The sequence below is a fragment of the Ornithodoros turicata genome, chromosome 2 (genome assembly GCF_037126465.1).
Source record: "Ornithodoros turicata isolate Travis chromosome 2, ASM3712646v1, whole genome shotgun sequence".
NCBI lineage: Eukaryota > Metazoa > Arthropoda > Arachnida > Ixodida > Argasidae > Ornithodoros > Ornithodoros turicata.
The window spans coordinates 68,109,461-68,181,549 of NC_088202.1; the positions used below are offsets into that span (position 1 = coordinate 68,109,461).

The 72,089-nt window shown below is 46.2% G+C and overlaps 1 protein-coding gene across 3 annotated transcripts; it reads left to right on the forward strand.

Annotated features, from left to right (window-relative positions):
- Positions 1-10,762: 10,762 nt before the first annotated feature.
- LOC135383673 (cubilin-like) lies at positions 10,763-58,763 on the forward strand. Of its 3 annotated transcripts, XM_064613044.1 has the most exons (12): positions 10,763-10,830; positions 12,058-12,084; positions 17,949-17,975; positions 18,054-18,122; positions 20,141-20,290; positions 31,416-31,529; positions 33,875-34,008; positions 38,311-38,457; positions 39,527-39,808; positions 57,420-57,730; positions 57,953-58,095; positions 58,313-58,763. In XM_064613044.1, the coding sequence occupies exons 1-12, from the start codon at positions 10,827-10,829 to the stop codon at positions 58,723-58,725; spliced, it is 1,821 nt and encodes a 606-aa protein (XP_064469114.1). In that variant the 5' UTR covers positions 10,763-10,826; the 3' UTR covers positions 58,726-58,763. The 3 variants fall into 3 exon arrangements, with proteins under 3 accessions (XP_064469114.1, XP_064469116.1, XP_064469115.1); XM_064613046.1 differs by lacking the exon at positions 38,311-38,457; XM_064613045.1 differs by lacking the exons at positions 10,763-10,830; positions 12,058-12,084; positions 17,949-17,975; positions 18,054-18,122 and adding exons at positions 18,163-18,166; positions 18,247-18,320.
- The last annotated feature ends 13,326 nt before the right edge of the window (positions 58,764-72,089 follow it).

Here is a 72,089-nt window from a genome sequence, read left to right on the forward strand (position 1 = left end):
GTAGATTTGTGCACACGATGGGCGGAAGTGATGCCTTTGAAAGCTCTAAGAGCCAAAGCAACCTGCCAAGCTTTGCTTGAAATTTTCAGCAGATTCGGTACACCCGAACTCGTATGCTGTGACCAGGGAACAAATTTTACGTCACAGCTCACACAGGAGTTCCATAAGCGACTGGGAATTTGTATGCATTTCTCCACACCAGATCATCCCCAGAGCAACGGGATCGTGGAACGTTTTAACGGGTCCTTCAAAAACATGTTGCGACACGTTATGGCAGAAAACGCTAGAGAGTGGGATCGAGATATTCCTTGTATTTTATGGGCTTATCGGGATATACCTCACGAAATAACAGGGTTTACACCTTTTGAGTTGGTGTACGGTCGTACTTCGCAAGAGCCTCTGCATCTGAACTGAGAGCGCAAGATACACGGACAAAGAACGGAGAAATAGACAGGACGGGCGCGTTCTTTGTCCGTTCTTTGTCCGTGTATCTTGCGCTCTCAGTTCAGATGTCTCATTACCAACTAGTCCAATCCTCAACCCTTCTCAAGGCCTCTGCATATTTTGCGTAAGACATGGTCGGCAGAGTGGACTCCGCCAGTAGGGTTAAACGAGTAGTTAAACGACGAGGGTTTAACGAGGGTTAAACGACAGTATTTGCAGGATATCCGACAACGTATGGCTGAGCTCAGTCTCATGGTCGCAGAACGGTCTGAACGTATGCAACAGGGATATATTGACCGTTATAATTTGAGGGCGAGGGCAAAAAAATTAAGGTATGTTCTGGTACTAATTCGCATAGGTGTGGTAAAATGCAGGCGCGTTTGCAAGGACCAGCAAACGTGCTGGAACGCAGACGGAATGACAGCTATGTGGTACGCTATGAGGATGGCAAACAGCAATGGGTGCATGCCAATCGCCTCCGTCATTATGTTGCTCGTGTACACCAGGCAGTGTTGTACGTAGCGCCGTTACTAGTAGCGGCGCTACCGTATCCGTTACTTTTTTCGGTAGCGGAGTAGAGATCGCGCTACTTTTTTAAACTGGTAACGAAAGAAGTACTTCCGCTACAAATTTGCGGTAGCGTAATCTTTGAGCGCTACCGCTACTTTCCGAGCTGGGGTTCGCGACAACTCGACTTCGACCTATCATCAAACCTCCACTCTGCCTGCCTTCGATCAAGCTGCCCGATATCACAACTCATTCTGGGAAGACCGGGCAAATAGCCGAAAGGAGGGCACAGAGGCCGTTATCTTACAAAGAGGATGTGTCCTCCACGTGTTCCCTATTTGGGATGAACCTTCTTGAAGATTTGGTGCATTGTCGGAGTTGTCTGCAAACTGACGTCACTCCATTCTGGAGCCGTCCTCGCTAGCTATGAGTCATGACATTCCACCACGTGCGCTCAGGTGCTTGACAGTTGCCATTTCTTGTCCGCTGCAATGGAGGGACCATGGCCTGCTACAGTACAAAACAGTAGCGTGGTGTTCAGATGTCTACTATGCGCCTCGGTGGGAAAGCTTTATCTGTGCGTCAAGGAAGTCAACGTCCAATTTGAAAAAGCACACCATGGTATGTTTACTAACTTCTCCTTCCGGGCAATCAGAGTTCTTTTTGTGACAAAGCTGCTGAGCCTTTTATCGGTAGACTTGCTTTGTGCTTTATTTGCTTTAGAGAAAGAGAAAAAGATATGCAGGATATCGAGTAGGCTTTAGTAAATCTGTAAAAAAAACGGTTTTCAAAATTTTAGCCTTCAGGCAACCTACGTGTAACCTCCATTGGACGTCGATTTATTATTTTGAGATATTGTTTTATTTTATTATTTTAAGACGTTTGAAGTACGTCATCAACGATACTGTTTGTTTCTTTCCTAAAAAGTAGCGCACGAAGTATCGCGTTACTTTTTACGGTGACGGTAGCGGTATTCCGCTACTTTTAGGTACGTGTAACGATATCGGGATTTCGTTATTTTTTGCTCAGGTAGCGCGTATCGGTATTGCGCTACCTTTTTCGGGTAGCGGGTACAACACTGACACCAGGTGAGTGTAGTGTTTGACACAGATGAGGATTTTGGACGATTACTTCGTGCCCCGACAAAAGACTTTGTGGAGACGCAGACCACTTCAGTTGGTAAGGTTTCAAATACACAGCTGGACCTGCGGCAAGAGGCTGACTTACAAAGGCTTCTTGACGAAGCTAAACACCGGGCAGATGTACAGTCGGTGAGCATAAAATAACGTTACTGCCCAACGCAGGATTGAGTTTCAAACAGCCCTATAAGGTACCCATGGCTATGAGAGCAGAGGTCAAACGACAGATTCAGCAATTAATACAGTGGGACTTTATTTACCCGATTGAAGGAATGTTCGCACATCCAATTGTATGTGTGGCGAAAAAAGATGGTTCAGTACGTATGTGTGTGGACTTTCGCCAGTTGAACGCGGCAACGCAACCGGATCGTTACCCGATGTAAACAGTAACTGAATTTTGTTCGAAGTAGCAAAGGCAAATTTCATTACAGTGTTGGACATGACCCGAGGTTACTGGCAGATTCCGGTTGATCTGGAATCTCAGAAATTCACTGCGCTCGCTGCACCTAGCGGCCTGTACGCGTGGAAAGTAATGCCGTTTGGGTTACGCAGTGCAGCTGCCACATGTCAGCGCGTCATGAACGAAGTTCTGCGAGAACACAAAGGGTATGCCGCGGCATACATAGGTGATGTAGCCATCTACTCGGTGACCTGGAACGATCATTTAAGTCACTTACAAAAGGTTCTCGAAACGATTCGGCATGTGGGCTTGAAGGTAAGTTTTAAGAAATGTGAGTTTGCGCACAGTAAAGTGAAATATCTAGGACACATCGTTGGATCTGGTAGGCATGCACCGGACCCGACGAGAATTCAGACGATGTTTAAAGCCACCAAAGACTAAATCAGAGCTACGCAGGATATGTTAGGCTTGTTTAACTACTACAGGGATTATATTCCACACTTCGCTACTTTAGTTTTCCCGTTTACTGAGCTTACGAAAAAGAAGTGCTCGAACAAAATATCTTGGGATATTTACCTAGATGGAGATTTCGAGAAACTGAAATCTGAACTTGCGTCTGTGACGAAATTGTCTGTTCCCCGCCTTGACAGGTCCTTTATCTAAACGACGGATGCCTCTCTGACAGCGGTGGCAGCCTGTGTAGCGCAGGAGGACGGTGGTTTAGAACAGCCTGTTGCATTTTTAAGAAGCTGACCCCGACGCAAGCGAAGTGGTCTACAATTGAGCGGGAAGCTTATACAATCATTTGGGCACTCGGGCAGCTAGACACGTGGATTTTCGGAACACGAGTTAAGGTCCGGACGGATCACAACCCATATTTAACTCGCACCGCTCCCTCCAGTGCGCGTTTGACGCGCTGGGCTCTAGCTCTGCAGCAGTACGACATCGAATTAGAATACATAAACGGCAAAGACAACGTGGTCGCCGATATGTTATCACGATTGAGTTGACAGTGCGGGGTAATGCGGGTGTTTTCTGTCCTAACCCGGGGATACTTGGGATTGTTATGGGTGTTGTTTTGGGGGAAGTGTGCTGTGTATAAATGCTGGTCATCTGTGGTATGTATCAGGCAAGGTCCCGAGCAGACAGGTTCAACTTGGTGGCAAGTGACTGCTGTGCAGTGCAAGGCCTGGACTCCCTCTCGTCCAAAGGCCAACCACCACAAAGTGGATCTCGACGTGGCCGACACCTGCAACTTGCAAGGGGGGAGGAGACAGGAGCGAAGAAGATGAAGAGCTCCGACGATGGAGCGGCCAGGTGACCAAGCCAAGAAAAGGGCCCGCGAGCCGCAAAGACGACGGTCTGGTGCGTGGCACCCAGGAGCAGGGAGCTCGAGATTGGAATCATGGAGCCAATAAACTGTTGGCCACCACTAAACTGGACTGGCATTCTTGACTCCTAATATTGATGCTGCACGTCTGCAGAGGTGGTCCCTTATTCTAGCAGCACATCGCTACAGGGCCGGAAAGGCCAACGTCGTCGCGGATTGTTTTTCTCGTCTGCCGTTGCAAAAGACTCACGAGGACAACGATGACGAAGTCAGTGTGATCTACTTGAAAGTGTCTCTGTGAACTGCGCAGAAATAGCTAAAGAAACTGCTCGCGATTGAGTACTAAGTGTGGTGGCGGAAGTTATTGCCAAGGGGTGACCTGCAACTATAAATGATGAGACACTGAAACCTAGAGATAACAATGCATCAAGGATGCATCCTCTGGGGAATGAGGGTCCTGATGCCTTCAAAGCTCTGTGCACGAGGGTGCTCGACGAACTCCACTGCGGACATCCAGGAATCGTCAGGATGAAAGAAATTGCAAGAAGTTACACATGGTGGCCACGAATCGACGACGAGCTGGAACAGATGGTAAAAAGGTGCGATGACTGCCAGGAATAACGCCCTCAGCCACCGAAGGCTCCGCTGCATCCTTGGTCCTGGCCGTGTGGACCATGGGACCGTGTGCACCTGGATTTCGCGGGTCCCTTCTTGAGTAAGAACTTTTTAGTCGCGGTGGACGCGCACTCCAAGTGGCCGGAGGTGTTTGTGCTCCAGTCAACGACCGCAGCAGCTACTATACAGTGCGTGCGTGAACTGTTTACGCGATGGGGTATCGCGGGTACAATTGTCACAGACAATGGACCTCAGTTTTGCGCGGAGTCTTTTCAGATGTTTCTCAAGCAAAATGGCCTGAAACACATAACATCGGCGCCCTACCACCCATCAAGTAATAGGTTAGCAGAGAGGTTCATCCGGACGTTGAAAGAAGGCCTGAAGAAAGATCAAAGTCACCCTCTGGAGGTGAGACTTGCTAACCTGCTTTTAGTTTAGAGAAACACTCCACATGCCACAACGGCACAGTGACCCGCATCGCTCATGTTGGCACGACCATTAAGAACCAGACTGGACCTCATGAAGCCGTCCCTCGACCTCACCGTCCGACAAAAACAAGTAATACAATCCTTTACCCGGAGTCCCAGAGCCTGCGTTTTTCAAGTGGGAGATCCTGTGCGCGTCAGGAACTACCGTGGTGGTGAGAAATGGGTAAGTGGAAATGTTGTTGAGAGAACGGGACCGGTGTCATACAGGGTCAAGGTGACTTGCCAGAATGGTACACTTGTCTGGAGGAGGCACGCTGACCAAATGATAACAGCTGACGTTCCTGTCAAGAAGACAGCTCAAGAAGAATCGCCAGACCTTTTCCCGTCGGTTCCAAGTGGATCAGCTACACACCACCGTCACCACAGATGGAACGATGATACCCTTCTCGTGTACGCAAACCTCCTGACCGCTGTCAGGCTACTTGAATTGTTCCACGTACAAGCTGCACATGAGAATACGCAATGATGAATTTTGCATTAGTATTGTATAAATATAGTTTTATCCTCGGATGGGCGAAGACGTGATATCTGTATCGTTTACGCGATAGCGTGTTGACGGTTCACGGCCTTCCACCGTCTCAGCGTTCCTGATAAAAGGGCGCTGCTTTCTTGTGTACGCGTCTTTTTTCGTCTGCGACACCAACCTGTCAGTATACAGCCAGCGGTGCTGCCTGTCGTTTTCGAGCAATAAACATTGCTGTTAAATACGCTTTTGCTGACCCTCTGCGAATAGAAAGACGCTACAACTGCCTCGTTGCTCCAGAGATTGCAGCACAAAATACGCGTAATGCTCAAGTTCCAAAGACCTTTGCATGTGACAAAATGCAGTGTCCATCCTACCGAAGTGCCACTCTACTCGCCAGCCTTGACTATTTCAAACGGCGGTTGGAGAATGTCGATGGCGATAGGGCAGACGTGGTTGCGCTAGGCTCGCGCTTATTAGGAAATTGATTTCCTGTTACATCCCTCAATCTCCGTGACCGATCATTATAATGGCGTGGAAAAGGTAAAATATTGTATTTGTCTTTGTTTACTGAATACGTGCGATTTCTGATGAGTCGTTTACAAACATAATTAAAAAGTTTATGGTTATGAGCGTATCAAATAACTAAATATTATTATTAATGGCAGCATGAGTGATGTAAATGCCACGCCGTACAGGACTTACTCTACATGCAAACGGCGCAATAGAATGTAAAAATTAAATTCAGTGCGAAACAGTTGGATGCACACTGAAGAAGCAACGACTTTTTCATTCGTGATAAAGGTTGACAATGCGTTGAAGGTGCAATGTAGAATCAACGCAAATATTTGCTGCGAATATCTACAGCTGAGTGACTCATGGATCATCAACGTTTTTCTTTACGTTCACAATCCACCATTGACCAGGTACAGTTGAAACAGCTTTGGTTCGGCGTTATCATTCTACGTTCAACGCTGTTCAACATTAGTCAACGTAAATTCTACGTTCCACCAACAGTCGGTATTGACTACTCCTGTAAAGATAACTTTCCCGGTTCATGACCTGGGAACGCGACAATTAACACAGACTGAGGACACAGTGTTAATTGTCGCGTTTACTTCACCCGTATAACCAACACGGTCTCCTTGGGTAGTTTCATTTATAATCGAATGATGCCCGCCGGTCACATTTTTATTTCTCTCGAAAAAAATATATGTTCTCCCTCCCACAAAGAGATGCAAAAGGTGCACGACCGCAGGTCTCTGCGATATTTTCTGCTCTTTGCACAGCGCTTCGAAGCAACCGGCGCGATTTCGCGGCTTCAAATTTTTTCCAACTTTGTGACTTTGTATCTCTTGAACGAGATGTCCCATATGAACGACTTTTTTTTTTTTTTTTGCTGACAGAGTGGAGGGTGCACGTTCAACCGTGGACTATTAAATTGATATGGTCAAGAGAAAAGTATACGAAAAAAAAAAAAACCCCGAAAACGCAACAGAGAGCCTTTTTAGCGCACGGTTGGAAGGTCATGGCCGGCGCCCTCATTCTCCGACTATGATGTTCTTCGTATGAGCAGAAAGATCATTCTTTGCTCTTTCGTTTGACGTTAAGTACGTTGCTTTACCTTCAGTCATTATCCCGTAACAATGCCGTGAGCACGAAAGGGTAGGGGAAAATTGTCATTTTCGCGTCAGTTTTTAACCAAAAAGGACATCTTCAAATTTTCCGACATTTTGTACTAACATAGCTGAGACATAGCTCTTTCAGGATATGCAAAAAAATGTTTGCTTATTTTGGTCCCACAGGGCGCGCAATTTTTTTTCGCACCCCTATTCGGCAGCGCTCAGAGGGGTCAAACAGACGTACAAAGAGTGGACTTCTGTCCCCCACCCCTGTCTCTTTTTTTTTTTTTTTTTTTTGCTTTCGGTGAGGGTGCCGTCATGCCGAAGGCCGACTATAGTAATATGCACAGATGACTATGATGTCCGCAGACAAGCAAAAGTTCGTTGCTTAGGCTTTCCCACCCGGTTAAAACCTTCAAGTTTACCTGCTTGAAGGAAATCGGACGTGGGAACATGGCATTTGTATATACTCCGGGTTTGCCGAATCGAAGCGCGATACGTCTATTCTCTTGTAATTTTGTTTTGATATTTGCTGGTTTCTTCTACTTGTGAACAAAGACGGAATTTGAAACACTCAGGTTGGTGTGCCAGCGATGCCGACAGATCGCCCAAGGACTGGTCGCCTGGTCTTCCTGGGAATGATAGGACATGTCCGGTCCCTTATTTCTTCAAGGTGAACTCCTTTTAGAAATATTATTTGAAGGAGTTAGCCTTCCAATGGGTGAGAAAGTTGGGGCGCTGCGTGGGAAAAGACGGCCTTTAGGCGTCTACGGGGTTCCCGCCGCTGTCCACATTTTAAGACAAGGGCCTTGCTTTCCTCGTTACGTATGGATTTCTTTTTGTCGTCGGCGTAGCGTGTACTTCAGCGCCAGCCGTAGCCACACCAGAAGTCGACTATACTGCAGGGACTACACCCAACGACACAAGAAAAAAATACCCTGGAACAAGGACTTCAGGCCGGTATCGTTGATAGGATCAGGTCTTTTGAAGACCATCTTGAGCACCTCGGAGGCAGTCCATGTCCACGACACCGATGAAATATATGAGAACTGCTACAACACGTTTCCACTGCAGGTTGCTGAGGCAGGCCCTTCAGGTGAACAAGATCCTCCGGCTTCAAGTCGTGATGACGCTGACTTCAGTGACCCCACCGAAATTGTGCAGACTGTGAACAGGAGCATATCAGAGCAAGATATTGGTTGTGAGCCCACTGAGACACCCGTAGTAGACGAAGTAGAAGAAACAGAAGTAGAAGAAACCAGCAAATAACAAAACAAAATTACTAGAGAATAGACGTATCGCGCTTCGGTTCGGCAAAGCCGGAGTATATACAAATGCCATGTTCCCACGTCCGATTTCCTTCAAGCAGGTAACCTTGAAGGGATTAACCGGGTGGGAAAGCCAAAGCAACGAACTTTTGCTTGTCTGCGGACATCAGAGTGATCTGTGCATATTACTATAGTCGGCCTTCGGCATGACGGCACCCTCACCGAAAGCAAAAAAAAAAAAAAGAGAGAGACACGGGGTGGGGTAGAAGTCCACTCTTTGTACGTGTGTTTGACCCTTGCGAGCGCTGGCCAATAGGGGTGCGAAAAAAAAAATTGCGCGCCCTGTGGGACCAAAATAAGCAAACATTTTATTGCATATCCTGAAAGAGCAATGTCTCAGCTATGTTAGTACAAAATGTCGGAAAATTTGAAGATGTCCTTTTTGGCTAAAAACTGACGCGAAAATGACAATTTTTCCCTACCCTTCCGTGCTCACGGCATTGTTACGGGATAATGACTGAAGGTAAAGCAACGTACTTAACGTCAAACGAAAGAGCAAAGAATGATCTTTCTGCTCATACGAAGAACATCATAGTCGGAGAACGAGGGCGCCGGCCATGACCTTCCAACCGTGCGCTAAAAAGGCTCTCTGTTGCGTTTTCGGGTTTTTTTTTTTTTTTCGTATACTTTTCTCTTGACCATATCAATTTAATAGACCACGGTGGAACGTGCACCATCCACTCTGTCAGTAAAAAAAAAATACGTTCAAATGGGACATCTCGTTCAAGAGATACAAAGTCACAAAGTTGGAAAAAATTTTTAGCCGCGAAATCGCGCCGGTTGCTTCCAAGCGCTATGGAAAGAGCAGAAAATATCGCAGAGACCTGCGGTCAGGCACGTTTTGCATGTCTTTGTGGGTGGGATAACATATATTTCTTTCGAGGGAAAAAAATCTGAGCGGCGGGCATCATCCGATTGTAAATGAAACTACCCCCTTGTTCGGTCATCTCCCGTTTGCTTCGCCTTGCCTTTCTCACTTTTAGAGCGCAGGCTCTTAGGCGCCCGTTCCTGCGGGGTTATGCCTGAATACAACGCACCTTACGCACCACTGTGTTTCTATACTGCGGAACGAGTCAACTCCTGTTGGCCAACTCCACCCACAAATCTAAAGACGTCTGGCTTAGGCTGTGATTGACAATGTTGTGCTTCAAACGCGTGCTTCAAACTGTACTTGTACTTGAAAACAGTCGTCGGAGACAACGTGCTAAGAGCACATTTGCATGCTTTTGAAGCAAACACGTAAAATATTGGCGTTAACAAAAATCTGAATCAGCCTTCCGTCTGCCTGACGTCCGCCACGTTCTGTATGCCCACTCTCCATTTGCGGACGATCGACACTCTCCGCTGGTGGAGATACGTAGAGTTACTTAACGAGACTGTGCATTGTTGAGCGTATCGCGTGTTGCATTTGATGAGAAAGATGTCATCGTGCATTGATGGGTTAAACTGAAATGAAATGATGGAAAATGTGGTTTCATGTTCGCGTTTGTGCCTGCCATTGTTCTGTTTGCTTCGCCTTTTCACTTATTTAGTGACGCAGAATTTAAGGGGAGACTCCGAGACAATTTGAAATTCTTAATAAGTTCGGCGCATTCTTCAGAAATCAGAAACAAAGTTGGTTTGACTGTCGCGGCTTGTCAGTTTGCAAAAGAGCTTGGAAGCTTTGCAGTCATGAAGGCTCCTTCTCCAGCCTCCTATACCCTGCGTGATGTCACAGATAGTCTTGCAGAGGCTGTGGCTGTCTGCCTAGATTCAGGAACATGCTTGGTAACTTCTTCATACGACAAGGACCACGAGTCATCTGCTTCTTCGATTTCAAATTAAGAAAAACACACAAATACACCGACTTAACACAACAGATCAACAATTTACTGCAGACGTTTCGTCTCCCATTCGGGAGGCATTATCAGCCTCTTAATATGTCTTCCCCCGGCTTTTGGAACATTTTTGCATTCTTCGATTTTGTTGTGAAGTACTCGCCACCGGTAGAAGAGAACCTACAGAAAGGCGGACGCGAGGAATACCGGTGAGGTGAAGCCTAGGGTTGATGGACAGCTCTTCCGCGGAGGAGCGCCGAATCACTCAAAGGGAGATATGCGTTTTCTAATTATCTGTGCCACCTGGGGACGAGAAATTATGTCCACCAAAACATTATGCCGTATGAATTGATGTCGCACTGTTAACACTTTTCGAGGCGGAGGCTGCCTGAACAAAACATACATCAGGCCACCAAAGTATGCCACGCCCGCATTTTCCCCTGTTCCAGTTTCATACGTCTAGTGGTACCGACCTATCATGGGAAAAGTAGGAACAACTTTAAGAGTTTTACTACAACCAGTTTTACTGCAACCCTGAAAGTCGGTTTCAGACATGCAGTTTCTGGTGTGTTCTGAGGATTCCGCAAATGAACTTCCCGCGAAGAAAAAGAAGAAAGCAGGACACGTGTTTCATTCGAAAACGGTCAGCGCTCTCCTGTGAAAAGATTCCAACATGGGTAAATAACACCTGTTTTCTCTGATATTAACATTTCCCATATACGCGTATACAAATGCGTGCTACGTAACGCTGATTGTGTAGCGTCGTGTTGGAGGACGTATTTAGCTTTGGTTTGCTCTTTATTTTTGCTTCGTAGCTGGCATATATGTGTCAACCCTATTTAGATAAGTGAAGGAACCATGGCTTAGCATAACCTTTTCTGAAGAAGGTGTATGAATTGACAATATCGAACTGTGCTGTTTCCATGCGGATGACCTCGAATCACCGAAAGGAATTCCGAGCAGCACAGTGTACTGAATGTTGTGCATAGGTGCACAGGGGTGACAGGCAGATATCTCGTCACTGTGGTGCATTCTCCCCCCCCCCCAAAAAAAAAAAATCCCTTCCACGGGAATAACCGTCGTTGAACAACACGTCTAGCCCACACACTCACGTTTTCAGTATATAGCGTTGGTTCGGCCTGTTTCAGTCAGAGGAATACGGTTTATTAACTGACATCACCCCTCCAGATGGCATTAGCTTCCAAAAGACGGAATCGCCGCCATTGTGTGGGCCCCCGAAGTTTTGGTTCTGATTTTCGTTCCCTGCCATGAGCTATTTAGAGGACCATTAACGTTGAAAACATGCAAAACCTTGGATTGTGGTACAAATAATGTTGACGCAGTACAGTAACCTTGAAACAGCAAATGCACGGCGAATGTGATGTGGGTGCAGGCCTGGACCTACATTATGACGGCAAATCTCGTACTAGCGAAAGTGGTGCTCTCCTGCGGGTGATGTCATGTGAATAAACCCTATACTTCTTAAAGGGAAAGGCAATGATGCAGGCCTCTTAGTTTCTGGTTCGTACGTACAAGGTGTGTAGAATGTGGATTATCATGTTCGTAATCTTTCCGCATAAGCATAGCCAGCAACAAGAATGATAGATGTAACACGTATATGTAACGAACGACGTAGCCATACCACATCAACAAATACAAGAAGAACTTGCATGGTGCTACGAAACCAGTGACTGGAAAATTTATTTCGTGAGACACGTTTCTTTATATAAATTTGTTGAACGCAGTACTAAAAACTTGTTCTGGTTGTAAAAATAGAAAACGTAGTATGGTGGCAATCTAAATGAATTCAATATTGCGTTGGATTTGCTGCGGAATGGAAGTGAAAGACATATTTCGCACTTTGATTTCATTCCATATTCCCTTCTGTTTCCTTGTGTTCACAGTACGCTCAGAATGGTCCTCTGGAATGTGTAAGTTTTTACCAGTTTTCATCCCGTCTACTTCTCATCTCGCTCGGCTGAAAGGCCTCCAGGAAAAACCATAACGCGGGGGACTTACTCGCGAGACAATTATGCTCGTGAGCGACGACACAGTGGTGTGATACAGCGCCCATTTGCCCACTTGAGTGATGTTCAGCATGCGCTGATACGTCAACCCACTGCACGCATTACATCAAGTCCATAGCGGAAGTCACCTGTGTGAGCGACTTGTACTGTTCCACTAAGTACCTTGCGTCCTCGGTCTGCTTAAAACCAGGGAAAGGAAACAAACAGTAAGAGAAACAGAAACGGTATTACACCGGAAATATAGCAGGTAACGGTAACAGAAACGGAAACGGATATCGCACAGTTAGAATACCTGAAACAGAAACGAAAAGACGATAATTTACGGTAATAATTCGGGTACCGCAGGACCCGAATTATTGCAATTCTTCACTGTATCATGTAGATAAATTTATGAAATAAAACTCAAAGAAGCAATCTAAAATTAACTGAAGAACGAAAACTAACTACTTTACTACTAACTACTTTAACTACCAAACTGGAGCATATAACTAAGCAGTGTACAGTAAATAGAGGCAGCATAGTTCTTATACGCTTATGGTGACCTGGAAGTTGCAAGCGTTAGTAACATTCCTGGAAACCATGTTCATATTAGCTGTTCACAGAAGTCACTACCTATGTGTGTATTTTGAATAAACGTTGTCTCTTGTATGCATGTATCCCTGGAGTCCTCAAAATAGACTTGAGAACGTAGAGTTAGAACGTTAAGTTTGCTCACGGTCTCAGTGGTCTTTTTTTTAAAGAAAAAAGGAAAGAAAAGAAAGAAGGAAAACAAAAATCTGGAGGTGGGGGGGGGGGGGGCGGTACCGAAAACCGAAACGGAAACGCAACGGAAACGGAAGCAACAACGCTGGTAACCGAAACTGAAACAGAAACAAATAAGGGCCAGTAACGGAGGTGGTAACGGAAACGAAAAAGATTCCGGTACCTGTCCCTGCTTAAAACTCTGACTCCTTGGAATCATCAGGCAAATCATCAGGGAAAACGAAAAACGCCAGTTTCGCACCTTTACACGAATGCCATGGCCACCGTAAGATATCCGTCAGCACAGAAGGGAACGGGATCTGGAAGTTTTTCTGCTATCAGCATTGCCCAAAAAGAATTTAAGCTGGTCGCGAGTCGAGCCGATGCGAGCTGAGCAGCAGTTCTTTTTATACCACGGAGAGAATTTTCTAGAATTTGCCTCTAGATAGGGGAATGAGGGTGTGTATGCTTTTGTTTCCTCGACTTTATGCTCGCTATGGCGCGTCGGTACGGCGTGGCGATTTATTGTTATCAAGCCGGCCATCAGGAGCACCAACAGGAAAGGCAGGTATGCCAATCCACTCCAATCCAATCCTTGATATTCTCACCATGGCCACATTCTAATACAAACTGAGGAAACTTTCGTCACTATTCGAATGATACATCACTGCTTTCCCGATAAACACGAAAAATCAAATTAAGGATGTCATGTTTCCGCAGAACGCAGTTCCCTCTGAAAACGCTGGGTATGTGTGACACCATCATAAGTTATTGATTATCGCTATCAGAAACACTTTTTTGCTAAATCTTCGCCCTCCCCTGTCTAGGTTATCACAATAAGGACCCTTTCATACGTCCGTTCTTCTCGCCCTTGTTTTTAACGGTGCAAAAAGGAACCCATTGAAACCTATTATGCTGTTCAGACGGTCGTATTTATTGATTTACTTTTTTTCGCGGCCCGTGGGTCCGTGTCGCGGCCATCACTGTTTGTCCTATTCTTGCTCGTTTACGCGGATCACGCTCGCCCGTCGTTCGGCAGAGCAAAGACAGCGACCCGTGTGCCTCCCGTTTCTTCCTTCGTATCACAAGGATGAAACTAAAAAGAAAAAAAGACGAATTGAAAAATAAATAAGAGGAATTGAAAATTAGAGGCACGCGAACGAAAGGTGTTGAGGTTGGGGCTGCCTTTGCGTGCGTAAGAGATAGCCTTGATGGTTCTGCGCACACCCATAACAGAAAGAGAGCTTCGCGCAGTGCTCAGAACGACCAGCGCTATCTGTTACGTACGCTATCACCTTTGGGTACGATGTGCTAAAACTCTATTAGTAACGTTTCTGAGGAGAAGCCGCGCATTCAGTTGTCTATCGCAAAACGATAATCACCTTTTCCTTGTACCTGGATTATTAGCGCTCTCTCCTCCCTGCTCTGCTTGTGACTTTCTTATGCCTTGTTCACACTGCCACTTCCCTCCGTTGAGGGTACGGTACACGTCAAGTGCGGATGCGGTTGTCGTACGACACGCTGTTCAGGCACATGCGTTCTTGATACGGAGAGCGCCTGTGTTCGACCAATCATGCCTCCACTCCTTCTACTTCTATCTATCTATCTATCTCCGCTCTGCAGTGCGCCTTCGCTCATTGGTTAGCTGCGTAGCCGAAGATAATCCGTACCGCATGGAGTTCGGTCGAGGCCAACTCTTGCGGTGCGTATGCTTTTTGGTTCGCCGTACTTATAACAACCCTGCCGCACTGCAACCCCGAAACGCGTGAAAATGCAACAGTGTGAATCAGGCATAACCATTTCTTTGTGTTTTCCTCTCAGTTGCTTCCCTATGAGTCATTTCGTTTTCAAGTTGACAGTGATCGCTCGCGATCAAGGCTCTCTTCACCTTTCTGGACACCATAGGGCTTCGATCGATATTGTGAAGGGGCTCATTATTTCAATCCCCGCATTACCACCAGGAATAGGTAGAGTATCGCCCCCTGCCCTGGCGATGAAACTCCCCAGTCCTCATCTCGTAATAAAGTTGTTGTTCTTGGTACCTGATGCGCGCAGAGTCATGAGTTCATCGCCTGTAAATCTGCGTCTGGCTGGCGGCACGAAATGGCACCGTCGAGCAGACTTCTTGAGAGGCAACGCTCCAGAAGAAGAAGACGTGGAATACATCGTGGCACCGAGAAATATGCAGCAGCCTAACCTGTGCCGTCCGGTGTGTCCAACACTTCTTCTGCTGCGTCCACCATTGACGCAGCCGTTCGGGAACTAAGTTGGACAGCTGTCAGTGTATATTCGGAGCCTGGCTAGTCAACTGCCCAGAAGTCATAGCCAGCAACCTCAAGCCGACCTGTAACAGGCAGATCCACGGACGCCTACACGCGTCTGTCGACCGGTGGACCGCTACCAGCCATGAAGTGCCATGAGGTATATGGAAACAGTTGGACCTTCGTGTCGTAATGTGTTTCTACCGTTTTCGAATATGTTTGGGGTTTAATTAAAGGTCGCAGGGCATAGTTATTATAATATAGCCGCGCGTGTGCCAGGTGCATATGATGTTCACGCAGTCACGGAACTCTTCACAGATGCATATGACAGTCCATTCGAAAAGTTATTTTCTGTACGTACTTACTAGGTGACTGGGACCTTGTGAAACGAACTGGTTAGAAATAGAAATGTGTTGTGCCTATGCGTGGACTTCATTGGCCTTCTTGTCCTGTGCCGAATTTAAATCTACACGATTACGTTTCGTATTTTATTAGTGTTGTTAATTTTTAAAAATATTTTTATGGGTAATTTCATTTGTGAAATATTGCAATAACCGGCCACTACGACAGGTGTTCATCACTTCTAAAAGCGATAAAAACCCCAGTGCAGGGACACGAACGATGAAACACACACGAAGCACTGATTCATCACTTTCAATGTGCTGTTTCAAATCCGTAAACGTGCTGATAGTTTTCATGTATCCCACGGTTTTATGAATGTTTTTGGTTCATACCTACATGTACTTTACTTGATTCGGTGGATTAGTTAGTAACGGCTACTCTTCCTGACCATAGTGTTGCTCGTCGGAACCTGTTCAAGGATGCCAGCAGTTTGCTTAGACAGTGTTGAAGATCGGCTCATTGGAGGAGGAAGACGGGGGGACGGGGAAGCTCGCGCTGAGTAATAAAGGGGATTCGATGTCTGTCTCTCAACCAGAACGGAGGCTAGTTCTTCTTACTCAACATAATTTGGTGCCGAAACCCGGGAGTAGAACTGGCCTCGGCAACTGGTATGGACAAGCTGCGTAAGAACCGGTCTGTAGTCCGCGGCGCAACGACTCGACGGCTGTCATCTGCAACCGACCTCCTGAAACAAGAGATACCGTCTACCGAAGAGTTGCAGGTGGCCCTCGATGACCTTTTGGACAAAGATGCGACGCTTGCGGGCTTAAACGAAAAGATTGCGGACCTCGTCGACGACGACAGTTACGAAGAGGAGGTCAGTACCGCCTTGGATTACTACGAAAGGATTCTTAGCTACATCAGCAGGATTCGACTTCGCACGCGCTCCCGTTCCGACGCCACCCTCGCACAGGCCGCCGCCACCGTTTCGCTTCAAGGCCCGCCAGGGGATCGCACCGAGTACGTTACGAGTTGCGCGGCTCCTACCGCTCCTACTGTTCACGAGAATCCTGCGCCTGGGAAGGTCCCTCGACCCTCGACGATGCGCGTTGCCCTTCCGGAGTTGCAGGTGCCCGTCTTCTCCGGTGATCCCCCACACCCGGCTGGAGACCCTTCAAAAATGTGGACGAGGCTCGACGCAATTGGCGTTTCAGACCCTGGGGAACAGCCCATCGACGAGCCAACGGCGGTGGTGCAGTTCCATGACGCTGTCTACAAGGACAAAGGGCGTTATGTCGTGCCCATCATGCTAAGGTCTCAAGGCCACGTGCCAAGCACGAATCAGACAGTTGCAGAAACGCGGCTAATGCGTCAGCTACAACGCTTCCTGACCCAACCCGAAGTACTTCAGGAGTACGACAGCGTCATCAGGGAGTACCCGAAGGAAGGTCATGCAGAGGTAGTGCCAGCGAACGACGATTCAAGGATGGTATACTATCTTTCACATCACGCAGTCGTACGTCGAGAAGCCGTCACCACGAAAGTTCGGGTCGTATTCGATGCGTCTTCTCATGAACTGGGGAGTCCTTCACTCAACGACGTACTGGACAAAGGAGTGAGGCTCGGGGCAGAGTTGTTCCAGCTTCTGTTGCAGTTCAGATGCAGCCCAATAGTCCTCACCGCCGACATAAGTAAAGCGTTCCTGCAGATCTGCATCAGGCCGGACGAGCGGGACCTTCTGCGCTTTCTCTGGTTTCACCGCTTACCTGCAGCGACAGGACCTGGCCCTCCTTTTGTGTCCTCCGTCCCAGTGGACGACGCCCGTTACAACGACCGTACCCCTTGGAGGCAGACGCAACAAACGCCGCGGGGGAGGATGTTGAAGATCGGTTGATTAGACGAGGAGGAAGACTGGGGGGACGAACCGAGCTCGCGCTGAGTAATAAACGAGGCATTCGATGTCTGTCTCTCAACCAGAACGGAGGCTAGTTGTTCTTACTCAACAGACAGGTTATACTGAACGTGTGTTAAATACGCTATGCTCTGCGCCGTGATTTAACAGCGCGGCAAAGCGCCTTCTGGTGTGAGAAATTAACCCACGGACCACTGTGGCGTCGCTCGCTGTCACGAAATATGACTTGCCACGAAATATGACAGCCATCATTCCCAGTTCATCTGTTTTCCGTTACTATCTAGCTCTGATACAGAGATATTTGCATATATATTATCTGTTATTTATCTGTTACATATCTGTTAGATATATGTGATACGTCTGATAGATATTAATGTATCTGTCAGATGTTAAACACATTTTTTATGTCATATAAAGTTTGATGGTATTACTGGTATTGCAACACTCCTTCCCCAATATATTGGGGACTTCGGGGTGTCTAAAACATGTTCCTACCTTTCTAACCTCTGTAGCGGAAGAAGCATGGTCGACAGAAATTGGTTAGTCGCACAAACTTTTCTTCTTTACCATGCTCTCTGTCTTTTCTCTGTGCTCACCGAGTGCGGCTGCTTTTTCAGAATCGTCCACCGCACCATCCGAAGCGGACGCCATTAATAGACGTGAGGCACTGGATAATGTTTTTCCAGGTGAAGGTATAATTTATACATCTTGACCTTTCAGCGGACACAACGTAAGGCACTGTGTACACGTAATATGCTAGACAAGTGAGCAGATGAGACGATGATCCATAAATCATTTGGCTCTTTGTAGCGCAAGGAGGAGGTGGGTGATCGCCGCTGCGATCCCTCTCGTTATCGTAGGTGTGATAGGCATGGCATTCCTTGGTGAGTTTTGGCAGTCACATCTGATGTTAGGTCTGCCACATGTCAAGAATATAACAAATGGAACTTGCGTGTTCCCCCGCGGTTGGACACTCGATGCCCATTGTAGCTATGCAGGTAATAGCTGTCGTTAAAGTGGAAAAACTTCTCTCAAAAGGAAAGATGTCGTTACCTTGATTGGAGGATACGTTGCGTCGTTCACGATCAAGCGCCAACGATAGTGCAATTTGCAAATTCCCTCTAACTTTTCAACAGGTGCGACAATGCGGGGGCCTCCGTTCCTCTTAATGTTCGGGATTTTAGCTTGGCTGTTGTAGATCTTTCGCCTGTGTTTGACAAAAGGGAGGTCAACTGCACCCTGTTCATTCGATATCGAACAATCGCGTATCATGGCAAAAGATTTCTTAGAAAATCACAAATCATGCATGAGAGTTTGCTAGGCTTTTATTTTATATGGTGGTGTGGTGGTGGTGGCCCATCGGGGGTCAGAGACATGTCATTGTGGTTTGCTCCTTTATGCGCCAAACCATGCAAACTATTTTGGCTGAACGCTATTTCATCACTGCGCAATCAATTACGTTTGCAAGAATACCTGAAAAATCGTCCTTGTGCGAGACGGGGTGACCTGGGGGACGCGACGTGACGTTCTGCCCTAACGTAAGGAGTAAGCACTTCCATCAGGATCCTCACGTCAGTGACAATGACATTGGCCTCACTCGTTTTCTTACGGGATTTCTGAAAGAGTTCGAGAGGGCGTCTGCGTTAGCAGTGTTAACTGTTTTTATTCGGGATAGCACTCGTTTCTAGTGCATCTCGCCGAAGTGAAAAAAATATGGAGGGCCCTTTCTTTGGACTCCTCCGATATTCAAGGACGATCAGAATTGGAGGCTTATTAAAGAAGGTCATGCTCGAGGTTGTTCTCTCTTGTTCTCGAGGTTGCCATTTCAATGCTGTCCATCTCACTTAAAGGGACGGTAGCATCCGTTTCACTCGATTTCGAAACTGCAGTGTCATTTCATTCCCAGTGGTGTACTGACCACGGTGCCGGAAATCCAACGCGGAAGAGCGGCGTTGTTTGACTGTTATTCGATAGAGTACATGACAAGAACAGACGTCGGATGTTGAGAGTACGCCCGGAATTCCCTATCTGAAAAAAAAAAAAAAGAAAGAAAAGGAAAAGAACGAGAAAACGTCACTTGCTAAGAACCAATCAGGGCGACACCTTGACAAAAGGACTGCCGCGGTCGTGCGGGCATCTCACAGAGTTACGTGGCGTCTGGACGGCTTCGGTTGCTTTCTGAGCGCAAAAGAGCGACCCTCAGCGAACACCAGCGACCCTCTGTGTTACATCACATGTACGGATGCGGAGACGCGGAGAGAGAGACCGTAGAAGTAACGGTAATCAATTACTTTTTTGGAGTATCGGGCATAAGTCTGGGTCTAGGTTCACTTGGTCCTAACAGATTGCGCACATCACGAAGATGTTCGTACACGTTAAAAATGTTTAAACGAACTGCTCCTGAGTTGGTACCATTCTTCAAAACAGATGTAATAGTAATTAGTCACTGGTCTCAAATGCGATACTTCAATGTCAATAAGAATTCAATATCACGTGATACTCGTCCGCCAATCTGGAGCAGTTCCACCTGTTTCTCGTGGCGGTCCGCTATACGCACTGCGATCGCGAAATTGTCAATTTTTGAAATTAATCAATATGAAAAGTGTGGAGAATTGAGACCTAAGGGCTTGCACGCTACTGCGTATTATAGGACTTACAACTGTATACTGACACTCTCCTCTTTCTACATCTACGCGTATAATAGCTCACGGCTGGGCTGCACGAGAAGGCGACGAAGGGTCGGACGAGGGGATGCCTACGTTAGCTGTAGAAGCAGAAGGCAAAGAGGCCATCCATGGCGCGCCCGTTATGGAAACCACGAAACGGACGACTGAAACAGCGGTGGATGTCACAGGTAACTTAACCGCTACACAGCAATGGTTTAAGGAGCAGTGATACGGGGGAAGTTTACTCCTGTTCATGAAAGCTGTCATTCCCTATCAATTTGCCGTTGGCTTTATACCCGAGTCATTGTTTCCTACTACTGCTTGCAAGAAGGCAGGAACCGTTGAGCAAATTTAATTTTAAATTCACATGGGTTCTGGAAAGCACCTGCTTAATATGAAGGCAACGATGTCGCATCGCGATGACGTCACAAAGCCACTAAGGCAATAGTATGTGGAATATCACTGAATTGCCGTTGAATGTCTTTGACAACAATCTAGCGAAGTGCAGCATGACAACACTTTTACTAATTTCTTCCTGATGTGTTTCTAGCTATCTGTACTCAGGGTGCGCATTAAACGTGTGCGCTTAGAGTTGCTGTTGGTGGGATAGCAGACGAGCGAGAGAGAACCAAAGAACGAAGGAATGGAGAAAAAGTAGTTATTTTTGTACCGTCTTCCTCAATGTTCCTTTCTCTAGCAATCTGCCAGCAGATAGCGGCATTCTTCTCCCACAGGGCATCCCGTTCATAATTCTGCATCTTGGGCCAGCTTTAGAGGCGTGTCGACTGTATAGCACTAAAAGTGCTACGGCTCGGTACCTCTTTCGTGCTAGCTGTTACTGTTAAACGGGATTGTATAGCTGCGGCTCTCTTGAACAATGTAGTGATTATACGTAGTTTGATAGAGGTGATCATGAGTTGGCAGCACTCTGTACCATCTGTAACATAAAGACATGTTGCCAAATGCTGCTACGCGACACAATCTGTTCAACGTTGTCGCGGAATACGAGGTTAACTGACCATTTTGTACCGTGATACAAAATTGCAAGCACCATGACTGGTGAGGAAACCATCACGTTATGATCAGCGCTGAAACACCTCCACTGCTCTGTTAAGGCTGAACCGTATGGAACCAAAAACTATCCGAAAAATTGCCGAACCGAAATCGGGACCGAGCTTTTGTCTGTGCATTACCGCATGGTATCGAAACGCAAGCCGTAGTTCAGTCGAAGACTTCTGATCTTGTGCCACATCGCCTTTCAACCGTCCAGCTGAATGATGTAATCCGTGTACTCCTAGGTGTAGAGGTCGCGCACAACCACACGGCAACAGTCGACCCGATTGCTACATCATTACTGCCATGGTTCTTCTTCCGGATGAATAGCGATTAGATGGTTGGTACTTTTTCGGTTGGCGTCACTTCCCGTTTCGGAGGAGAGATCTGGCTTGGCCAGATCTCGCCAAGTTAGGCCCAGAATTCTGTTCTCCGAAAAGAGTTCGGGTCCCGAATTCGAATCTGAAAGAATTCGGAAGCTTTTCGGGCCATGCTTATTTATTAATTTAATTCCGTGTTAGCGCCGCGAAGCGACTCTGGCCATGCGGTTCATTCTTTAAAGGTACCTTAAAGCAGTATAGGTTCAATCTTGAGAACTTTATCTATTCGATAGTCCGGGCCCTCAATTCGTTTAGGTCACATTTTTCGTTCCAATTACACTCGTAGTATCTTTAAAATTAAAACTGATAATTACGGGCAACACTGTATCGAAGTGGTCACCAACCGCGCATCGCTCATCAAGTACAGCGGCAGAAATACATTGCATGCTGTCGACACTAGGTCTAAAACAAAATAAGTTGGCTACGTGTCAGCTACGTAGCCATCAGGAGCTGCAAGTGAATCGGAAACATAGATCACCGTTGCTTGACGAATTGGCAAGACATCGCGCCGAGTCGTTTTACCTTAATATTTCTAGCAAGTTAAAAATATTAGGCGTTTTCTGTCACATTTGTAGCTTGCTCCGCTCGGTTTACAAGCAACAAGCTCTTACGGTACTACATGTAATACCGGTTATATGGCATACGATGGATGTTACCAACGCTGATGAACAGATTTGAGTGCATTTAGCATGGAATGTAAAGGATCACATGCAAGGCTAGCAACAAATCAGTCTGAAATGAAGAAAGTGAAAGGAACCTCAAAAAATTCTCTCATAATTGCACTCCGGACTAGAAATGATATTTAATTGCGTATTTTGAGTCACCTTCGTTAATAGGCTCAGTACGCTAAACATGATTGACGTCAGTGCACATTACGGAATTCATGAATTTTCGAAAGAACCAGTAAAAGTTCTGAATTCTCCAAGGGGAGGTGATGTCGCATTGTTCTCTAGCGTCTGCTTTCTCGAAACAGCGCACACACCTTCTTGGACTCCGCTCCCCTCCCGACGTAGGAATATGGCCAGCAAGTGTGGTGACAATAAGGCGATCTTCCAGCAATCTACGGATAGTAGACGGCGCATATTGTGATGTCACACTTCTCAAAACTAGAAACATATTGTACGATACTTCGTCTTCACATGCGAAAAAAACGTAAGAATGCGATGCGGACATATAGATTCCAATGCCAAATATTATGTGGGATTCTGACGAGGCAGGATTCAGTCCCAGGGTGTCGAACCGAAACGTTTTTTGTTCCGGTTGTATCATAAACGGTCCGGTGCCGGTTCTGCTCCGGAGCAACAAAATAACGGTTCATACCGGTTTTAACCGGTTCCGCTTCTGGTGAGCATATTCATTTCCAGAACAAAAATCAATGTTGCTAAATGTAAACACGTCTATTCCGCATTCATGGTATTTAATATTAATAGGCAGCTGTGAAATTGGTAGCTCCTGGTTTGACTGTCTGTTCAAATAGGCTTTCTCCTTTCTTGAAGCGCATGATACAGACGGACTTGTTTTTCGTAGTGTCATACGTAAAGTGCTTTCTTTGCGTCCCATCTGAGTGTCTGTTGCTGCTGCCTAGCCAGCAAGCACCACCGCACGAGTATGACGCAAATCGAGGAACACTTTCACTTACCATGCCCAGCAATTCGGGACAAAACGTAAAGCAGGCTTCACCTGATACTGCTCCCATAGAAGCCATGTATTAGGAATAGAAAAGCGCGTGCAGCACGTTCCGTTCTTACCGCTTTGCATTCGTTCTCTAGTGGGACGTTGTCTGTGTCATAGCGAAACATATGGTGCAAGTTTCGTTAACAAATATTGGGGTCTTCGAGGTTCCATTTTGGTTCCAAATTTCTTACCTGTAAAGTAGGCTTCACCAGATGCACTGAAGCGCTGGTTGAAGCCCTCTACCTGGTGAGTTAGCGCAAATACTCCATGTACTTTGCAAGAAACGCGTGAGCAATTGAACGTTCTGTACGGCATTTCAAACACGCTACAAGACAGATAAGTTCGCATAATTTGTTGCGCATGCAAACAAGCAAAAAAATCTCTTGCTGTCACGAGACTCTTGCTTCGATGCACGGAGCTTGTGAGGAGGTCTGAGGCCAGTGGCGCGCAGGCAAGGAATATCGTGGTATGAGCGGTGGTAAACAAGAACAGATGCTAACATTAGAGCACTAAGTTGATTCCTTTCGCCTGGTAAAGCATGCATCATCTACCTACCGCCACGGGATGCGCGTATTGAAAATCAAAGAGCGCGTGTAGTGCGTTGTTTTTCTTATAGTGATGCTTCTAAATGCATATTTGCGGGTGAATATTGTCAGGTTCCTTTGGGGTCTCTCCTGCGTCGACTCCTCCTCAATGTGGCTTTCACCCCACAATTCCAGTGCATGATCAGATGCTGGAACACAAGCCTCTGCTCAACCTGCGGTGTCGTTGTGAACTCTGAGCACATTCTTATGGAACGTGCACTCTACTGCCCGCAAAGGCGGATTCTGTGTGATGAGCTTGCCCCTATCAGCAAGACACCACTTAATTTAGCTGCACTCATTGTCCCCGTGAAGATCCTGTGCTCCATCGTCGGGTTCTTCACCTGTTCATGGACTTCCTGCCGTCCACTGGATTGCTCCAGTCGCTCTAATTCTTTCTCGTATTTTCATTCATCCTCCTCATATAATGTTTCACGTGCAGTGTGGTAGGGTACCGCACCGCCGCGGTGAAACACCCCATCTCATCGTCATCATTTATTGTTGTTGTTGTTTTCCCTTGAGGTTCCAAACTTTCCAGTTCGGCTTGTTGAGGGAGCTTCACTTGGGAGTCCCAATCTGGCTGGTTCCTCTGCACAATTCCGCATGAACTTCGCGTGCTCCAAATACCGCTAATAATCTTAATGCGCAAATAATGCAATATATTCAAACGATAATGATAACATCCCAGTTACGAACATCGGATTCGAAAGTCTCGAAAGTACAGAATCTGCCATCTTTCTTCTTTATGATTCGTCCTTGAAACAGCTGATTTATGCAGCGATATTTGCGTATAGATGATTTTTTGTTCGCGCTACTTGACTACGCGTGTTGCGGATCGTTTTTTCTCACTTTGATTGGTAACATATAGGGTAAGGTGGGGCAAGATGAGACACGGGCCAAGACGCGACATTCTTTACTCGACGCCGCCTGTCTCAGAGACGCGTTGCTGCATGCTCTTGAAACTTTACTCATGTGCGGCTCTACATGTCCGGTTTATTGCACGTGAGAATTGTACGTACTGGTGTATGCGTTTAGGAGAAAAATATCGGTTACTTCTGACTGGAATGTAAAGACCCGACAAAAAGGCGCGATTTTCTGTAGTCCGTTTGTTGCAATCAGTGCGGCAGCGTTTCGCAGCCTTTTCTGGCAATGGAAGTTCACGTCCCGTTTTTTTTATTCATTCTTCTAGATATACACAAAATATGGACACTCTTGGTTATTCACTGTTGAACAGAAAAAATAATGCGTCCGATGACATGCACGGGGCAAGACGCGACAATTTAATGTAATTTTAATTGAATGCAATTTCAATTTCATGTGATTTAAAAACTGATAAGTCAACTATTATTTGGCTTTATGCCTGTTCCTCAGGGATTTCTTTTGTGCATATTGTGTAGTATTTTCCAGCAAATTTTCCTGTTTCCTAGGATATTTCCAGCAAAGCAGAAGCGCACACAAAAGCGAGTCACCAGCGACACGTCAGACGGGCCGTGCCCTGTTTGTAAAGGACGGTGGAGCAAAATAGCACCGGGTTGGGTGCGGTTTTATTGGACATTATATGTGGTTATGGTGGGCTCAGGGGGTTGTGTAGGGGTCTACGGGCTTCACTTTGTCTGCGTGAATTGCAAAAACTAATTTGTGTAGTTCATTACCACGGCGTGTCTCATCTTGCCCCACGCGATGCCTCGTCTTGCCCAGAGGGTTGGGGCAAGATGAGACAATCTGCGTTTTTAAATTTCTTGTTCTGTAATTATATTAGACCGGCTACATTCGTTCTCCATTTACAGGTCAGAAGTTGTAGAACCCGGAGAATGTGTCTATGGCTAGTTTTCTTGAAAAACACGAAAAATAAAAATTTCACGTTAAATTGCAAATTTCTGTCTCATTTTGCCCCATTACCCAATATATATTTCTGTGCTAGCTACCGTGGCATAGTGGTTAGAATTACTCATTTCCACGCAGAGACTGGGAGGTGACGCGGGTTCGAGTCCTGGCACCGGCTGTGTTGTCTGAGGTTCTCTCTGGCTTTTCGGGCAGACTTTCCAGACGAATGTCTGCACAGTTCTCGCTGAAATCTGCCGAAGACGCATACTAACCCCCTATCTTTCCTGTTGTCCTCTCTGCATCTGTCCACGTCTGTACGCCACTCATAGCGACATTGGCTTCGCGGCGCTAACACTGAACTTAAGAAAGAGCAATTGTTTGTGTCCTTTGTCGTCCAGTGTTTATCATCGCGTCTCTCTTTGTACAAGATGGGAATTCTCCTGCTACCCGCAAAAGAAAAGAAAGAAGCAGAGCATTTCGTACATAGAATGTGCGCAATAGACTACCCGCTGTTTGCGAACAGTCTACGTCACACTGCCAAATGTCGCGACCGTCGTTGGCAAAATAAAGCGACGTGGGTTGGCAGCTGCCGACCACATGAGTTGTTTCCGATAATGGATGCCATTGCAAGAAGGAGATACCAAGGAAAACTTCATGTGCGAGGCAGAACTACCCTGACCTCACCTCACCAAAACGCGAAAACCACGACGTTAAACGACGGCGACAACCACGTGTGCTTGCTTTACCAAATATCCACTCTTTCCCAGTTTCATGATATCTTGGTATGACGTGCCGCTGCGGGGGGTCTATTGGTACAGCTTGGGATAAACGTCTACGGAACACGGCGCTGACGTATTTCTTCATCGGAGCGGCGCTCTGCTAACTATCAGGAGGAGATCGAATAAGAAACGGGTGACCAGCTATTCTCTGAGTGTGTGTGTGCGTCCGCTCTGGTTTGTTGCTGGGCTGTCGCTCCAATGGAGAAATGCAACACCACGGTGTGCCGTGAACTGGTGTCCCGAGCTGCACATCAAGCGGAAAACCAACTAACTGTCCAGCAGCGGATCATAATTCGTAAAAATACACGTCAATTCCCTTTGCTGAGTATCGCAGTGCTGCGCACAGTTCCAGCAATTTTCGTTTAAACATTTCCGCACATAAAGGTAACATCATGACGCTTTTACAGCATCCTGCTGTATGCGATGAAGAAGCTCCACGAGTGTATGCAACGTGTTGTGATCGAACCACGTTATCTTTACTTCACCAGTAAAATATCAATCAGAAAACATACAACGCCCTGGTAGAATTATCGCTTATCGCTACTTCAGAGACACCTAAGAGGGAAGCAACGCTGCCTCTGACGCCCCCAAATCGCACAATGTCGTTTTTCTTATTTCGTTTTGTCTTTCTTATCTTCAGGTTGATGGAACCACATATCCGTAGGTTCAATGACGTACGCTGAACTGCGCGCGGAGCTCGACGCAAATCAGGCGAGGTGTCATAGTGACACCTCGAAGGACATAAGGAAGCTCAGGCAAATATTACGATGTGTGTTGAGCAACAGCCCTTGAGCCGCCGCTGCATTTCTTGTTGAAACTTTTTGTACTTTTCTGTCTTAGTGACCTTCTGCATACTGAAATTTCTGTGTTTTCCTACCTAATCAAACCAAAGTGCAAACTGAGGAGTCTCAATAATGCGGTGCTCACTGCTTCAGATCACTCGCACGTAAAAAAAGAAATAAAAGCGAAAAGCCATGATCGTACTCTACATCACGCTTCGGCAGGTAAATTGCTGTTCGTGTTATGTGGAAGACATATTTCTTCAGCTGTTTGTAATCGAATTAGCCAACTTCTCCGGGTGTCAAAAACAGCACTATATGCTCTTTTTTCCTTTTGCCGACTTTACTTTTCGTTATCATTCATTCAAGCGTCAATGTAAAAAGTACCTTATTTACCGGAGTCTCCAACAGCTAGTTTTAGTGCAAAGGGATAGCGTGGTCGTTATGCGCACTGCGCGAAGCTCTCTTTTGCTGGAACATATCGCTGTAGAAGATACGCAGCTAGAGACAAGGGACGACAGACTTCACGCAAGAACTGCTTACTAACCGAATTTAATGCAACAGAAAACGAGTAAAACCCAAAGAGAAGTGACAAGAAAAGTTGTCTTCTTAGTCATTACCTTCCTGTTCGGTGGTCAATTGACTTATCGCCACAAGAGATTAGCTACCTGTACGACAGGCGCTGTTAGACCACCGAAGAGGAAGATAGTGACTAACAAGCCAGTTTTTCCTATCACTTCCGCTTGTGTTTTCCTTGTTTTCTGTTGCATGAAATTATGTCAGTTGTTAGTAAGCATGCAGTTGTTGCGGGTTTGTCGTCCCTTGGCTCTGGCTGCTTATCTTCTGTAGATCGCTTTATGTTTTACGCGTGCACAGAACCAACAACGCTGTCAGTTACATACGCAAAGGCGATAGCGTACGATGCACTAAAACTATCTGATAGTGAGCTTTAGTGCATCCTACGGTATCTCCTTTGTGCACGTAAAGGATAGCGTTGTTGGTTCTGCGCATGAGGAAGCGTACGATGCACTAAAACGCGTGTTATCGTGTGTTTTAGTACACCGGAAGAATTCTCGCTAAACCTCGCTAATAGCGAGTTTTAATACATCGGAAGAACTCTACGAAAACGATACGACAAATAAATTATCATATCCAAGCTTAGCAGTGTGATGCCACCCGCTTCAAAGAAACAGGGCGATTGGCTTATCATGCAATATGCTCGGAAGTTCCAGCCGCTCTTTGTACAGAGCTTAAAATAAACCTTTACATGGTATGATCACGATGCTGATAAACAGACCGCAGGCGTTGTACAGCAGGTGCTCACATAGCTTCCATTGCTTGATATCCGTGTGCTTTAACTGTGGTTCGATCAATCTGAAGATAAAAAGAGAAGATATTATGCGCTTTGGGTGTCTCAGAGGCAGCGTTGCTTCCCTCTTACATCTCTCTGAAGCACCGATAAGCGATAAATGTACGAGGGCGTTGTATGTTTTCTCATTGATATTTTACTGGTGAACCAAAGGTGACACGGTTCTATCGCAACACGTTGTATACGCTCTTGGAGTTTCTTGATCACACACAGCAGGGTGCTGTAAAAGCCCGTGATGTCACCTCTATGTAGATAAATGTTTCGACGAATTGCTAGAACTGTTTGGAATTGCTTGAACTGTGCGCTGCACTACGATGACCTCATACTCAACAAAGTGAATTGTGCTTCACTTTTACGGATTCTGATCCGGTGCTGGACAGCTGGTCTTCCGCTTGTGCCAATTCTGCTTCCGCATACTATGTCTGAAAAGCTTTGCTTCTTCCGTTTCTTTTGTTTTTCGTGCAGCAGCAGAATGTCTGGCTTGTACAAAATTAGACGGGAGAATGTACAATGGATGACAAATGACAGAAATAGATGTTACCATGACACATGTTACCAACCAAACAGAGAAAAAACGATCCGAAACGCGCGTAGCCAAGTAGCGCAAACATAAAGACATTCATACGCAAATGTGGCTCCTTGAAGGACAAATCATAGAGAACATTAAAGGAGGCCAGGATGAGTGTGTACGTTCGGGACTTTGAAAACAGATATTCGTTGCGGGGGGGGGGGGGGGATTTATTGGCAGAAAAAAAAGAAAAAGAAAGGGGATGTTACCATCGCCCTCTGAATATCACCATCTTCTCACCTGATTTTCATTGTTCTTTTCACAGCCTATTCAGGACTTCGGGTTGTAGGAGCATTGGATCTGTTCCTTATTTCGAATCCATGCAAGCGGAATGTTGAGCACGCGAAGTATATGCGGAAGTATGCAGAGAAAATCCCCCCCATGCGGAAGTATGCAGAGAAAATCCCCCCCCCCCCCCACACACACATTGGGGCTCCCAAGTGAAGCTCCCTCAACAAACCGAGCGGAACAGTTTGGAACCTCAAAGGACAACACCAACAATAGATGATGACGATGAGATGGCGTGTTTCACCGCGGTGGTTTAGTACCCTAACCCATTGCACGTGGAACATTATATGAAGCTGATGAAGGAAGGATGAAAATACGAGAAAGAATGAGAGCGTCCATTCAATGGAAGACGGGAAGTCCATGACCAGGTGAAGAACCCGAGACGGATGGAGCACAGGATCTTCATGGGGACAATGAATGCAGCTAAATTGAGTGGTCTCTTGTTGATAGGGGCTACCTCATCACACAGTATGTTCTTTGCGGGCAGTAGAGTGCACATTCCATAAGAATGTGCTGAGAGTTCACAACGACACCGCACGTTAAGCAGAGGCTTGTGTGCCAGCACTTGATCATGCACTTGAATTGTGGGGTGAAAGCCACATTGAGAAGGAGTCGACGCAGGAGAGACCCCAAAAGAACCTGACCATATTCACCCACAAATATGCATTTACAAGCATCACCATAACAAAAACACTACACGCGCTCTTTGATTTTCAATACGCGCATCCCGCGGCGGTAGGTAGATGATGCCTGCTTATTACCATGCGAAAGGAATCAACTTTTTGTTGTTGGTTGGTTAAATAACAAGGGTAGGTTGAATTCGCGCAAGCGAATTCTGCTACCCCACAACAAAAGAAACGGTACGATCGCACCACAGAAGGTGCGAGCGCACCGCAAAAGTTGCTCAATATCAGCCTCTGTGCTTGTTTACCACCGCTCATACCACGATATTCTTTGCCTGCGCGCGCCACTGGTCTAAGACCTCCTCACAAGCTCCGTGCATCGAAGCAAGAGCCTCGTGAGAGCAAGAGATTTTTTTTTTCTTGTTTGCATGCGCAACAAATTATGCGAACTTATCTGTCTTGCAGAGTGTTTGAAATGCCGTACAGAGTATTCAATTGCTCACGCGTTTCTTGCAAAGTACATGGAGTATTTGCGCTAACTCACCAGGTAGAGGGCTTCAACCAGCGCTTCAGTGCATCTGGTGAAGCTTACTTTACAGGTCAGAAATTTGGAACCAAAATGGAACCTCGAAGACCCCAATATTCGTTAACGAAACTTGCACCATATGTTTCGCTATGACACAGAGAATGTCCCACTAGAGAACGAATGCAAAGCGGTAACAAAGGAACGTGCTACACGCGCTTTTCTATTCCTAATACATGGCTTCTATGGGAGCAGTATCAGGTGAAGCCTGCTTTACGTTTTGTCCCGAATTGCTGGGCATGCAAACGCGCTCGACGGCTCCGTTTTCTGTTCTTCGTGTCCTGTCCACAAAAAAGGCGCAGCTTCGCACGCGCTTGCCCTCGCGGATACCTAAATGTATTCAACTTCGCTGCTCTCAGACAAGAGGCTTAGTTGAGGAGACTTTGGGCGGATAAAATTAAAACGAACACTGCGGCACATTGGTAGAGAGTCATAACCGGTCACATACACCTCTAAGTCTATATGCGCGAACGATAAAATGTTACAAAGGGAGCCTAAGGGTGATAGTATACCGACATACATTCCACCGTAACCGTAACCCTCGTAAAGTATAAATGTCATGACATCAGAGCACACGACGTCAGTTTCATTCGCCTATTCGTAGTCCAAACCGACGAAGTTTTTTCTTGGACCAAAAACCCTTAAATAAATTTTTCGGTTTCCCTCCTGAGCGAAAAAGACGTATACGGTTTCGACTCCGTTCCGGTTCCCACCAAAATAGCGTTTTTTTTCGGTTTTCGGTTCCGGTTTTCGGTTCTCTCCGACACCCTCCGACTTCAGTCCAGAGTGACCCTTCGAGTGACATTTTGCAGAAGAGCCCACCTTACAGCCAACTACAATGACCCCGAATGCAACGAGTTTGCCAACGAGTTTGCCAACGAAGGACACCATTGTGACGAATGCAACTACCACGACAACATCAAAGCGTAAGCCTTCATACTTGTATGTTATTTCGACTGTACTTTGGTTGCAGGCTTTGTTCTTGTATAATGCGCTGTCCTAAACTGTAAAAAAAGAAAAAAAAAGTCGCGTGTGAAATGACTATTAGGTAAGCTCCAAGTCGCGTAGTGTTTTAAGAGAGGGTCATTTATGTGGTCTCAGTGTATCCAGCATCATACAGTTCTAGCACTTTGTGCTGGATATCAAGAATTTGGAAGCTCATTCTTTCGGCTCGTACCCTGTTGGGAAATGGAATGAACCCTTGAGAGTCCCTAAGCGCTTATTTCATATTACATTTGGCATTACAATTTATTGATAAAAAGGGTAAGGTGGTCTATGTTGAAGACAGTTAACTATTTTGTTAATAGAAGTCAGAATAATCGCCTAAATTGTATCATAACTCGTTAACTGAATCGCCAAACCTTTGAGAAATGATCCACAAATTGCTGTGGTGCTAAACCAGACATTTATTTCGTACGAGCCAAAAATGACAGGCTACATATTTTCAGTTACTTCTCACTTACCCCACACTATGGATTAGTTCAGGACATCACAAAACTACTGCCGCGTTTAAATTTTGTCTTTTGTTTGGGCCTGCCGAACGATCAGCTACGAGTAATGCACATGGAAACACAGGGTAGTGACACAGCATCATAACGGCGAAGTCATATTTTATTAGACGAGGAGTAGAAGTGAGCAAATTGAAAGTCAATGCTCGCGAAAGTTACAAATGGGACAAAAAAAAAAAGGCCCCTCTTACCTCGACCACATCTGCAAAACAACGTCTGACGTCTTTCTAAAAAGCCACGTGCAGAACGTCAACACGTTACTTCAAAGCCCAGACAACGACTGGGGTCACCCTGGTGTCACAGACGAGGAACAAATATTGCTAAGGAAATGCCACGCGAAAAACCCAAGCTGTCCTCAACTTGCCCCCGTCTTCAAGTCGTCCCACTGTACCTTATTGTGAGACAGAATAACGCCCTCGTCATCACGATCGTCATCATCAGTATCAGGGCGCGGCGCCCTTAGCATTCCAGCCTTCTTGTACTTTCCGCTGCATCTCTCCTGCTGTCATATACTTAATCGTCATTTTATACTTAATATTTAGACTTGGCGATGAGGCGGAAACGCCACTTGCAGCGTAAAACAGCGAGTCCATCTGGCTCGGAATGGCCGATCTTTCAGAAACGAGTCTTTTATTCTACTATGCCCCAACTCCTACACTCCAAGAAAAAAAGAAAAAAGAGTGAAATGGGGAGTACTGCTGCTTCTAGTCCCATAGACCGCAATCACTCCCCATTTTAGTCCCATGCAACAGTGCCTTGAATGCAACAGTCTACGCATATATGTGCTATTCGTTAATTTTTTGGAATACTGCTATATACAACTTAGCTATAGCTTAGCAATTTTTCATGAACACAGAGGGAAAAAAGTGTTTTTTTCTTGCGAAATTTGTCCGAATGCATGTCACAAGGTTTTATACCACTCGACATATCACGGTTGACGATTTACAGTGAACCCTCGTTATTATGACCATGGTCGCTCCCGAAAATTTTGGTCATAATGCGGAATTGTCATATTAACGGGGGCGGGGGATTTGCAGAGGTTTCGCTGCATTGTTCCCCAGGAGTGTGGTCGTAAAGCGCATATACAGATTATCGGGGGTCATATTAACTAGGGCTCACTGTAATTCAAAGTATCTTCATTCATGCACATGAATTTGTACTCTTAGACGAGAGCGTGAAATGCATTCCCCTCTCCGTGACATTCATTTACTCCCGTGCATTTAGTCCCTAAAGGGGTTAACTCTTGTGGGAATGCATTTTGTCCCCAAAAGGAGTAAAATTACTCCTTTTTCTTAGAGTGTACGCTATTGGAACAGCTGTTCTGTAGCCCATCGAAACATACCCGGCCTCTCACCTTATGCGCTTTTCCCCCACTTGACCCATTACAGGACTTCCCATGTTTCTACGTGAGTGCTACACCTATCGGTTCAGTAGTCACAGTGCACATGGGTCACAGCGGGCCTGCAATGCGGTTTGCTTTGTCAGTCCTATTCTGACAGTGATCATTAGGTGCGAGAGTACATATCTCCAATGCGCGTGCTGTGACGTAAATGGCATTTGTACTTTTTGTCCTGTGTAAGAAATTTTGCGCCCTGCATCAATACATGTAGCTCAAAACCTAGCAGGACTCCAATCCGAAACTCAGTCGACGGCTTCCAGATTTGTCGTCTTCACCCGTGGTAGCACGCTGTCTGTCATTGACGTTGATGCCCGGTGACGATGCTACACGTCACGTCCGTCATTGATAGTATTTTCCATTTCAGCAATTTCGTTTTGTAACGTGACTCTGGAAGGGGCTACAAATTCTTTCAAGTCTCAAAACTACCCTCAGGATTACCCGAATAACTTGACGCAGACATGGTGCATAGACACACTCGACGACTGCCCATTGTCTATGGTAAGCACCTACAGAACATGCTACTCGCTTTTGTAATACCCTACGGTAACAGAAAGAAGGGAACACAAGATTGAAGCGAAAAGCAAAAAGAATCGGCTAGTGCTAGCCATAGCAAAAGGCGCTCCAACGGGAAAACTTATTTCACATAACGGGGTTGTTATATCATGCGCCTATTGCACTGCGCACCAGTTTATTAGACGGGTTCCTTCAAGGTTTGCTCACACGTTTATTTGTTTCAATGCAATGGAAAATTCGAAAAGGAATACGGAATTCTATATTCTAATTTAGAATCTAATCTAATCGGTGTTATTTGCAAACCGTATATATTCGAAATTCAGAAGCTGTAAAGTACCAATAGAACCTCTTCCGAAATATTTTTTTTTTCTGGCTACGATGCTTACACATGCTTACAGCCGTACATATGCTGCATGTGTATCCGGTCCGGTCATACAACAATGTATTCACTTCGCATTCGATTCGGTTTCATAACCATTCGGTCCGTGTGCCTGATTGTAATACATCGACCACGTGCACGGTCGTAACACTTCTTCCCAAGTGATGTCGGAAAATATAAAAGATGGTTATTTACATTGACCTCAACCTCCCGCATAACAACAAAGGGCATAAGAAACGGAAGAAATATATTTATTCATCCCTGAATACTCTGGCGTGCAGGTAGCGGACGCATAATGAAATGAATCACCAGCATTAAAGGGACTATCGTAGTGATTCTCAACCTTATTTGCTCCATGCACCCCTTCTGCCGTTCATCAGAGCGTCCCCCCCCCCCTATTCAACTTACATATTAAATAATCGAGTTTTAAATGAGTACCTCAGCAGCTAAGCTAGCCCCAGCGATAGAAACATCATAATAACGTAAGCAAGGTGCACGAATGGGAGGGCAGCGGTGGCGGTTTCTCCCAGCTTCTCTGCTTCGCGTTCGCACAGAGATGTGCTAAGTGAAAAGTCCTCGGTAGGTACGCCGACTTTCGCTTACCACCGTGAGTTCTCACGAGGCCATGTCGGTATTACGCTCCTGTCTGTAAAAACACGTCCGACGCTAATACCAGAACTCACATTCCACAAGTCGATCAGACAATCAGACTCTCCGCAACCCTCAGACGCCCTCTCACTCGCATGACCGCCTATCGCAGAAGGCCTTCCGGCCTCTCCCTGATTGGACATGTTCTCGTCAAAGGGTGCTCACTTATAGGCCTTGTCTGAGCGACGTTTTCTTCGTTTTCCAGTTTGGGAATTCCGGCATACTCTCAACATCCTGCGTCTGCTCTAGTCATACATTACATCAAATTGCACAGAAATTACTCCACTAATTCTCGTCGGATTTTCGGCGTTACTGTCGGCGATGAACGATGAGTAAAGCCACATTCCCAATCCACGGCTTGCTCTCTCGGAGCGGGGAGCGGCGAACGGAGAACGGCGAGAGTGTTCACAACGAGGTTCGTTGTGCTCTCGGGATATACTGAAGAGGGCGAGAGAAGCGAGTTTTAATAGCAATAATGGTGCCGTGATGTTGAGATTTGTCTGTGCAGCGTGGCGACATGTTGCACGTGCCGCAGGGGAGGACTGCGGATAATTTGGATCACCTGGGGTTCTTTTTACGTGCGCCGCAAATCTCCGACACACGGTGCTGGAAGCAATGTTTAGCTCCCCCACATTGCTACTGCCCTCGGCCGGGGTCGAACCCGCGATCGCGAGCTCAGCACGGCAGCACGTTACCGACAGAGCTGCCGAGGACGGTAAGAGAGTTTTCCTCGACGGCTACGATGCAATCCTTCGTTTTCCACAAAAAGCTTTGTTGGGCTAGTTGGTAATTCATTGTAGACAGGAAACACACAGCGCGAAAAACAACAACCACGGGAGGAAACATAAGAGACACACGGGCGCTAACTCCAACTAAAGTGCAGTAAAGTTTAGTTGGAGTTAGCGCCCGTGTGTGTCTTATGCTTCCTCCCGTGGTTGTTGTTTTTCGCGCTGTGTGTTTCCTGTCTACCTTCGTTTTCGTCCGCCATGTACCCTCGTCGTCGTCTTAAGGTTTGATTTGTTGGTCAGATGTCGTCCGCCCTCGTCAGTCGCGGCTTAGACGGAGCAGGAAAGCGGTCCTCCGGTGACCACTAAAACAGCTTTCTGCCGTTACGGCGGCGTTGCGGAAGTCCTCCCGGTAGTGGTAACGTAGCTTAAAACGGCACTATAGTTTCGGAAACGAGCGTGACGGACGCGATAGTCACTTTAAGTTAAAGTGACAGTCGCACCCGGAAACGGGTGTATCAAATTGATACCATAATGTTCGGCATCACTCGTTGGTCTACTTGGCCAATTTTCCTGAATGGAAACTGCTTAGATATTAAATGAAGGAATACCAGGCTCCAGCGGGACCGATATCAACGTGACGTATTTACCTAAACGGACCAGAGTCGACCAGTCGACCGTGTTGTTATTGTCTCCAAGTTCGTCTGCTCTGCTTTCGACACTTGTGAATAATGGGAAATTCGCTTACATTTCTTTTACTTCTGGAGGCTCCGAAGTGATCATGTCATGCGGTTCACGTTGTTACGTTCCTGGCTGTATGAAAACGTCTATAGCTAACCCAGAGGTGTTTTACGAGCCGAGGGACCGCGAGAGTGGATAGAATAGCCGGTCACCCGTTTCTTATTCGACCTCTTCGTGCTAGCTCGCAGGAGGTCAATCTGATGAAGAAATACGCCACTGCCGTTTTCCGTGAACTTTTATCCCAAGCTGTGCCACAACCTCTTTAAAGGGAGACTCGGAAGAAATTCGGTTGCAGGCATCTGTTACTGCTACGATTATGGGCATGTTTGGAACGCAGTTACGGAATATCTCGGCTGAAAACGGCGCAGATATCACAATTCTTTTTTCCAATGTGAGTAGCTGTCGCTCTGAGTCGCCGCTGGAAGGATATGTTGCAAACAACACTGGGCGGCCGTCCAGAGTCACTGGGTCACCGCTTGATCTGTGCTTGTGCGCGTTGAACGTCCAAGTTTTCTCGTTTCTTTCTCTTCTTTTTCTTTTTTGTGCAACAATATGAGAGGTGGTGCGAGGCGTTACACCAAAACTTGCGGCAAGAAGTTGACTTCTACGTCGGGTGTTTCTTATCCTCGCTTCCCGAATGATGAAATGAGTGGGAGGTAGCGCACTGAATGACTGGAATGAGTGAAATGATTCGACACAGAGTAGAATATCAATTTGTCCCTACGATTTCGAATCTGAGATGTTCGACATCAGAGCACGTCTGATGCACGATCTAGGAGCTTTCCAAGAAAGAAAAGTGTTGCCGAGCCACGCTGTTCCTATACGCTCTTCCCGGATGCTCGCTATGCCAACTCAACGGTGCGAATACGCAAAAAGAAGACTAAAATCGGATTGCAATATACAAGGTGGTGCTGATATTACCTCCTTTGGTAATCGACAGAAGTCTGATAGAACTAAAAATATATAGATTGCATATGAGACTCTGAAGGGAGACTCGTCATTTGCGGCGAACACCCGTCCAACACGGAGGTTGCTCTTCGCGTACACCTGTGACTCTGAAGGAACTTTGTCTTACCACACCAAGTCAGACGAAAAGGATACAGGGTCTACCCTAAACCATGACGAAACACTGCTCCTAAACCCCTATGACCGTCCGCGACACAGGCGTACTTCTGCTGCTTCTCCATACCCGTGACGCCATGCGTCGTCTTCTTTGCGGGTGCTCTGGGAAAGGGTAATTTTGCCTTCTCCTTCTCCGACTGCGGTTCAGATTAACTGATATTTCAGCATAATAGATCGCGTAAGAGGGAAACCATGCCTATAGCCGGTACTTGGGGGCCAATATGTACCAAAGGCGTCGTGCAACCTTTTTTTCCCTTTTTCCCTTTAGCGTTCTCTGCTGTAGCTTGCTCGTGCTTGATAATTTTATTACCAGCCTGTGCAGGGAGTCTGCTGTATTGACTGCGATGACTTACTACACTCTTAAGACAGAACCTCACCGCACAGCATGTTCCTAGCCAGCCACCATAAGGAACGACATCATAATGTGTCCTGATTTGTTGAAACCAGGAGGAGGCGCCAATCTTGGACATGCATAATATGTCCAGGATAGGTGCCTCCTCTCGTATTCAACAAATGAAGAGACAGAACGATAGCATTCGGAACGGCGATTGACTATAGGATGTGGTGGAGTACTGTTTTAACGGTGTATGTAACCTCTGAATATTTGGCTAACACTCTTCAGCGTGCATGTCCTGGGATTAATGTGTCGGCTGAAATTGGCACTCTTCGCAGACATTTCGAGACATTGAGGTACAGCAAGACAACAATTGCACGTTGGACAACATCACCGTTTATGATGGCCCCACAGCGAGCAGCAGGGAGCTTGCAAGCATTTGTGCGAATTCAACCATAACCAGCACATCAAACAAAGTTTATGTGGTGAGCTAGCATCACGACGTGCCCCTTCTTGTCCCATTCGTGTGCGTCTGAGGCATGCCTGAAGGATATTCGGATTTGCCGCCATAATGCACCTCATGAAGATGAGCATAGAGTCACAATAACGTAATTTCAGGACGGCCGTGGGGCTAAGATGTGAGTATTGGCCCATGTAAGATAGAACACCAAACCAAATTGCAAAGTAACTGGTAATACATGGAGATACCATGCGTCACGCGTTTCACTGCTGTGCATGAGTTCCTGAATACGACAGGAAACTACCTGTGGTAGACTAAAATAACAGAGCTTCTCCGCGTAGCACGCCTTAGCCATCCACCATGCCAAATGAAAACGCTCTTTCCCTTGACTTGATGAAAACGGGGACGTTCGCCATTTTTGTGGCGATTATAAACTACATCATTCCACAAAAATGGCGTACGCCCCCGTTTTCTGGAAATCAGGGTTGAGAGAACGACGTCACTCTGGATGACGGTTCGCTATGAGCGTGCTATTTGATAGTGTAGTGGCTTCTAAGGTGCTAAGTGTGAAGATAAATATTATGTTTGTTCAGTAGCAACAAGTCGACCAAACCACGTATTATAACACCGTTTGGCCACTCGAAGCAATAGTTTTCTGATAAATCTTGCAAGTCCTGCGTCGTATAGGGTGCATGCTTTCTTCCTCATCTCCCTGTCTCTCGCCGTCCGTGTTAGTTTGCGCTACAATAGCTTTTTAGCGAACCGCGACAGCAGTGAAGTGACCCTGTTTTCCAACTGCATATGCAGAATTCTGATGCAGAAGTAACAGTGAGTGTTAGTAGATTGTTGAAAACGTGGCTTCCGAAGTACCATATCTACCGCACCCAATCAACCCATTTGTTCCGGTAGGCACGGCAGCTTCACGATGACGCTATAAACGACCTACTGACACTATCTATTTCCGGTTCGGCCATAACTGTTGGGTAGTACCTATCATAACGTCGCCGCAAAATGAGGTCCATGAGGATGATGAGGTCATGATTTAGGATTTGAAACGTGACTTTTCTACATTTATCCGCTTTCGTCTACTACAGGTATTTCGAACTGACGCCGACACGGTGAAACACGGCTTCGACGCGCTATACGAAGCGGCGAAGTGTCATTTCCACAACCTCATAGTCACGAAGGCCCCAGGCATCCTGGAGTTGAACACGACTCGCGTAACCAGTCAATGGCTGCTGGCGGCCGAAGCAGGACGAGTCCAGCTGACATTCGAATTGTTCGAACTTGATGACTGCTGCAACTGCGATTACCTCGAGGTATACGACGGCAGCGATACGTCCTCAGGGCTGATGGGCAAGTTCTGCGGTATAATGGTTAGTATATGCTGTGTTTTGTAGTATAAATGCGCAGGTGGCGATACGATGCGCCCCGGAGGATCACCCAGGATCACCAAAAGGCTCACGTTTAACGCTGACGAAAATCGTATAGAGTTTAAGAAAAGGCCTTTTTTGCGCATCGATGCTCTTCTGTTAGTGCACGGTCTAAATGTGTAAGAATGACTGTTCCTGGGCCGAATGGTTGTTGAATATTACTAGAATCGGAGAGCATGTGATGCCATATAACAAATGTTTGTGCAGATGTGGGAGCCAGTGAACGTTCTCATCCCCTCAGCCGACGGTAAATGTTTGGTTATAGACGCAGGTATCCCCGAACCACATGACAATTTCTTTCCGAATGACAGGAACATTTGAGCACGGCAGATGAACAAGCCATTTCAAATGTCACTCAATCGCTCAAGTGTATCATGTAGTACTCCAGCACGATAAACAGGAATATGTTACAGTGGTAGTAAGCTCTACTGTTGTTTCCGTATAATTTGGAAGAGCTTCAAATTGTTAGGTTCAGGCTCAGCTCTGCAAGCAATTTTGTGATACCAGAGGAACATTTATGCGCTTGCAAGTTCCACGTTTTAAGAGACATTACTAACATTCATAAGTCATCCAAGAGTCGATCACATACGGCATAAAATGGGAAAAAAAAAGAGGAGCTCGCTATAATTTTATGATTAAAGTACAAATATTGATATCCACCATTGCACACTAGACGAGAAATTGTAAGTTCACACTGTTCAGCAAGGGTATTCGGTTGGAGCTGCGTATTGCCACGCGTGTGTTCGGGCAAATGTTATTAATTGATAGCAACCAGTGGTTCTTAAACATTATGCTAAAAATGCGTACCGAGCCATGCAACGGTACTTACACCTCAACATGCCCTCCAGTCTCCTCCTAACTCGATCACTCTGCCAGGAAGTAAAATTGAGACTACGAACTTGTGGGAAATTCCTCCCACTCGTGGTTTCCAAGCCCTTTGCCAATAGCCATAGAGAAGAGAGGCCAGACTTTTAAAAGAATAATCCCAGAACAAGGTTTATTGCATTACAAGTATACCTCTTCAGCGAGCCCAAGCGAGTTCCCAGTACACTTGCAATCCTTCTAGTGTACTCTTTCGAGGCTGACGGCCCACAGCGTTCCGCTTCTGACCAGATTGCATCCGTGCTATCCTGCTCCTGCCTGCGCAACCCTCGTGACGGGCGAGCTCACGCACTTTATACCCCCTATATATCCATAGGCGCCGACTGCGGGGGGGGGGGGGCCTTTGCCCCCCCGGAACATGAACTAGCGGGGCGCTGCCTCCGCCGGGAAGTTCCGCTAAGAGACGGACACCAACCTTTGGGGCTCGGTGCGCCCGGGTCAAAAGAACGAAGAGGCACCAACCCCCAAAATGCATCTTTCAATTTATAAAATATGTATCCGCCCACCATACTCATTACCACAGTAGAAGGTGAGGCGAAGAAACATAGAGGATGACACAACACATAGCCTGAATTTCGCCCAAAGCAATCAGATCAATGAAACGAAGTAGTCGGAAAGGCACGAGCAGCTGCCAGTCTTCGGAACGCATATCCGTTGGGAGCGGGTTCAACTCCAGCTGCTCCATTTCATTGACCATATTCATTATATTGCGCGCATTTCGGGTCAAACACCGAGGATTCAATGCACTTTGATCCTTTTGCACTCAGTTTTCAAAGGCGTAATGCCTTCAGTTGTGCAAATGTTCACTGTTTACGTTCTCTCTGTTTTTCTTTTTCCCCTTTTTTCTGTTCTTCCTTCCTCTTATTTCTATACCAGTTCTTCTGCATACATCATAGGATCCCGCCAGAGTGTGTGATTCTTCAGCTTTAGTTTCGTGTTCTTCATTTTTCTTTTCATTTGCTTTCCTTCTTTTTGTTTTCTTCTGCTTTCTTTTTTCTTTGCCTTTTTTGTCTTCCCCCTTTCACTTTTTTTTTGAATAACAAGCCGACATCCACCTGGCTTACCTTACCTTTCTTTTTTTTTTCTTAATAAACGTACCCCCCCCCCCCCCCCGGGGAAATGAAAACTCTTCGCCTGTGCCCCCATCGTCTTCTTTCTCGTCTACGGCCTCGCCGTCGCCACCTAGGTAGCCACACATCCCCCGTCATAAAAAACCTTTTTTCAAAAGAAAAAAGGGTTAGGCAGAACTAAAAGCGTGGACGTTTAAATATCTTCATCTGGCATGTCGATTACTATGTCCAAAGGGACAGAGGAGTGATGAGGACGTCAGCCAGGCTGTTCTGTCGTAAACGTGGAATCGTAGCCAGATCGGCCTCAACGCACTGTGCACTGTGCTGTCCATGTTCATGTTCGGCGAGTTTGCGCCGATTAATCGCATTGCGCATTGCGCATCTATCGAACGCTTTCAAGCGCAGCGCGCTTTCAAACGAGGTAGAGTATCGCCTCGGGCGATGAGCCTCCCCACTCTCCAAAGTAAAAAATAAAGTTATTGTTGTTCAAACGCTTGACCAGTGAATTTCAGGAACGAGGTATGTCCGCCAGAGGAGCCGGCGTTCATCTTCGGTGGCAGGGGATCTGGGGGTGCCGTTGTTCCAAATTACGAGAATGGAACGGTGGCGTTACTCCTGCGAGGTCTCCGCCGCGTAGAGGACGGGGCTATCGGCACCAGAGGCTCAGTGAGGTCCAGGACACCGGTGTTCCAGTCAGTCACTGGTAAACGTTGTTGAAGAGCGGAGTCCGGGGGTCTGTGAAGCCGGAGGATAGAATGGCAGTGTCAAGGAAGTGGCCTTCAGTACCGGGTCGTTTCGTGGCCATATCTGTTGGGGTAGAGAAGCACAAGGATATGTTTACAAGTGACGTAAACCCCACACCAAAAATAATGCGAACGCATCTCGTTAGTCCGTTAGCATTACCACTGAGCATTAGACACTAAGGACGGGGTAAGAGGATACTTTAAATGTGGACAGGGCCTCAGCCATAGCGACTTTGGGTCAACCCATTGTCCAGAGGCTGGCGGTGGGAATTCAACACTGCAGGCTCCGCGACGGGATCGTCGTCCTCAGAGGTAGGGTAAGGTTCTTATGTACGAGACATGCATCGGGATGGACGCTGCTCCTTCAGCGCAGTTGTGAAGTAATCCTTGACTCGCGAGCTTATATCACGAAGGGGCTTTGCCACCTATCAGCGAGAGAAAAGCTGCAAAACCTCGCGCTGCGTCGCTTAGCGGATGTGTTCATTTGAAGACAGAATCACTCACGCTGAACGTCAGGTTTCTCCGGCTGCGGTTGCACACCTGCGCATGGTCCAGTCGGGCTACGTCGAGGTTCTCCAGATCTGGGAATAGCTAAGCCGGTTCCGGTGTACTTCCGCGAGGCTTGAGTAGGAACGGTCAGTTGCTTTATGATAAAGGCAAAGGGCGTTCTCCAGAGGAGAGCACCTCCAGTCCTAGGTTCAGGAGCTCAGGCTGTAACCCGTTGAAGGATCGACAGTTCAGCCAGGCGAAGGTCTCATTCCCGATGGTGTTGTCTGGTAAAGTCAGTCAATATAATTTTCAAATTCATATTCATCCTTTCAGTAATGCTAGCTTGGAGATGATAGGGAAACGTCTAATGTCTAGGACAGTACAAGAGTAAGTCAACAGCTTACTTGTAAAATAGGATGCGTTATCAGTAATAAGCTGTGAGAGGAAGCCGTACCGAAAGAATGTCCCCAGGAGTCGGTCCCAGAGCTTACGGTAATTGAGTGTCTTAAGGAGAAACATTTCTTCTTATTTCGTAAAGTGATCCGGTATCACAAACAGGTGCTGGTTACCTCAAGGACTACGGGGGAAAGGTCCCTTATATCGGTCTGTTACATCACAACAGCGATTTGACAGAGTATGTTGCTCGGTATGGACAGCTACTGACAAACGGGTAGTCCACCACGAGGTTTCGCCTTTTGGCATATTGAACAAGTAATTTCTGGCCATGTCGCCATACGATGTAAATTTTCATAAGTTGTCCTGCCGCTACTGTGACTTGCCAAGGCCGTGTCATGCAAATAGCACACGTAAGACCTACGTACCTTCCCAAGTAGCACGCCAATATTGGTCCTATATGATCTGCCAATATGGAACCAATATGAGTTGCCCATACTGGCAAGCCCATTTTGCCCATATTGCGCCAATATCTTCGCGATAACGCCAACGGGGAGTCCGTATAATAATAAAGGATCATCCGGTTTAATATCCACCACTGATATTACTTCTCTTGTCTTTTTGCTTTTTCATTTCTGCAGATCTTATTGATCCAAGTTGCACAGCATTACAAAAACAACACTGCAACGCCCAAAAAACGAAGAACAGGTGCTATGCCCGTCTTGCTGAAGGACCCAACCATTCCACGGAACTCCCAATGCAACCATCCCTCAGGAGTATTCATTAGGACCGCAATAGTGTATGCACCAAAAATTTCCAACCCGCTCCTAGAGTACAAAGGAGGGAAACACTTTCGTGACGGTGACAGACATGTGGTAAAGCCCAAAAACGAAGGAATGATTTATTCTGCACGGCCTCGCGCTCAGGCGCGCTGCGTGGGCGGCTCCAGCTGACCGGCTTTGTCGTCGGCAGTCACCACAGACATACGCCTCAGCAACTCACACTGCCTGCAGTAGCTTGAAAGCACCAGGCTTTACAGGAGAGACATCACTCCCTATGAAACGCTGTGTTGCTTACTTGACCTGCCCCAACTCCGTTATCATTAGGAACCAGTGACATTTTAGCCCGTATGAAACGTCGTATCCCGCTGTCGCGCATGGGCATTAGTTGTAGGACGCGTAATTTCGCTCAAACGACCAGGCTCTCAGTCCGTTCGACCTATTAGCATTGGCATCGCGAAGCAAGATGGCGGCTGCTTCCAGCAAGTAGAAAATTGAGTTATTGAGTTCTAGTGATAGTTATAGCGGGATTGCCACGTGTGTTGACTGTTTCGAACAATGTGTATCGTCTGCGGGAAGTTGTTGGATGTAACGACGTATTGAATTGGGCATTTCACGCTCCAACGTCCAATCTTGCTGTGCTGGTTAGCCATTTGTGCGACACGGGAACGTACCGTTTTCTGCATTTTCAGTCAATATGGTGTGTACACGGGCAATATGGGGCCCATATTGCCATTATTTTCCCCCTATTCGCTCAAAATGGGCAATATGAGGACAATTGCACGGTTTGAGCGAATATGGGTCGGGGAAATCCTGGCAAAACGGGTCCCATATTGGACCCGTATCGCCAATGACCAGTCAATATGGGTCCAATTTTGTGTGCTGCTTGGGTTAGAGGTACCACAACCCTGAACGGAGAAAATACGTCATCATCCGCTTGGGGAATATGCCCAGGGTCTGTACTCAGGATTATACGCGCTGCCAAGGTGGACGAAGTGATGTCTTCGTCGTCATCCGTCCTACCCTAGCTAGCGACCCACTGACGTTTGGGACGCGACAGTAGCATTGGACACCATGCGTAAAGTGGTGCATTGCGTCACCGGCTGAATAAGAGGAGTCCCGGACGGCGTAAGCGAAAGGTGCCAAGACGCTGGTGTGTGAAGGTACCAAGAAGGTAGTGGAGTTCTGATAAGCGGCAAAATTATGCACTAAAGCACCTAGAGCACTAAAGTTTAGAGCTCGCAGAGACAGACGCGTGAGTGGCATAAAAGGTCCTGCTCCGAGTCTGCAGACCACAATGGCACCGCAGGCTGGCTGTACCTTAGACTTCGATGCATAGGCGGACCACACACAGCGACGCTCGACTGTGAGGTTAGCCGGAGGCGGAGGCTTATAGGCGAGTTCTACCACCAAGTCTCCTTGTAGGGCGCGTGCTTCTCGGACCATCGCCTCTATATCCTCGAAGCTATGGGGCCGCAGGAACGGTCGAAAACCTCACCTTGTCGAACGAGACGTCCCGCTTGCGTTGCCTGCGAAGCTCTATGGTCCGCCCATCGAAACAGGTGCTGCAGCGATCGGATTAGCGGAGGCCAGCGGCGTAGTTCCCAACATCCCTTGGCGAAACGAGTATCCCGCCCCCAAACAAGACACATAAGAGGAATGCATCAGAATCTCTCCCCCCCCCCCCCCCCAATCCAGTAGAAAGCACTTCATGGACATTGCGCTTCGGTTGCTTCACATGTAAAAAGAAATGTGCTGCTGTCTCGATGCCCACAGTCTCCTGCCGAAGCACACAGGATGCAATGCATATCAAGCGGTATATCCGGCGTGGTATATCAAACCTCGCTTCCATCGCCTCCGTCTTTGACTCGCCCAGAAGATCGTTCCAACAGCGCCCAATGTTAAAAAATTAAGACTTTTCAAGTGATCAACAGTGTCATTTCGAACGTTTTTTCTCACTGTCGATAATTTGCGCCCGGGGCGACAGCCCCTACGGCCCCGCTCACACTACGCCACTGCACCAGGCTCTCCTCTGGGTGTTGAGTCCACATATCCTCAAAGAGTCCAATATCATGCATTCATAGTCGAGGGCCAGGAACTCGCGGAAGCGTCGTCTGTAGTCATCCTTGGTCAGGAAAGCGAGCTCCAGTAGGTACAGCTTGGGAGAAAAGTTCACGGCACAACAGGGTGTCACTATCTCCATTGGAGTGACACCCCGGCAGCAAACTGGCGCACATTTACTGGAAGATGGACAGGATAGCCGGTTATCTTCCTGCTATCTAGTAGGGGGCCGCTCCGATGAAGAAATACCCCAGTGCTGTGTTGCGTAAACTTTTGTCCCAAGCTGTACCAGCGAGCTGCATCTCTGACCAAAGAAATGGTAAAAACCAGGAAATTAAATTAGCGTCAGACAATCCCATGCTGACCCAGTAGGCTTGATTGACCTAATAGGACCTGATAATCGATAAAGTCGTCCACAGACTTAGGATCCGTGTAGCCGCTGAATACCGGAACAAGAACGTTCAGACGAACGGGGTTCCTGTGCTTGGGTGAAACGGGTCCGGTTCCAAGCTGCTGCGCCATCATAGATCACAGCTAAGCTATGCTCGTGAGTAGCTCCGGTGTATTACAAGTTCCGGACTGCATAACGTTCCGGTACTAGAATGAAGAGCAACCGGTTGGGTTGCTTCGCCCTCCGTCGGCGTCTCGTCCGGGTTCTCAGGAGCAGCAGGCGCTGCTGTTCGACTGTGCGTTAGCGTAGCCATGTTGGGGCTTAGGTGCAGGCTACATCGTAGAACACTGGAACTCGGCGGGACGTACGACTGAGATATACACTCAAAAAAGGTTACTCAAAACGCCCCGCTTCTCTCAGCACGGGCAAAGACGAAACGTCCCCACGTTTGGCGCCAGTTATAAGAAATTTCGTCCACTTCGGGGTTCCAAGCCCTTTGCCAATAGCCCAAGAGAAGAGATGACAGACTCGAAAAAGCATAACTCCAGAACAAGGAGAATCTTCAGAACCTTATAAGAACCCACCAAGCCTAGGCGAGTCCCCAGCACACTTGCAGTCCTTCCAGGGGTGCTAGACTCGTCAAAGCAGAACTAAGTTCAAAAGATGACGTCGCGCGTGGAGGAGTTTTGAACTTCGGAAGTTCAAGAAAAATTGTTTCCCTTTCCCGGCAACTGAAGTTGGGTCTACGTCAGTGCCGATCAAGATCAGTGTGTGCGCGACCCGCCCACTGGCTCGAGCGTAATAGAATGAAGAATGAGAAAGCACACCGCTTCTGTCCGCTCCGGTGAAGAGTGAAATGCAGAGCAATACATCCTTGAAGGACTTAAGGTCAAACCGTAGATTGTCAAATATATTTGGGCTGCGCGAACATTAAAATATTTCAGATCTCAAGGCGCATAACTGTGTTCCAAATCGAATGCGGAACTATATGTTTAATTTTGAAACGAATCAATATTTCTTCCAAACTGAATACATACAGAAACAGCATGGCTCGAGGCCTGATCCTATGGCATCACAAAACACCCGCGTTACTCGTAATGGTAAAAAGGAAACGGAAAACTGTTGTACGATTCATGGACATTGCCGGCCGTGCAGTCCAAACAAAAAAAAGCATAAAAGGTCGAAAAGACGAAGCTACCCGGTGACACGTCTTTTCTTGTAACCTCCTCACAATTGCTCCAGATAGCTGCGTCGTTCCAACCTTGCTGCCGCTATCAGCAGAAGCATGGAAGAGGGAACTGAAGGGGAGACTCATCTTTTCTTTCCACAGTATTCTACATTAAGTGACGGAGTAATTAACGTCGTCGAGCTTTTGCGCAAAGAAAATTCTCCCCAGCTATTTTTATTGCTGAAGGGTAATGTGTTTTGTGTTGAAATTGGTTGAGAAAACGGAAATGCCATTTCTGTTACGGACAAGGAAAAACACAAAGAAAGACAAAAAACAAACGACATTAAAAAAGTTGCGCTGACTTGGCACATTTCAGAGATCTATTCAGAATATTTCTCGCGACTGAAAATCGAAAAGTGCGCGCAAGTCACACCATAAGTTAGTCGATGACAAGCGCCAGTGACACACCGAAGTAAAATTTTAAGCCTCTGTTTCGTGCCACATTGCATGACACACCCGCTGTATCGTCATGTGTGCTATACGTGTATTTGGGATCAGTGAACACAACAACGCTTCGGTTGAAAACTATTTGTTTCCTATTTCCTTTCTCCCTTCTCTGGTCTCCCTTCAAATCCGCGTATTGATCTTTCGCCTTTTGGGGCCAGATCTTTCGCGGTGGAGGGAGGCGAAAGGGAGCCGGTCCTTCATATATGGAGAAGGGCCCCTTGATAACGCGGTCCACCCCTGGGTGGGCCGTGTCTTTGACTGGTACGGCCGATAAAAAGGTCGACGGGGCAGTACCGCTTGCGGTGCTGTTCCGGGAAGGAATTTTGTTCTTTCTATATGTATCTGCTGGCTTCTTTTTCAGAATGACCCTGTATAAATTTGAGCACATATAAACAGACTAGTGCCCGCACTGCGACGACACAACCACTTCATCGTAAATGGGACCGAAAGGTCGCGTGTCCGAAAAACCCTGGGTCCGTGCACTTGCAAGCGCTCATTTCGCGGTGCTGCTCCTCTGCATAGAAGAGCACCGACGCTTTCCAACGCCCTGCACATGCAGTGTTCATGTCTCTGTTGTGTGCATTTTATATTTAGGATGCATCTGTTAATCAGAAGGAAAGCTGTTGTCCTCCTCCGCGTCTTAATGGAAAATCCCATTTTTGTGCAACAAGGAAACCACGTTAAAACAAGGACATCACGGAACCTGCGGCCAAGGGAAGTACAATGTCGTACGTGAAGAACACAACAATCTTGTGCGCAGTGATATCATTATCCATGACGAGAAGCGCACCTTGCGTGGATCCTACAATCTCAGAACAGAACTTCACCGCAAAGCACGTCATCCATAAAACATAGAGACGAATTATAGGATTACCCCTTCTGATTCAAAGAGCGAGGGAGCGTATAGCAATTTGGATATGCGATAACTGCTATAAAAATGCCAGTGTCCCCTCTCTCTTCAAATCGGAAGCGATAAGCATATCGTTCGTGTCTGCGCGCACAACGTGCTATGCAGTGAAGTTCTGTTCTGAGAGTGTAGGCTCTGCGCAGATGGTCACACAGCGAACGAACAGCGTTCTTCGACAGTCGGTAAAACTGGCAAAAACCATCGCTTGGCATTTCAAACGATACTCATGATAAGTGTGGACTCAGAGGCGCAGTAGTAAGGCACGGCAATAAAAGCGGCCGTAACTCTTTCTAACAAACTTCGAAGTTCGCCACTATCTTTCCTTGAACTTTTCTCGGTAGAAAAAAATGTTGCGCAACGTCATTTTGACGTCACGGAACTTCTGCCAAAAGCTGCATTTTCCCTTTCCTTGTACTTTGGTTTGATTGACAACACGGGCCGTCACGTGGGCCAGAGAAACTGTCCAACGGCTGTCTTTCCTCATATCTCCCGTATTGTTTACATTGGTGAAATCTGCAAAGACACCATCCTCCCGGGCAGCCAAAACGTCATTTTGACGTCATGAAAATATTTCAAAGTGCGCGCGTCTCGGTAGCCTTGACCTGAGGTTTGATTGACAGTCAGGAGCGCTCACGTGGGCCACGGAAAGCATCCAATGGTTGCGCTCCTTCCCATTTCTTGAACTTTCTTTGTGTTTCAAGAAACGACGAGTCTAGCACCCCAGTGTAGTCCTTCCAAGCTTCCGGCACACAGCGTTCTGCTTCTGATCAGATTATTGTTTCCTGAGTTCGCAGCTCCGGTCCAAAGCAAAGATCCAGCCTCCGCCTCGTAGTTTCTTTTCTTTGAAACTTTCAATTCCAAGAAAAAAGAACAACGTAAAAAATTGCCTTTTGAGAACCGTTAGAGCTTTGAAGCATGCTGCATTCCACACCTACATTAAAAGCATAATTGATTGAGGCTTGAATTCAGATTCAGAGGAAGGGTAGATTCTTTTTCATGCCTTGAGAGTTTGAGAGCGTAAGCTCTTATCTAGCAAGTATGCGTTTCTAGCTAGCAATATTCCCAATCAATCTTCCATTACACACAGCGGTTTCTTTTACACGAACTTTAGGCGTCTCGGTGTGCTGTAGAAAGTAAAAAAGGAATGATCGCTTTGTTGTTGTTGTTGTTTGCATATTTGTTTTTTAGTTTGCATCATTGGTTTTTCAGTTCAGCGTGATGAACTTACGTGTGAAAAAAAAAATCATTCACTACGACTTGGAAGTGCCAACGGTGTACTTTTTTTAAGAACTCCTTATCTCTTTCAGTTATCGCTGAACTTGACGTCATCGTCCAGGTTCATGTTTCTCAGCTACAACTTTGACATAACTCGACAGGGACGTGGGATTCGTGTACAGTACTCAGCCGTAGAATAAACATCATCTTCGCGCGGCAATCAGCGCAAGCTATCCGATAGTTAAAATGTGCATAGATCAAATTCTGGTATATCCGTAAAAGCAGATTTCTAAATAAGGTGAAGCTGAGCCAGTCCTCTATGAAATGAAATTTAAAAAAATGAAATGATTCTTTGGAAGTAATTTGCAGAAAACAATCAACATCAAGTACGATGTTTTTGTTTTTCAATAAAGGTCATGGTAACACTTCTTACTGTGCACATTTTGTTTTTCTGCGTCCAGTCCGGGGTGGCGAAGAGCTGTAGATTAAAAGGCGTTCTGGCTGTTAATAGGACTTGCCTATACTTGAAGCTCCACACATGCTTTGAGCTACCTGACCAATGACGTCTTCCAATACGGGGCACTATGAATCAGCCTATCATTACTATTTCTCCCCCTATCCTACATGGGCTGTACCATTTAGGATGGCAAGTCGAATGGGTAGGACTGAAATGCATACCTCTTGCTATTTGTAACGCTAGTGGATTTTTGTGCAAACCTGATAAACGACGCAAAGCCCGTCGTGAATTGCCGTCGATATCCGTCGTCGTTGCGCTGCCGAAAGAACCACGTGGTGGTACACATCCAGTCGTCTGCACGGCTTTTGAAATTAAGCAACATGACTATAGTGGAATGAAAAGAGACAAGAATGTTTATATCCATAAAATTCAGCAATTAAATTCAAAATTGTACAGTACAGTGCCCTTTGTGTTATTATTTAGTTGTGACAGCCATGTTCACTCGGCCTAACAATAACGACAACAGATTATTTCCTGTTAGATATCGGCACCAGAGCTTGAGTTGAAATTGCTTCTCGAGAAACTTGCAAGAGGATGTACACCCCGAACACGCACATCAGAGCACTGCACGGGCCTGGGCTTACCCGAAAGACCGAGCCCCTCCCGGCCCGCGGGTCGCGCCAGGCCGGGCTTTGCGTTTTTTATGCGGGCCGGGTTCGCGCGTCAGCCACCAGGCCCGGGCCGGGTGCGGGCTTAACAACACCGGCCATGGTGGTGTATGTACTTGAACATATTTCACGAGACTGGCCAGCTGAATTTTCATGTCACTTTTTTTCCATTCGGTATGGGATGTTATGGTATTCTCATCTGAGAACTATCACTTTTTTTATATGTGATCATGTTTATCTCGTGTAATGGGTCTGGATTTCACACGTACACTCACACACATTCGGGAACGATTGGTGCGGCGTGCGCGCTGAGAGTCCGGCACGAGGGTCACTTAGGTTAGGTGTTCGGATTTCGTTCCCGTGAGAGTTCGCGAAAAAGGAACTAACACCGGTGCATACGCAATAGAGCGGAGGTGGGCCTCTCTTGAACCGCAAAGTACATACATATCGCCTACGTGCCGCTGCGCACTGCGTTCCTGAGCAAGCAAGCACCAAGGACAGAGCGGATTGACGGCAGAGAAACACAGCTGCTCCGTTCGGGTGTACCTCCTCACTCTCCACCAATTAGCTTCGTCCTTTTCCTCGCTGCGCTGTGCTCTTTAGTAAATCTACATATGCTTCTGGACCTCGAGAACACATAGAGCAGAGGCGGGCTGGGACCGGGCCTGAGCATAGAAACAGTCGGGTACGGGCCGTAGCAGCCGGGCCTGGGTCGGGCACGGGCTTGAAAATTAGGCCTGTGCAGTGCTCTAACGCACATAGCACGCTCCTAGCCAACCATCATCCCGAATGACCCCGTTCACGCCCTGATTTGTTAAAAAAACCTCCCGTTTTCAGCGTTGTCATTCGCGATGATGGTTGGCTAGGAGCGTGCTACGTGGTAAAATCCATTTGCACTTGCGTAATAGTACAAAATAGGCTCCGCCTCCCGTTTTCAACAAATAAAATTAATGAAATAAAACGAATCAAAGCACACAGCAGCGTAAGATCAGCTTGCGAACATTTTTTGTCACGAAATTCTCGCTTCCATGAAGCCATGAAGCAGCGGGGCCGACTCCCCGAAAGACCTGGGCCGACTTTATGAGGTACCAGGAAACCATGAAGGCGCTGGGCTGACTCCGCGAAGCACGAAGACCAGGATGAACTGGGCTGACCTAACTAGGACGACACCTCGAAATACGACGTGACCAGGAAGGAGTACACTCTTAAAAATGAACGCATAGCACGCTCCTAGTCAACCATGATCTCGAATGATATCGTTATCTGCCCTGATTTGTTGAAAACGGGAGGTGTACGCCTTTTTTGTGACACTTATGCTGTTCATAAGTGTCACAAAAAGACGTACGCCTCCCGTTGCAAACTCAGTTCTTCCGTGTCGCGCGAGGATGTGCGCTCAATGTCGCTGGATCCGCCACATTCAGTAGCTATACCTAGCCCATCTACACTCTATGTGCAGACAGCTGCTGTTCATTGCCTTCGAGAACTGCACTATATATACTTTGTGTCCCTTATTTTCATCAAGAACAACTTCAAGCATCTCCAAGAGACGGATGGCAGCTTTTTATGGTAGTAAGGAAGTAATTAGAAGCCCTAATGGAAGGAAGAAACTAGAAGCCCTAATGATGAGCCTCATAGTGAGGAGCTAAGTCTACACTCTAAATCGTTTCACACCTTTAAAGGTGTAAAATATGTGTATTACCAAAGATCACACCCCTTTCACACCCTACAACTTTGTTTTGGAAGTTCCTGAGGGTGTAACATTGGTGTACTACACCCTCAGGTGAAATATGATGATAGTGTGTCGCCTGGGTGTAGAAAGGGAGTATGTTTGTTTTCGTTCACATGAACAAAAGTAAATATATACAACAACAGGGAACAGGAACTTACATTACAACAGTGCATGGCCTGGATTTACAACAAGTCTACCATCTGGTAATGCATGCAGATTTAGAAGATCTGTTGAGATAGTGCTTCAATTTCTTAAAACACGTTGCTCCTCATTGCAAGACAAAACAAATACATGATAGTGCTCATCATACTCAACTGTAGTTAATGTTTGTGTGAGAAAAATGGTATCAGAGTTAATAACATGTATGCCTGCAATCTCAATGAACACGGGTAAGTCCTCCTCTGAAGATTCTTTGGCAACAACAGCCAACAGCAAATGTGTTATCATTATCAACCGCACTTTTCACATAGACTATAGATTCTGCGTGAATCTACTTGGAACTATCAGTAGATGTGGCATTTGTGATGGTCTGCGACCACACATACATTTGATAAAATTGATGTCTTTTTGCTAATGAAAAGGTTATGTTCTTAAAATGTTTTTCTAGCAACATCTTTAAAATGCTGGTGTTTCCCCTCGAAATGCGTACAACCATACCGACAGGAAAGGACCAAACATCATGATGAGTCGCGGATAATGAACAACGTAATGCATTTTACAGGGGTTAGATATTTGTGGGTACAACACTGCAAAGCCTTGAAGAAACGAATAAATGCAGCGTTCTAAGTAATGAATATGCATATGGGGGAGGTGCCTGTCATGAGAAGGTCTACAGTTTCACGAAAAGCTATATACAGCTGCCATGCTTCATTGCCATGCACAGCTGCCATGTCATACATGATTGTCTATATGTCGGCTGTGCATGTTTACACACATATTGAATCACCTTGATGTGCATACATATATGGACCTCAACGTGATTATACGCAATATGCTGGTAATTGTGAATACACAGTTACCAGCTTATTGCCAAAACCCAGCAGTTTTATTCGGCGTTACACCCTTTACACACCAATTGCCATGAGGGTGTTAAAATACACCTTAAAAGGTGTGCGCCATGAACATTTTGATTTGCACCCTTTAAGGTGTAAAACGATTTAGAGTGTACATTGTTCGGAAAGGTTAGTAGCCTGACACAGCCCCAATGCGAGCAAGTTCGATGCGATCTACAAAAGACATGACGGGAAGAACGACGAGGGACTTCTATGGCCTAGCGTTTAAAGTGGACTGGGCTTGAACATCGACAAAGTTGGTTTGTCATAGTGGTTTGTCTAGACACTGTACCTCTGAGTTGACGCACTATGTCGGGGTCCGTATGCCCAGCGGTGCACACACGCAACATACGGCACACTCCATTCTTGGTGACTGTCCCCCAAGTCCCACACTTCGTCGACCTGATCTCAACACACAATCGTTCCCTTGCGCCGCTTGTTTCCAGCTCACGTTGTCCCTGCTGTATGCCCGTACTTTCCTTTTTCTTGTATTTTGAATTCCTGGAAACATTGTCATAAAAAAAAAACATGCAATTTATCAAGAAACCAGCAGCACAGAATTAATTAACGTGATCGCGCAACGATAGTCCGCGATGACAGCTGCCCCCCGCTGGTCACTTTATTTATACATGCCAGATCCATCAGGTAAATCTGGTTGCTCGTATTCCAAATATCCCCGTCCCCTTTATTTCCTGTGAAATATTCACGAGCTTTGTGACAGACGTCGCGCACTGGTTTACAACGTCGGTAGGATAGACTGGTCGTGGGAATGTTCGACCTAAGTCACCTTATCCCAAATGCTCAAAATCACAAACGGGGCTAGCGTAGCGTTGCCTGCGTGCAAAACTGTGGGGAGCCCCCCAACGGCGTGGTGAACTGTAAAAAAAAAAAAAAAAATCCATCTAAACTAACCTAACCTAATAATTTTTGCTGCTGTGACCGCCATGCTAGGCCTAAGGGTCGTCAAAAACCTGGTTTTTATTCACGACACGGACTTCTTCTGACGTCAAAATCACGCAATACTGCCAGGTTTGTCAGTAATACGTATTACTCAACACTATGATTCTGCCATTCTTGATATTAAAGCTTTAATTTAGAAATCTGGGATTTTATACAGTGGATTCTTAACGGTGGATATCATGACATCCCCGTTTCGCTTTACGTATTCCTTGCGCAGAACGGCGAGTGAACGCGCTCATTTGCTCGACCTTCCTCCTCTGAATTGCGTCTTTATCCGCCGACTTCATACATGGGGATGACAGAATTTAAGTAGAGCCGCAAGTAAGGTATCTTGATTATGGACGATAAAAGCAATAAAGACCGAAATAAATGACTGTATTTGCAAATGCATGTTTTCTAGAACCACTTCACAGGCACACCGAAAACATGCAAAGCGGGAGCATTTCAGAGTGATATGAGATTTTGAACGACCATGGGTGCTAGACTCGTCGCATCTTGAAACACGAAGAAAGTTCAAGAAATGGGAGGGAGGGCAACCATTGGATGCTTTCCGTGGGCCATGTGAGCGCTCCTGACTGTCAATCAAATTTCAGGTCAAGGTTACCGAGACGCGCGCACTTTGAAATATTTTCATGACGTCAAAATGACGTTTTGGATGCTCGGAAGGATGGTGTCTTTGCAGATATCGACAATGTAAACAGTTCCGGAGATATGGGGAAACACAGCCGTTGGACCGTTTCTCTGGCCCACGTGGCGACGTGTCTTGTCAATCAATCCAAAGTTCAAGGAAAGAGAAAGTTCAGCTTGTGGCTCAAGTTCCGTGACGTCAAAATGACGTTGCGCAACATTTTTTTTTAGCGAGAAAAGTTCGAGGATAGATAGTGGCGAACTTTCAAGCTCGTTAGAAGGATGGCGGCCGCTTTTGTTGCCGTGCGTTTACTGCTGCGTCGCCGGCGCCGCGTTTATCACGAGCATGAGGACGCATTTGAGATGCCCAACGAGGAATTTCGGCGACATCACCGGCTGTCGAAGGAGACTGTTCGTTGTCTGTGTGACCGTCTACGCAACGCCGAGGGTTTGCGCAGGGTGCACTTCACGTCACGGACTATGACAGTTGAGCAACAGGTACTGCTTGCGACATACTTGTTTGATATCTCCAGCCCCCGTAAAAGCGGGTTACCGAACCAAGTTGCTGTGCTACCGTCGCCTCCGCCTCACTTCCGTTCCCCTGGTGGCGGCGGTGCTGCGCAGCGCCACCAGACGGGAGAGATGGCGATCCGATAACCGCGCGTCGTCTGCTAGCTCCAAATGCGTCGATGGGGCAGCGCTTTCCTCAGAATGCTGACTGCAATGGGAATTGTAACCTGTTTCCTTTTGTTCCTGTTTACTGTTTTTGAAGCTTAAGTACACCGGGATTAGGCCACATTTGAGCAGTTCCTGCGGTCGTCAGGACTTTTTGTGAAAGGTGTCACAGTAATGCAAGGGACCACGGCTGCTCCGTGAAACTGGCACAGGCGAAGGATTACCTCATTTTATTTACTGGTGTTATGTGAAGCAAGCAAGCCTCGCTCGCTGGCTAGGATTAAAAAAAAGAAATAATAAATTTATACAAAATCAGGCAAAGAAACGCTGTGGAACACGGGACCTCAGTAACGCGTTGGTGCCCCTCCACTCTCAATCACTGCGCTCATTCGCCTGGGGAGGAAAGCGTAGAGGGCGGAAGAACACGTTAGGAACAATCGAGAAAGTGTTGATAATCTTATCAACACTTTCTCGATTGTTCCCGATGTGTTATCCCTGAGGTGTTCTGACCATTCATTGGTCCACGCATCGCACTCCGCATTCCAAGGAAAGCGCTGCCCCGTCGACGCATTTGGAGCTAGCAGACGATGCGCGGTTATCGGATCGCCATCTCTCCCGTCTGGTGGCGCTGCGCAGCCCCGCCGCCACCAGGGGAACGGAAGTGAGGCGAAGGCGACGGTAGCACAGCAACTTGGTTCGGTAACCCGCTTTTACGGGGGCTGGAGATATCAAACAAGTATGTCGCAAGCAGTACTCAGTGCGCTACGATTTTTCGCCACAGGAAGTTTTCAGGGGATTGTGGCCAGATAGAAACCTGTCTGTGTCACAGAGAACTGTGAGCCGAGCTGTACGAACCGTTTCCGCAGCAATTGTACAGGCACTCGGCCATGAGTGGATCAGCTTCCCCAGTGACGCTGCTGAAAGGGCAGCCAGCAAGGGATCCTTTACGCGGCGGGACCCACGATTTTCTGGCGCCATAGGAGCAGTGGACGGAACGCTGATCTCGATTCTGGGACCACCGGACTCCGATTCAGGAACCACCAAGGACGTCTACTGGTGCCGAAAGCAACACACGCGCTCAACGTCATGGTGGTAGGACATGTTCACTCTATTCAAAGAGGGAGTGATAAACAGGAAGACAAAAAAGCTAAAAAGCACATATTAGGGAGTAGTTAGGCGAGTGCTAGTTAATTTACTAGCGTTCAGCTATACTTGTGTGTGAGCATGTGTGTGCGCGCGCCCGCAATACAAAGACATTGTCAGAAATCTGCTGTTGCTTATGATGCATCATCACTTACTTGCTCTGTGACACAGGTTTGCGACGGCAATATGCGGATTCTATATATCGACCCATCTCTTGCCCGGTGGCTCCCATGATGCATTTGGATGGAGAAGGTCATCGTTGAGACATGAACTGGCAACGGGGAACCTCCTGTTAGCAGACGAGTTCATTCTCGGCAAGTCCTCTTATTTGCAAATAACTTGACATCATTCGATTGCGCGCATCGGAAGGTATGCCGAACAGTTATGCATGGTATATAGCTTGAGGGATTATACGGGGCTGAAAGAAAAACAGTTCTATAATTCGAGTCAATACTTCAGCAGTACACGCTTCGGACTTCCGTAGAGAATCTTATCGGTACCAGCGCTTTAACTACTTACGTTGCTATGCAGGAGACAGTGGCTATCCTCTGGAACCATGGCTCATAGTCCCTGTTCCTGGCTCCCATCCACGTGACTCACCGGCTGCGAGGTTCAACATTGCCCACGCTTCATTACGGTCAATTGTTGAGCGTTGCTTTGGTGTACTAAAACAGAGGTTCAGGTGCCTGCACAAACACCATTCTCTCTACTACCGCCCTCAAATAGCAGGCACCATAGTAGCAGCCTGTGCAGTGCTGCACAACATCTGCATTGCCACAACAGAGCCTCATCCTGATCCTGCGGATGAAACCGACGACGACAACGACGGCTATATTGCAGATAATCAACCCACAACATCAAGCAGCGACTTCTTCGCAAGAGGTCGAGCAAAAAGAGATGCCTTACTCAACAAATTTTCAGGGACTGGGCATCGCAGACAGTAGGGCAGTTATAAGTCTTTCGCTCGAAGTCATGAGTTATATTTTCGGTTGCTGTTGTTGCCTTTCTAGATTAAAATGTTCCAACACGACACATAGAAAAAGAGCTGGCATTTTATTTATCGTCGCTAGAATCAACCAATCAACATGCACCATGGCAATTAACACAATACAGCAGAAGAAAATAGCATGGAACTGTAGTCGCAGAACAAAAGTACAATTGTAGAAGTCCTATGGTAAGTGAAAATACATGACACATATGTGCGCGAATAAGACGGCTAATGGTAATCGATATTATGTACTCAGGAACAGTTACTACAAACGTTAATGTGGAGGCATTGGGTAATGAACGTGAACGAGACGATGTTTCTCTTTCGCAACAAATTTATAGGTACGTAATTAATGCGCTCCTCATCGCTTAGCATGGTCTCAGCCTACCATCATCCCGAATGGAGACGTTCTCCCTCTGATACGCCATTTTGGTGGCATTCCTATTTGTCACAAAAATGGCGTACGCCCCTGTGTTCATGAAATCCTATAGAGGGAACGTTGTCATTTGGGATGCTGGTTGGCTATGAGCGTGCTATGCGGTCAAGTCTATTTCTAACTTTCTTCTCCCCCCACCTTTTTGCTATTGTTGTGACGACGCCCACTCGTGTGCGGCCAACAACTGCATGCCTCTCCGAACCCCCTCCCCCCCCCCCCCCTCGCTAAAAGTGTAGGTATTGGTTAATTATTGCGCCTCGTGTTTTCCCGAGCTTCAAAGGCGCCTGTCCCGGCGATGGAACGCAAAGCCTCCGCAATCTCTCGGCCAATCACTACCATGTCCGCTGTGGCCTGAAATGATAAGATGAAACAATACTCATAACCTCCAAAGTGAAACTCAATTTACGAAATATATACACAGCCATGAACAATGTTTTCTGATTCGAAGACCGAAGGAGGCGTGCTCCTTTTTGTGGTAATTTACATATATCCAAATTGACACAAAAAGTCGTGCGCCCACTCTCTCCCTCTCAGACTTCGAAGCAATAACCCTGTCATTCTGTGCAATGGTTGACGCACAGCGTGCTATATAGTGAAGATCTGTTTTTACAGTTAATGACTCATTGTACCACACCTCATCGATATTTTAATTCTTATTAACTCACTTCTGTAATCTGCAAAGATAATTTTTCATATCACTAATAAGAAAAGTGTGTCGATTCAACCATTCTTCAATGCACGAGGTAGCTTGAAAAGAGTGGATTGGCTACCCTTTTCAGAAGCGCCTGGTTTTGCATGCCCGGATTCTTGGTGCGACGAAACCCACATCACCGTAACACAACGGCAAGGCTGATGCAAGAAAGGCGTAGTCGCGATGGAGCTGAATGATTATGCTTGTGATTGGCAGCCTTCTTATCAGTCCCATGAAAAGTAAAAGGTTATTAGCTTGGGCTCCCGGGTGTCCTTCCTCGCGCGGCTGCCGAGGTACGCGAGAAAAGGTCACTGAACGCGGGCTTTTTATCGACACTATGCCATGTCATGAAATGTCTCATATGTCTCATGAAATTGGTTGAAATCAACTGGCAATTCTTGGTATCGACGCAATGCTGAAAATGACATCTCCATGCTTCCATTTCTTCGCTCTTCGCGAAGCTTCTGCCTCGAGAGAAATTTAAAATAAAAGTTTCTAGCACGAAGGGGCACACGAAAGCCGGCACTTAAGTTTGCTACAAAGAAAATATGCCGTTGCAAAGCGCTATGCCCCATTTTTATGCTGTATGTGCACCGTTTTATTTTCAGCGGGCAATCAACTCAGCCATATCACAACATATGTATATCTCTCACAGCGCTTCCATACATGTGCCATAGAGTTCGTATCTCCGCCTCCCGCGACGTCATCTCCCGAAGAAAGTTCGGTGTTGACGAGTCTAGCTCCCCATGACTATGAAATCTGGGATTTCGAGCGTTGGGATACTAAACGTTGGGATTCTTAACGTGGAATTTTGGCCGTGTGGATTTTGAAATTGTGGATATCGTGGCATACACGACGGGAGACAAACACGCGGACGCAAACGCGGGCGCTAGATTAATGTGAAGCGGTTTTTTGCATTGTGCGTATTTGTTGGACCCTGATTTTATGCAAGGAGTCCTCTCTACATGTGCTGATCCTCTTTTGCGTGTTTAGTGTATTATGTATTTCATTATAGTCACTAGGGTGAGTCGCACAGGAAGCAGTTTGATCGTGTCTGAGCAAAAATGCGCTGTCACATTCTTGCGGAGGGGGGTGCAAACTGGAAACTTGCTGTGCGACAGAAAGGCTCGTTATTTTATGTTTTTACTTCTATGTGTTCCCGCGTTTGCCGCTGTACCGCTATGTGTACTTCTATGTGGCATTCGCAGAAAACGACTCGTCAATTTGAGTGTTTTCAGTCATTCCTCGCACGCATGTGGTCGGGAAGCAGTCACCGGATTCTGGCTCCAACACACGGAGGATCGGGTTTTCATGAGCAATGCTTCGCATGTGTCCGTAGACGACGGCAGGGGGTCATAAATTTTGAGTGTCGAAGACGTTTGGTCAGACGTAGCTAACTGTTGTGCGAGGGGCGTTGTTTTCTTCTATTTTTCTGAGTGTGCGACATGAGTGGCGTGAAAGGAGGGCATCGGGGGGACAGAAAACAACTCAGGAGCCGGGGACTTTGAGAAAAGAGACAGACTTGACCTGCGGACTCCGTAGGAAACGAACTTGCTCGGAGGACCGGTGACTTTGCCATAACATGTAAATTTTGCAAGGTAGTCTGTTGGTGTAAATAAACCTGTTATCAAGTGTTGAAGATCATATGCTGTCCAGTACTTGAACTCAACCGTCATCATCACCGACAACTGGCATTCCACGGGGATTAGAGAGGGGGAAAGAACAACTTTTACTGAGCCTCGAAATAAAATCTGATTATATATGGTACACTACAAAAACAGAACTTCACCCTATCGCACGCTATGCTCCAGCCATTGCTATACAATACACGCGATAATGGTCGTGCGCGCAGGGAGTTAACACCGGTCTCAGGCACTGGGTCTCGTTGTTTTCCCTCGATATCCTTCAGATGTTTTGAAGGACCAAATTGCAGCACCGCTGCCCGAGCGTTAAGTCCAGGAGTCAGGATCTGCCACCCCCTCCCAGTCTGATGCTTGTGAATGTTTATGTGCCAACACTTGCTGCTGTCGGACGATAATAGCTGCATTTCATGGGTACCAGAACAACCCCATTTGGGATATTTTTATGGAAATGGAACTCTTCCAGCGGACACTTTCACTCGGTGTGTGATTTCCTGCTGCTTCCTGACTCCTTTTCTGCATCTGTGCACAATAGGACGTATATATATACTGGGTGTCTCAGATAAATCCCCGGGCTGAATAATTCGAAAACGGCGCCATCTATCGGGAAACTTTCTTTTTTGTTACCATCTCTGAGATATCGCGTCCACCAGCCATGCAGTGTGAAATTGATGTGCGCACTTTCATTAATTAGCTAAAAATAAAAATCAATTACCCGGAAATGACAGCTTTCAAAGTACGCGTCCGACGGTACCGCGACATCTACTACACCATTGGGGATCTTGAGTACATGCCCCTCAGAGGAAAAAAATCATCGGGTCTAGTCATTTTCGCGAGTAATTAATTAGTTTCGGTTTACATATTTTCCTCGCGTAGGACCGCAAACACAAGTTCTTTCACATTGCTATCCGCCTCGGAATTACGTGTTCTTCCGCATGTTTGGCAGCAGGGAGTGCTGATTGAAAAGTAACAGCCGCAGAACCCGCTTCGCCAACCTTCCTTCCTGTTTATCTGATTGATGTACAGTCCGCTCTACGAGGCCGTCGTGTAGTCGAGATAACGTGCTTTTATCGCCAAAACAAAGAATGTACGCACGAAACAAACAAGCAAAACAAAGGAGTGAAGGGGGGGTTCTGTTGTTGTCCTGAGCTTTCGTACCATGAAATAACAAGCCTTCGGACCAATTGACCTTCTATTCATTTTCAATCTCGAAGCAGGAGAAATTATGCGTATCATGCCATTTCCCCACTTGGTTTCGCTTCTGTAATGCCATATTCTCTGAATGTCCATAGGCGACCGTTGGACGATGTATCGACGGTAGTGTGACAGTGCACAGAGCGATGTGCTCCTTATGCACCGTCACGATGTATTCTTGTGCTTGCAACCGCAATGAAGATTCGTTCTTTACTTATGATGAAGGCAACCTCTTAAGTTCAAACTACAAAATTAGGAAAACACAAATTTCATTTATTGCGGCACAGAAATCACAGGACGTGTTCAAAATGACATCCTTCCGCGGCAAAGCCCATACGGAGGATTGTATCTCATTACGGCCGAAGTCACATTACGGCCGATGTCTCAATACGGCCGAAAGTCTCAATACGGCCGACAATCCTTTAATCCCCAAGTGTCTCATTACGGCCAAAGTCTCAATACGGCCGAAGGCAGTCTCATTACGGCCGAAGATGTCTCATAACGGCCAAATGTCAAAATGTGTATTGTAATCTGCATTGATATGCAATGTCGCAGCCAGGTATGGATATATATTCAGCAGGGTATAAGCCATGCACTGTGCCCTTAGGGCCCTTATCATATTTATATACACATATTGCGAGACAAACGGTATGTTATCATACCACAGCACAATGCAACATATTGTGTAATGTGTACTCCCACAAGGTAGTGTTGATGTTGCTGTGAAGCAGGCTACTATGTGGAGTTAGCTACTTGTAGAGAGCTAGATGAATACTGGCTTTGTTGTGACGCTTTTGGAGCCATCCTACAGTCACTGGCCAAGACGGAACACCTATCTCAGTCGATGTCAGTGTATTTCCATTCGCCTTACAATTGTACAATTCTTGCTTCTGGAATGAGTAAACCTGCAAGAAGCGAAGAGCAACCATGAATAGGCTAGAATATTAAAAAAAAGCATTTGTCTCTACATGGCTGGTTTTAATGTGCACAAGCTGCACACGTGTTGATATGTGTTTGTTATTTCATACAAGGTTAACATAAATATTCATCTAGACAAAAGAATGACAAGCCTTAAAAATGTGACTTCCAGGTAAACACAGAGCATGACCATGATATGAATTTAGGTTCATTAGTTCATTCCCTTAATGGAAACATGTGAATATAAAATAGTGATCAATTACAATTCATGAAATGATACATGCATAACTTTCCATTTCTGGTTTATTTTTTATAAAAGTAGTGCACGAATTAACATTCGTGCACTACTTCAAAATTTCTCACTTCACAACAGAACCTTATGATGATCTTACCAGCTCACCTCTTCGGCCAGGACTCCCTGAGCAGCAACATCCTATTAGCCATGTTGTTTAGCCATCCTGTAGCCTGTGCAGCCACATACCATGCCTGGAATGGAAAACCAGCTATAAATAACAATGTATTTGAATGACTTCCTCTTGAAGTATTTCTTCTAATCAGATATGCTTTTGTGCCTATAGTATGGTGCGCGAAGGCACATAAGTACAACATTTGCAGACGTTCGACGTAAGCAGTTCAAGGCGATCAATTCAAGTACGCCGACTTGCGCTTTTATTTTTGAACAAATACGACGACAAATTTTAACAAATTAAATATGGCTCATAATGATACGAGTAAATGCTGCTGTACGGTGATGCATTATCGGTATCATATCGTCTTCGAATAAATTTGTTGTTCCTAAACGCGCAACCAACTAGAAACGGCGCAAACCTATGAACAGATACCGAGTTACATCTATTACAGGCACTTCGGCTGTTTTGATTCGTTTAAATTACTCGTATGAGAATGTGTGGACAGCACACTACTAAGCCAGACAATCTACGAAAGCATTACTCACCAGAATTCCTGCTTGACTTGGTCTTGGTCAACACTGCGCGATATACGTTGGGGCTGTGGCGATTCATTCAACTCGATTTTTACAAAACAACAGGCGCTGCTCGAAAGACAACGACGGAAAATAGAGAGCCGCTACGAAGTCCGCTAATTTGCACATTACAGCACTACAAATGGATATATGAACACGTCGTAAACAGCAACCACTCGCTCACACAAGAAACGAGGTACCCAAAGTTGCTAGACACCATCCGAACTCCGAAGTGAGAGTAGCAAAACAAGATATCAAAACACGAAAGGAAGAGTATTGATCCCCCCTCCTTCTATAGCATGCAAAACGTGATTTGCGCCGAGATGAATATATATGTTCATGACGCGAGTAATTTTCACTTTTCACTGATCCAAAAGAGGTCACGTGGGATTGCTTGACGCTTGCCATGGAGGTAAGAAACTAAGGAGAGGGCTAAAAGATCGAAAGGCCGTGGGACCCCTCTAGCGGTCGCTCCTGGCAATACCACGCCCATCTAGTTGCCCGGTCACGTGATCCCCACATGTTTCGGCGTTATGGCGGTCTGCGCGGAGGCTTTGAAGTTTAGCAAACTTCATCTTCAGCAAACGCCTTACCTTCAAGGAGTCCATTCGCACAATACTTTGAAGGTTATGGGTTGTTTCAACATTTGCCGCGTGATAAATCGCAGCAAAATAGCAAAACAGAAGAGAAGCCAGGCAATGTCACGATGACGTACGTATATCTTCTAGCGATTTAGTGATCCATTGCTTCCACACTGAGATTATCTATCTTGTGTTTCATCGGGTGTGATAACTTCGAACTCCAAATATGTTATGAAAGCGGAAACAAGTTATTCGGCCGCAGCTCGTCTCTGTATTCAGGTAAGATACGCCGCGGACATGGAGGACGCCATGTTTTATGACGTCTTGCCGTGACGTTTATGGGTCACGTGTGTGGGCAACTAACCACAATGCCATGCGCGGGTCACAGCACGCTTGCATGCATTGGGAGAGGCGCTTAGGGCATCTCCTTAGTTTCTTACCTCCATGACGCTTGCGAAATTAACAGTAATGAAAATGGCGAAACGAAACGTGTGAATCGTGCATTTGCTCTTCATGGTAGCTGCCAGAAAATCAAATCAAACTTATGGGACACTGGATGACAGGTAGTTGGCATCTTTTTCATTCCTGCACCTGATTTACGTGGATACATGGGTACGGTGCCTCGCGATGCTGGGGAAATATTTGCATGGGGAAGTGTGCATGGTTCTAGACCTTTTGTTTTTGATCGCGTAATCCAAATATCGGCACCTCGCGTGTTGTGGCTTGCATGTGACCAACCAAGAGCTGTTCCCCTACAAGCGCTTCCTACAAACGACAAAACCAAACATGTGGGAAGGTATATTTTTGATTGCTCATATATAACGAGAAAATGTACCGTTTCCAGGTTGCTACCACTGCTCCATGTGCCCACAATTGTCCAGCGTGTATGATTAAACTAACGACGTCGCCCACCACGGCGGAAGTGTTTGGCGCACAAGCGTTTCAGCGTGAAGCCTGCAGGTAACATTTGCTGCTTACCATTCTGATATATTGATTCTGAATTTACACATTCAAGCTTAGAGTAATTCCGAATGCCCAGGGTGACACACGCTTACAACATTGTGACATCAGTGCAGTGGCATAAGCACTAGTGTAGTGCCCCTCAAAGATGGACGAGGGGGACTCTTCCACCCCATGTAAAGCCTCATAAAACACCTTCTGAAATATTTTTCTGACTATGCAACTGCATCATGATAACATAATTGTTATTGTTTACTGTAGTTTCGTGAATATGTTTTGAATATATATATAAAAAAAGCCTGGTTGACAACATATGTCTTATGATCAGCATCAAACAAGAGCATATGTCATTTTGTTCAGCACCTTATGTACTTTTTTTTTTAATTTCAGGTGGACGTACATTGTAGAAGGCAGCTAGTGGGGGAAAAGATCATGGTCATAGGTCATGTGGAGTAACCTTTTCAGGACACACACAGACAGTTTGCTCTCAGAACCAATGAGTAGAATGTTGCTCGAATACTGAGAGAAAATGGCGTAACAGGTACATATGGGAATAAAAACATTTTTCACGAGGGATGCATGCAACAGTATTGTATGCATGAACCATTGTGTGTGACACAAGCCGTGGGGGCACACCGACACACTTGGGGAAGCATAAAACACAGCGATGGCTAATATGGTAAATGCTTCTTTTTTTCTTTTTGGCCGTAACGAAACATCTTCGGCCGAAATGAGACTACCATCGGCCGTAAACTCTGGAGCCTCAACTTCGGGACTTTTTTTTGGCAGTTCCATTTGCAATATCGGGTGGATTTCTTGGTGGATCTGACTAAGTTCGCTACGGGCTCTCAAATTCTGTAAAAAAACGTTAGGTTGACTTGGGAAATTTTGAAGTTCAATTAAAGAAATTCAATTTATTTTAATTAAAATCAAATGAAACTATTTTTGCAAGATGGCACATTCAGTTGCTACACAAGTGCCGTTTACCCCGTATTTTTCTGTCGCCCCGTTTTTTTATAAAGTCCGAATGACACGTTTTTTGAAACACCCTGTATACAGGGTGTCCCAGAAAACGTGTCATTGAATTATAATTAAAAAAACTACGCCACCTAGAATCATGCGGTCAACAGCATTTGTTCTTATTAGGTTTTTGCCACCTCCTAATGTGAATGTCATGTACTCCAAGTTTAATTATGTAAATATTGGCGAACTGAACTCGGAAATTTGCCAAGTAAAGGTCACTTTTTTACCCCACCAATATGAAGAGCGTGCCGAATTCACTCAAATTCATGATAATTGACAGTGATATTCACGAGCTATCCCATCGGAAAAAATAGCCGAATATCATGCTTTTCGGGGCACCGGACCATAACGCGCGATGACTTTTTGAGCGCAATCGCTCTCACTGCGACGAAAGGAGGTTCCGAAGCCAGCCCACAGAGTGATAGTAGAAAAAGTAACAGTTCCTAAAATTGGGAGAGGGAAAGCATTATCCCAGCGAAAGTCGGACGTGATAAGCCGTGCCTGTGTTATCTCTTTCTGCGGTGTCCGGGAGGGCTGGGTTTTTAACCTCCTTTCGTCGGACTGACAAAGATAGCGCTGAAAAATTCATCGTGTGCTATTCTGTGCGACCTCCGTAGAGCATGATGTTCGGCTATTTTTTCCGACGGGATAGCTCCTGAATATCCCTGTGAATTATCATTAATTTGACTAAATTAGACACGCTCTTCACATTGGTGGGGTAAAAAAGTGACCTTTACTAGGCAAATTTCCGACTTAAGCTCGCAAAAATTTACATAATTAAACTTACGTTACACGACATTCACATGAGGAAGTGGCAAAAACCCAGTAAGAACAAATGCCATTGACCGCATGACCCTAGGTGGTGTAGTTTTTTTATTATAATTCAATGACACGTTTCCTGGGACACCCTGTATAGGGTGTCCCAGAAAAGTGTCATTGAATTCTAAGTAGAGGTCACTTTTTTACCCCAACAATGTGAAGAGCCTGTCTAATTTACTCATTAAATTTAGGGTAATTGACAGGGATATTCAGGAGTTATCCCATCGGAAAAAATCGACGAACATCATGCTATACGGAGCTCCCACAAGATAGCGCGCAACCAATTTTTCAGCGCAGTCATTGTCAGACCGACGAAAGGAGGTTGGAAACCCAGCACACCCCGGCATCACAGAAAGAGATAACACAAGCATGGCTTATCGCGTCCGACTTTCGTTGGGATAATGCTTTCTCTCTCCCAATTTTAGGAACTGCTACTTTTTCTACTATCACTGTGTGGGCTGGGTTTGGAACCTCCTTTCGTCCGACTGAGAGCGATTGCGCTCAAAAATTCATCGCGCGTTATGGTCCGGTGCCCCGAAAAGCATGATGTTTGGCTTTTTTTTTTTTTCCGGTGGGATAGCTCGTGATATCAATATCAATTATCAGGAATTTAACTAAATTCGGCATGCTCGTCATATTGGTGGGGTAAAAAAGGTGACCGTTAATTGGCAAATTTCCGAGTTCAGTTCGCAAATATTACATAATGAAACTTACGATACATGACATTCACATCAGGAGGTGGCAAAAAGCAAATAAGAACAAATGCCATTGACCGCATCATTCTAGGCGGCGTAGTTTTTTTTTATTATAATTCATTGACACGTTGTCTGGGGCACCCTGTATACAGCAGGATAAATGTTCAGAAGGCCACGAAGTAAATACAGTTATGAAGGAATGAAAGGCAAGCAACGAAGGTAGGGTAAGCAAAAAGGGGTGATTTATTACAATTTAAACTATTGGAAAGGTATCTGGGGTATGCTCCAACCATACCCCTACATACCTCTCCAACAGTTTAAATTGTAATAACTCACACCTTTTTTGTTTCCCCTACCTTCGTTGTTTGCCTTTCATTCCTTCATAACTATACAGGGTATCCCAGAAAACGTGTCATTGAATTATAATAAACAACCTACGCCACCTAGAATCATGCGGTCAACAGCATTTGTTCTTATTAGGTTTTTGCCACCTTCTAATGTGAATGTCATGTACTCCAAGTTTAATTATGTAAATATTTGCGAACTGAACTCGGAAATTTGCCAAGTAAAGGTCACTTTTTTACCCCACCAATATGAAGAGCGTGCCGAATTCACTCAAATTCATGATAATTTACACTGATATTCACGAGCTATCCCATCAGAAAAAATAGCCGAATATCATGCTTTTCGGAGCACAGGACCATAGCGCGCGATGACTTTTTGAGCGCAATCGCTCACAGTGCGACGAAAGGAGGTTCGGAAGCAAGCCCACAGCGTGATAGTAGAAAAAGTAACAGTTCCTAAAATTGGGAGAGGGAAAGCATTATCCCAGCGAAAGTCGAACGTGATAAGCCGTGCCTGTTTTATCTCTTTCTGCGATGTCGGGGAGGGCTGGGTTTCCAACCTCCTTTCGTCGGACTGACAAAGATTGCGCTGAAAAATTCATCGTGCGCTATTCTGTGCGACCTCCGTAGAGCATGATTTTTCGGCAATTTTTTCCGATGGGATAGCTCCTGAATATCCCTGTCAATTATCATTAATTTGACTAAATTAGACACGCTCTTCACATTGATGGGGTAAAAAAGTGATCTTTACTATGCTAATTTCTGGCTTAAGCTCGCAAAAATTTACACAATTAAACTTACGTTACACGACATTCGCATGAGGAGGTGGCAAAAACCCAGTAAGAACAAATGCCATTAACCGCATGACTCTAGGCGGTGTACTTTTTTTTATTATAATTCAATGACACGTTTTCTGGGACACCCTGTATACAGGGTGGTCAACCAACCATGATAGAAATTCATAGTAAAAAACGTAGGCTCCGGAGATACATGCGGGCATGGGATTTTTTTCTGGCAATAACTTTTGCCACATATTGATAACATTTTTATTTCATTCAATTGACGGAAAGTTAATTTCTTGAATTGAACTCCGAAATTTCCCAAGGCAACCTAACGTTTTCTTTGCAGAACGTGGTCATTTTACTCAGTATAGCACATACTACCACTCGTAATGCAATGGCAATTGCCGAAGTAAATTCGCCGAAAATCCGTGGAAATGAGCCCTTGGCTCCGCCTCTTTTTTGACGGCTAGTAGTTTGAGCGCAAAGCTGCCAAGAAAGGAGGTTACATTGACACGCCACACGACGGGGGAAGGGGTTACAAGCCGTCGGGTGACCTCATTTTTGATAAGATAGCTCTGACTCCCGCACTCACCGCGCGTGTTTGTTCCGTGGGTAAGGCTTGTAACCCCTTCCCCCCTCGTGTGGCGTGTCAATGTAAGCTCCTTTCTTCGCAGCTTTGCGCTCAAACTACGACCCGTCAAAAAAGAGGCGAAGCCAAGGGCTCATTTTCACGGATTTTCGGCGAATTTATTTCGGCAATTGCCATTGCATTACGAGTGGGATCATGTGCTATACTGAGTAAAATGACCACGGGGAACCCATTCCCGCAAAGAAAACGTTAGGTTGCCTTGGGAAATTTCGGAATTCAATTCAAGAAATGAACTTTCCGTCAATTGAAATGAAATAAAAATGTTACCAATACGTGGCAAAAGTTATTGACAGAAAAAAATTCCTTCACCGCATGTCTCTCCGGGGCCTACGTTTTTTACTATGAATTTCAATCATGGTTGGTGGACCACCCTGTATATATACAGGGTGTCCCAGAAAACGTGTCATTGAATTATAATAAAAAAACTACGCCACCTAGAATCACGCGCTCAACAGCATTTGTTCTTATTAGGTTTTTGCCAACTCCTAATGTGAATGTCATGTACTCCAAGTTTAATTATGTAAATATTTGCCAACTGAACTCGGAAATTTGCCAAGTAAAGGTCACTATTTTACCCCACCAATATGAAGAGCGTGCCGAATTCACTCAAGTTCATGATAATTCACAGTGATATTCACGAGCTATCCCATCGGAAAAAATAGCCTAATATCATGCTTTTCGGAGCACCGGACCATAGCGCGCGATGACTTTTTGAGCGCAATCGCTCTCAGTGCGACGAAAGGAGGTTCCGAAGCCAGCCCACAGAGTGATAGTAGAAAAAGTAACAGTTCCTAAAATTGGGAGAGGGAAAGCATTATCCCAGCGAAAGTCGGACGTGATAAACCGTGTCTGTTTTATCTCTTTCTGCGATGTCGGGGAGGGCTGGGTTTCCAACCTGCTTTCGTCGGACTGACAAAGATTGCGCTGAAAAAATCATCGTGCGCTATTCTGTGCGATCTCCGTAGAGCGTGATGTTCGGCTATTTTTTCCGATGGGATAGCTCCTGAATATCCCTGTCAATTATCATTAATTTGACTAAATTAGACACGCTCTTCACATTGGTGGGGTAAAAAAGTGACCTTTACTAGGCAAATTTCCGACTTAAGGTCGCAAGAATTTACATAATTAAACTTACGTTACACGACATTCACATAAGGAGGTGGCAAAAACCCAGTAAGAACAAATGCCATTGTCCACATGACTCTAGGTGGTGTAGTTGTTTTATTATAATTCAATGACACGTTTTCTGGGACACCCTGTATACAGGGTGTTTCTTGCAAATCCCCCGGCCGAATAATTCAAAAATGACGTCACCTGTCGGGAAACTTTTTTTCTTTTTTGTTAGCATCCTGGATGTGCCGGCCACAAACTGGCCGCTCAATTTCTCATTTGCATGCGCTCGTCAATTAAATAAACATCCTGTTTTTTTTTTACTTCGCCGGACCTTGTCGATACCTGTCTGTATCTGTGCCGGTGGCCACTCTGAGACAGTGCCAAACCAGTAAAAATAGCATAGACTTTTAGCGATTTTGTCGAGTAATTAACTGGTTTCGGTTTATAAATTTCTTCCGCGGAGCAGTGCAGGAATGCGCTCTTTCGCTAAGCT

Coding starts and splice junctions, on each gene's coding strand:
- LOC135383673 (XM_064613044.1), top strand. Junction 34,009..38,310: donor ACGACTGCCCATTGTCTATG/GTAAGCACCTAC, acceptor CACTCTTCGCAG/ACATTTCGAGACATTGAGGT. Junction 39,809..57,419: donor GCAAGTTCTGCGGTATAATG/GTTAGTATATGC, acceptor TTTTCGCCACAG/GAAGTTTTCAGGGGATTGTG.